The sequence below is a fragment of the Gastrolobium bilobum genome, unplaced genomic scaffold (genome assembly GCF_033153095.1).
Source record: "Gastrolobium bilobum isolate Gb01-03AN ecotype WA unplaced genomic scaffold, APGP_CSIRO_Gbil_v1 utg29299, whole genome shotgun sequence".
NCBI lineage: Eukaryota > Viridiplantae > Streptophyta > Magnoliopsida > Fabales > Fabaceae > Gastrolobium > Gastrolobium bilobum.
Genome location: NW_026897764.1, coordinates 130578 through 194077, shown reverse-complemented (window position 1 = coordinate 194077; position 63500 = coordinate 130578). Strand labels below are relative to the sequence as shown.

At 33.8% G+C, this 63500-nt stretch overlaps 3 protein-coding genes and 1 non-coding gene across 6 annotated transcripts; 2 read left to right on the top strand and 2 right to left on the bottom strand.

The window, feature by feature from the left end:
- Positions 1-5405: 5405 nt before the first annotated feature.
- On the bottom strand, positions 5406-12117 carry LOC133309995 (agamous-like MADS-box protein MADS2). 2 transcript variants are annotated; one of them, XM_061510874.1, is made up of 8 exons: positions 11933-12117; positions 7990-8068; positions 7598-7659; positions 7272-7371; positions 6572-6613; positions 6451-6492; positions 5584-5720; positions 5406-5505 (listed from the first exon to the last, which is right to left on the bottom strand). In XM_061510874.1, exons 1-8 carry the CDS (start codon positions 12115-12117, stop codon positions 5406-5408), a joined length of 747 nt encoding a protein of 248 aa, XP_061366858.1. The 2 variants fall into 2 exon arrangements, with proteins under 2 accessions (XP_061366858.1, XP_061366859.1); XM_061510875.1 differs by having other exon boundaries at positions 5406-5493.
- A 17538-nt stretch (positions 12118-29655) lies between these two features.
- On the bottom strand, positions 29656-34235 carry LOC133310012 (uncharacterized). Of its 2 annotated transcripts, XR_009751386.1 has the most exons (3): positions 34116-34235; positions 31369-31741; positions 29656-29733 (listed from the first exon to the last, which is right to left on the bottom strand). XR_009751386.1 is itself a non-coding variant. In XM_061510900.1 (2 exons), exons 1-2 carry the CDS (start codon positions 34226-34228, stop codon positions 31522-31524), a joined length of 333 nt encoding a protein of 110 aa, XP_061366884.1. In that variant the 5' UTR covers positions 34229-34235; the 3' UTR covers positions 31299-31521. The 2 variants fall into 2 exon arrangements, 1 of the variants encoding a protein (XP_061366884.1); XM_061510900.1 differs by lacking the exon at positions 29656-29733 and having other exon boundaries at positions 31299-31741.
- A 97-nt stretch (positions 34236-34332) lies between these two features.
- Positions 34333-34406, top strand: TRNAI-AAU (transfer RNA isoleucine (anticodon AAU)). The gene has a single exon. It is a non-coding gene; the product is annotated as a tRNA-Ile (tRNA).
- An 8687-nt stretch (positions 34407-43093) lies between these two features.
- LOC133310000 (hyoscyamine 6-dioxygenase-like) lies at positions 43094-46029 on the top strand. Its single transcript, XM_061510881.1, has 4 exons — positions 43094-43303; positions 43836-44086; positions 44914-45235; positions 45796-46029. The coding sequence occupies exons 1-4, from the start codon at positions 43094-43096 to the stop codon at positions 46027-46029; spliced, it is 1017 nt and encodes a 338-aa protein (XP_061366865.1).
- Positions 46030-63500: the final 17471 nt, after the last annotated feature.

Genomic DNA, 63500 nt, shown 5'->3' with positions numbered 1-63500 from the left:
CTCTACAATAAGGGTCATAAGCACCATTTTATAGACTAATTATAAATTAATCCAAAATTCAAAAAATAAAATCCTAGAAATAAAAATTTCTAAAAAAAAATATTACAATAATTAAATTTTAAAATTAAATAAATAATTACAATTAAATCATTCAACACGTCCCAAATCTTAGATCTCAAATCATGCCAAATATGTTGTTTTCCTTTTCTTGTCAAACAAATCATAATCATATATGTTGCTTTATTGGGACTTGGATTTGATCGTAATTTTTTATATTTCAAATGACTACTTCTTTCAACAATTGGGTCATACTTATTGAGCCATAATTCTAGTTGATTCTGACCTTCTTGAATCAATGGTTGGACCATGTGCAATGAGACAACTGTAAGTGCATCATTCTCCCATGCTAGGAAAAGATTCGTCCTTGAATCTTCTTCATCTTCATTGATATCAATCTCTTTAGGTAAAAGCTCAATAGAGAATTCTTTCTTTATTAAATCTTCAACACTAGATTCTCTATCAGATTTATCATAAACTAAATAATCATCGTAGATTGAATAATCATTATAAATCGGATAATTATCGTAAATTGGATAATCATCATAAATTGGATTGTCATTATAGATTGGATTATCATCATAAATTGGATTATCATTATAGAGTTCAAAGTTAGAAATGTTGATTTGCATCTCGATATCTTGAAAGATAGGCTGAATTCCAGGTTGTACTTCTCAATTCTGTCCCTGGTTTAGAATATCCAAGGGATTAACGTGTTCTTCATCATCAAATGCATCTTCTAATTCCATTCCTTCTTCGGATTGAATGCCCAACTTTGTCCACGCAAGTCGCCTCTCCAAATATTGGATTTTCATGCTTTGCGCCTCCACAAGTTATCGCATCAAATCTTGATTTTTTCTGCTCTGCGCCCGCACAAGTAGTTGCTCCAAAAATTGGATTTTTATGCTATGCGCCTCCACAAGTTGTCGCTTCAAATCCTGGATCTTCCTTCCGAGCTCTTCATTTTCTATGTCATGTGGGTCTATCTGATGCTATTGTTTGTCTTCTTTTGGAACGAATCCAGGTCCCTTGCTTTCACGACTCTGTCATCAATGACTTCTAGGATTCTATTCAACTATTGATTGAAGGCAATTTAGTTCTCAATTTCTATTCATAAAATATCAAAATTCAACTCCTATAATAAGAGGCACAAACACCCATTTATAGATTAATTACAAATTGATCCAAAATTCAAAATTAAAAACTCTAAAATCCTAAAAATAAGGAAAATTCCTAACATAAATATAACAGTAAATAACTTCCAAAAATAAATAAATAATTATAATTAAATCATTCAAAACATGTCCCAAATCTTAGATCTTAAATCATGCCAAATGTGTTGCTTTTCTTTTCTTGCCAAACAAATCACAATTATATCTGCTGCTTTATTGGGACTTGGATTTGATTGTAATTTATTATATTTTAAATTATTATTTCTTTCAACAATTGGGCCATACTTATTGGACCACAACTCTGGTTGACTCTGAGCTTCTTGAACCATATGCAATGGACCAACTGTAAGTGAATCTCTTCTTCTTCCTCCTCTGCAACTCACAAAACAAAATCTTCATCAATGATCTCATTTGACTCAACCATTGGGTACTTCATGTTATTTCATAATTTTTTTCAATAAAAAAATAAATAAATTCTCATAATTTTTCAACAAGAACTATTATTCAGCTCCATAAGATTCCCTTTTTTGGGAATTTTTGGGTTGTTCCAACCCCCAAAATTGGACCAACTCGACAACCCGTCGACATTATGATATGAACTGACCCATTTTGACCTGGTTCCATTTTGAGCAGTGAATAGAAGCTGAACTCGAGGGTTCAAATTGGGTAGCCAAGAGTGTAGAGTGAGGGGGAATTTCCTGCCATTGAAGGCCAATCGAAGCTAAAGAGAGGTCAGGGAGCACGTGGGCAAGGTGATGGAAGCATAAAAGGTTGCTCTATTTTACAGTGATGGGAGAAGAGAGAGAAAGTGAATGAAGAGAGAGAAAGAATAAAAAGTAAAAAATAGTTGATAAATGGTGATTATAACAAGGGTGTGACTTTTGTTGACAAATGATGATTTTTGTTCTGGTCGCTAGATTTGCATTGTCGATTTGTTAATGCCTGACAAAAGGCTTGGAGGTTGTCTCACATAGAGGTAATTTTTGAAAAATGACCCACATTCCTATCAATATTTCACAATCAACCAAACATAGCATCAGGGAAATTGATCCAATATTCTCGGGTAATATTTTGGCTTACAAAACAGGTTTTTGGTAATATTTGCAAGAAATTCATTTTTCCACCATATTCCCAGAAATCGTGATTTTTAGGAGTAAAAATATTTTTCTCCTCTATCAAACACCCTCTAAAAATACCTGGGTTCCATCAACTACACATTATTTCATGAATCCTCTCAACACAAAATCACATTCGGACTTCAGGCAAAAAGCAAAAGTGATTGGGCCCAGGTTTGCTACTGAAACAGGTCGCATTTTATATCCGTAAAAAAACAGAAAGAAAATTCCCTGCCACAATGGGTTTGGGCTTTTTTACCATAATAATGTTTAAAAGGGAATATTTTCCCATACTAATTCAAAAGTTAAATAATTTCTTAAAATAATATAGTGAAATATGAATGAGATGTTTGTGTCCAAGTCAAGAATCACCCTATGCGTAATTTATGCAAAAGTCAACGTGCGCTAGCCATGCATTATGATTTGCAAGACGTGCATGGAGTGTGCACGATTTGAATGTGCATGGGGTGATACCGAGACATGGCAAGCGCATGTTGACTTCTGCACAAGTCGTGCACCGGGGTAATGTGGGACTTGAAAAAAGCACATCCCAAGTAGTGTCTCATCACATAATTTTGGCATATTGTTTCCCTTTTGAATCAATTAGGAAAAACGTTTCCCTTTTAGTATTAAATAAGTCAAAAAAGTCGAGATGTGACTATTATAACATAAGGGAAAAGTTCAAAAACCTCCTTATGGTTTCTCTTAGAATCTTAGAATCACTAATCCCATTAGGTTATTGTTTTTTTATCATTTACCTCTTATAATTTTTTCATCCAATCAAACCTCTACCACTGTTAAAAATTAAATTAAACTATCCATTTTATCCTTATAAAAAACTCACTATTGACTATTTATTACTGTGTTCAAACTTCCTGCTTAACTTTTTCAACTCTTGAGATGAAAATTTCATAGTGTAATACTTTATTTTGTCCAACTTCACACTAAATTAAATATCACTAATTTATTATAATTTAAGACAAATAATCAAACATATATTACATGTTCAAACTTTTAACTCCATGAGAATGTAGAATTTAACTTTTTTATTTTAATTCAATTGGCTCCTCATTAATTTGAATTTTTCTAGATTTTCATATTTTATTCGTGGTCAATTCACTTATTATTTGTGCATATTTAGTCATAGCTTTGAGTGTAATGTTGGTGAATACTGTATTTTAATAGACAAATATACTCCCTAATATATTAGTATTTTTTCCAACATTTTTATTTTCTTTGATACCTATATCTGACTCACATTTTTTTTCATTTTAATTTTTGAACCTAGAATAAAAATATATTTACATATAAATTGATTACTTAAATCATCTTTAATTTTATTTATTAAACTTAAAATACTAATACATTTATCAAGCTCAAGTCAAGTCAGTTTTATTAAAGATATATAAATTTGAAAGAAGAAAAATAATAGTTATAAGCATTCATTTTTGCTAACAATGTTTTGAATATTGTCTTATTGAAAGATCAAAATTAGTCGCTAACTTGTAATATTTATTCTAATTTTTCTCTCAACGTTGTTGGCATGAAATGTTTTTTAACAGTTTTGGTATAAAATTTAGAAAACAATTAGAGTTGGATGAAAAAAAATAACATTGCAGTATAAAATTCTTATCTCTACAATGATTCTTTTTACTAGGATAAACTGGATATTTTAATTTAATTTTTAGCAGAGTTAGAAAATGAACTGGATGGAAAAAACCATAGACATGTAAATGATATAAAAAATAACCATAAAGGGGTAAGTGATTTTAAGACAAACCATAGAGTAGTTTTTGAACTTTTCCCTAAAACATAAAACTAACAATAAAAGTGTTAAATGTTTTTCTCCTCACATGAAATAGCTTATCTCTTGAATGATTTTGGGTTGAGAGAAACATATTTTTATAATTCTATTTTATTTTAAGACTATATAAATATTTATATATAATATGCCAGTCAAAATATATAAAAGATGGTCTTTGAAATTTTTGGGGTGAAGGAGCCATAGCACACCCTAACTTCCCCTTGAGTCTCCCTATGCTTCAGTTGTGTTTGTACCAAAGGTGTATACACCTGAATTTGTTACTTAATTTAGACTAATTACGCTTGTTGGCTGCAAGCGTAAAGTACTATTGTCACTGCCTATGCTTCATTTGTGTTTGTACCAAGGTTCAAGTAAATAGAAAGAAACCAACAACTGTTCATAGTCTCATAACTTTTAAAGTACAAGTTTTAGAGTATTGTCATTGTTCTTCAGCTAATTCAGTCCAAGAAAAGAATTCTAAGAAAAAGAGACTTTATGGCTACATAAGTGGATATTGAAAAAGCTTATGATAATCTCAATTGGAGATGCACTCGAAGCATTCTGAAAGAGATTAATATTGGAATGCAAAGACAGACTGTCTTATATATTATCCCTCATGTTAAATAATATCCAATGAAACCCCAAGTTTTCTGGTAGTGAATTCCAAACAAATTAAACAATTGACCATTTATATCAACATTACAATTCAGGGGATGCCATATTTTTCTATATTGAAGGGTCCCTGGGATTACATCTCAGAGGAGTTAAAGGTTCCAATACGTATTCAAAAATATTTTAAAACATCAGGATTCAAGTATTTTTTGTGTTTTTTTATGTGGGGGTGGGGGGATTGTGTTCCCACTTTATCCATATTCTTATAGTGTTTCTTTTTTGTTGTTTCTCTCTTGAAAGAAATATTTTCATATCATAGTCCAATCCTCTACTAATGAATGCAAGCTTGATGAGAAAAACAATGCTTAAAGTAGTCATATTTGAAAGTGATGCAAAAATAAAATGACATTAACTGGTCATTCATATAAAAGTTCTCCTTCAAAGATATTCAAAACACTATAAACTTCTTACATGCCATATGCCTATGGCTAAAGTCTTAATAATTTTAAGTCATTCAGTGCTGTTTTTATACCAAAACAAACAACAGAAGCACTTGCAGCATTTACACATTGCCAACAACAAAAGGCATTTATCTTCGGCCTTAGGTGTTTGCTTTTATGTAGCCAGAAAAATACTGAGCTTAGCTCAAAGCATCCATCCTGGAATAAACCCATTCACTTGTTGTTGAGCTTGAGTTGTGGCAGTTAGCTGATCTGAGGCTACAGTGTTGTACCTATAATCAGGACTGCATCAAGGGACAGGCATCAAAATCTGATTCAAATCACCTTCAGCAACAAAAGACAATAAACTGATTAAAGATTACCCTATCTGCAATGTGGGATTGCATTCCAAAGGTTGGAAGAAGCCTTGAGAGTGAGCATGCTGTGCACCATATGGCATACTTTGGTCACCAGCTTCCCATGATTGTCGATACTGGTTTCTTGAATTGATTTCTTCCAGCTGCCAATAGGGTAGCCATGAATGAAATCATCAGCAGAGAACCTTAACGTGAATGGAATAATGAAGATGTAAGGTACATAAAACAATGCATCTGTGTTATAAGTATAAAGCCTAGTGCACTATCTTAATATGGAACAGGACAATTAGAACAATAATATGAATACATATATTGATGTCGAATTCGCAGCAACATGGAGAAAATGAAGGAGGCAATTCTGACAAGGTTCTTGTAAAGAATCAATTCAACCCAAAAGTTTAAACTGTTGGGTGAGGCTACATTAATAGTTTTTATATATCTCTAACATGCTACCTTACAAGAGAGCCCATTGGACTTGAAAGGTGGATGATGCATCAAGCCCGGTCTACCTGTGCTAAGAAATTCCACAAAGAAAATGGGGAGCGGCGAGGATCGAACCTAGTATACTGAGGCTTTGATACCATGTAAAGAACCAAAGTTCTTGTTTATTTTGTTTCATAACATTCATTTGTGTTCTTACTTCTTAGGCTAATCTTAAGTACAAAATTTTGACTTTCAAATATCCAATTCCAATCTGATTGGCCAAGAATATAGATGCAAGGTTGTACTCCTAAATTTGGTAGGAACAAATATAATTAACTACAAAAAATTATAACACTAGATCAGATGTATATCTTCTGCAAATTTATTTTGCTACAAAGAAGCAAGAGGGATGCTACATTGCCAATCATGCTTGTTATGGTATAATGTTACCTTCATGTTCAAAGCTCTGTTTGCTTCTACCAACATCTGCTCCTGTACCCAAGCAATAGCTTGAAAGTGTTAGGCACACATAAAATTACTTTATTCCTGTAGTTATGGGAACACCATTTACCTTATTTTGAAGATCAGCTAACTGGTCCAGCATGAATTGGGTCTGCAAAATGATGTTCCAGATAGTGCCAGATAACAGGAGTCATAATATGCTTTTCAAAAAGAAACTTCAGACTAGTAAATCAGCATTTCCAGCCATATGCAAAAAAATTGTAATAATAAAATGACTTGTAATTTCTTGACAGCATCATTTTCTTGGCTTATAATAATGATAATCTTTAATGAAGACAAAATCCTGTTGTTGTCAATTTTCTATAACATAATTCCTCTATATAACTGCTTGATCTTTGAACTCCTAATCCGGAAAAACTTTTGCAGATATTTTAAAAAATATTACAATTTTAAAGATCAAAAACTTTTGTGTCATCATATCATATAGTTTACCACTTTACATTTTACTCTAATTTAGGAGTTGATAGATATGTTATTTATGAAATCTTTTATGCAAGCAATTATTTTTTACTGATTGAGCACATTAATTAAACCGGTCCTAAGCTTATCACTGTATGTAGTAATCGATGCATCTGCAATATTATTTGCAAAGAAAATGTTACAGAAAATATCTTACAGAAGGATGTGAAATCATATGGAGAAAACCACATTAGCCAAGTGGCCAGGGCCAATGTAACAACTAATAAGTACAACGTTAATGAGCTTTCTATTAACAATCTTAAGATAAATGAACATAAATATTTCATTACCTTTGTGGACCTCACTTGTTTGAGAGATGAATCAAGTTGCCGCTCAAGCTGCTCAAGTTCTTTGGTATTTAATGGGCCCAAGTCTTCACCTAGAAGGTTTCTGCATTAAGGAACAAATGCCATGGTCTTAATGAAACACTGGTGATGCAAATGGTAAACCATTTTTGAAAAATATGAAAATGTAATAGTGGTGACTAACTGACTCCAATAAAATTTTCTCACACCTTAACCCATAAAAAATTAAAAGAGAAAAAGTAAAAGCCAGGTTATAAATTTTTCTAGTACTAATTTTATCAAGTTTGAGTATACTCTTTTATGAAATTCACCTCTGGGTCCTTTGAAGAGATTCAAATCTTGCTTTCAGCTTCAAGTACTCACGGTAGCTGCTCTGCTAAAAAAGCAAATGACAAATGAAAAATAACAAAACTGCTTTGCAATATGTAACCAAAAACACAATTTACATGGGATAGATTTGATAAGTTTGCTTATAGGTTCTAAATTTTAGCAGTTAATAAGACCTTCCTATGTAAAATTTTCTAAGAGATGCTAATGCTACTTTGTGACATGAGTTCAAATCCGAAAAACAGTCTCTTTACAAATATACAAGAATAAGGTTGTGTACAAAGATTGCCCTCATCCTACCCTCGCTAGTCAGGGTTTAATAGAGAGTGGTAAAATGCTAATGCTACAATGTTAAATAAGCAAAGGCAGTCTGTACCTCAAGTTCTTTGGCAGGCTTGTTGACTTCCACTGCACCATAGCTGCACTTTTGGTACCTCTCAAGTGTTTTGAGCATGCTGATTGAAGGAAGAGAAAGAAAGAACTGTCAAACTGATGATGGCATATGGTATATGGACAACCATACCACACTACTAAAAGAGTAACAACAGCAAATGAGCCTTAAATCTGGTTATAATCAGGGTTTAATGGGGTCCATAAGTTTGAATTTGCTCCTCTCACTTTGATGAGACAAATCAGCATCAGCAATATATGTTATTATGAACTTTGATTATTCATCTATACACTTACCCTCATCATTGCAGCAAGCTGAATTAAAACATAAATCCTAAATGCAAGTTTTTGGAACACAAAAAGAACTTGACATGCAATGGCCAAGTGCAAATCCTTGCAGCTTGGTGTGGAGATATTAGTCTATCTATATGACTATACATTGGTGATAAGTATTAACTATGTATATATTGGTGATAAGTATTAACTTTTCTTTATTATTTTTCGGATATATACAAATCCATTCTGATAAAAGGACTACAAAGATTTGTTTATTGGAGGGAGTGGAACGAGAACAGCCTTGGCGATTCTTATATTTGGTTGGGTGGTTGGAAAGACAAAGCTGATTCCCAAGAGATTGTGCATTCTTTCAGCTACAGATATCAAAATTCCATTATAAATGTGAGGGAATCCTCATCTTATTTCACCTATACATGATAAATAATTTTTGCATTCTATTTATTTTAATCAATTCAACATACCAAGATTAGGAATTAAATTAAATTATAATTATATTTTTATCCAATGACGGAGCCACATTGAAGCTAGCAAGTGCCCTGACACTGGCTGGTTTTAAAAAATAGTTGGATTCCTGTTTATAGAACTATGAAAATAACATCAAACTATGGAAATAACATCTTCTTCCTTAGTTGGCACTGGCTATTTTTATTTTTTTTTCAAAAATTGATGTTTGGCATGGGCTAAATTTTTTTTTTTTGACTCCACCACTGTTTTTATCATATCAAACAAAAAAATAAAAGCAAGCATTTCATTGCCCTCAAGGGTTGAAGCACCTTGGTCAAACTTTCTGTCACACTGGAGGTGACTTGGATTCGATTCTCAATTCCCTTCTTTAGTAGGCGATATATAATCTTGTTGTAAACCCTCAATGTCATTAATGATCATCAATGGGCTTGCTTGGGGTGCTTTCCCCTAATATAAACTTTTATACATCAAAAAATAAAAAATAAAAAAAATAAACATTTCATTCAAGTAATGTTCCATTTTCATTCCATCCAACCAAATATGTCCTATATGTACACATTCAAAGCACTATGTTTTCCCTGTATTGATTCATTTAATATTCTGAAGCAATATCATAAAAAAGAATAGCTAGAACATGAAACTAATTAGATGGAAGAAAAAGACATGAAGATCTTCTCATGATCTATGCCTATTAGATGGAGCTAGTGACTGGTTATCAATTGAACATGGCTTTCGTGTTTTAAGGGGCTTACTTAAGCCAGATATAACGAAGAGATATCTTCATGGGTAACGTAATGAAATTTGAAGGCAAATGTATAATATGCATAATTTTCGTCAATTGATGATTAACATGCTAAAATAAGAAAGACAATAGCTAGTTAGCACTAGAATATACAGCATGAAATACTTTATTACAAAAATAAAATAAAAATATACAGCATGAAATACATATACATTTGTTGTAGTTACAACTTACAATTAAACACAAGTGCATACAAGACCCCATTGGGCCTTCTCAACTTAAATACGTAGACAGAGAGATATGTATGCATGGGGTTGTGTTATAGTTTGCATAAATAGCATTATTTATACAACAGTTGGTCCTAGATATTCCTATATTTTTTAGGCATGTTACACTGATTTTAAATCAAATTTAATTGCAATACTCTTATGAAATAATTCTCTAATTGCAAATAAATCTTTCCTTGGGTTAAATCCCAACTTATGCATCCTTTTTTTGTGCCTTTTTTTTGTTTATTTAATTTTTTCCCTTGTCAATCTCTCCTTAATTTCATTACAATCCAACTAGAAGTTTCCATATCCTTTTATTTTCAACACTGCTTTAAGATAGCTGACTCATTAATTAGCCATTAGCCAAGCTATATTATGCTCCTACCTTCAGACAAATATCTACATTCTTTATACTAGTTTTTATAACGTGTAATTAAACTCATACTCGTATGCTTTCAATTTATCAGTAATATATTCATATTTAATGAATAATAACCTTTAAAAGAAAATAATGCTGTATAATTGTCAAAGGTTATAATAAATGATCTAATAAATATGCTAAAGCTCATATAGGTGTGTGTATTTATTTCAACATCAAGTCATATACTTAATGTCTTTTCCCCATGAAAGAATAGCCACCACAGCTGGGAAACGAACAAAAAGTAAGGAAGTAAATGAAAATGATTACTTATAGTTTCACAGACTCATTTAATTTCATTGCCATTAAATGTTCAAGCAAAACACATCTTGAGTTACAATGAAAATAGGATTAAATAAAAGCAAAGGAAAAAAAAAAAAAGAACTACCTACTTTTAATTTCCATTATATATGTCATACAAGGTTTACCTTTGGGTTTCACCCTAGCTAAACTATATAAAACTAGGTAACCAACTTGCTTTCCGGCCATTAAACTTCAATGAATATTACTCTTTAAGTACAAAAAAATTCATTACCTAAGTACTTGCCTTTAATAATGAGGGATAACAGAAAGGTTTGTAAAAGAACTCATCATAATAATTAAACAAAATAATAAAAAGGTGAGGGAGGAAAGGAGAATAATTAGTCAATAAAGTGAAGGGAAAAAAAAAACTTTTGCATCAAGTACTAAAATGATATTATAAATTTATAATCAGCATTAATGCACGTGCTTTGATAAATTAACTTTCCCCCTTTAATTAAAAGGATGAAGAAGAAGAAATGATTGTTAAATGCAACAATTTCAGAGAAGTCCCCAAGATGATGAAATTAGTCAATCTTTATTACTTTCCAAATGTAAAGCTATTTGTTTTATAGTAACCGAATAGAAATTTGCATATTAGTTTTTGCTGCAAAACACTTGATTCTAATATCTTGTCCTTGCTTCATTGGAAGATGTGTTCAAAGGAAGTAAACGTAAGAATTTCATTTCAAAGATAATCTAGTACTGCCGATGCTAACAACTTGAAATTGTCAGCAACTCATTTAGCTAGATTTTTAAGGAAAATCTAGAAAGCAAAAGAGTTAATTACAAAGAAAACATGCAAACAATGTTTTCCAAAAATAAATAAATAAATAAATTAAACAAACAAAAATCAGATCAATACAAAGAAGGAATCTATTTGCCTCATTAGCCAATAAAATAACTTCAAATGAAAAAAAAAAATTAAAAGATTATAGAACATTAAGCAAAAATCCCTCAAAGCAAGAGGAGGGAGAAAAAAAAAGCTAATTAATCAACAATCATCCAAACAAAATTACCGTACAAGTAAACAAAACATCAGATATTTAACAGATTATGTACTATATCACCAGACCAGATCTCTTACATACACTGTTACTTACAAACTTTACATTCAAAACATCAAATCAAGGTTTGATTACTTCAACTGTAGCTCATAGCAAAGAAGCCACAAATTCACATAGTAAGGGGAAGGTTTCAAGCAATGGAAAAAAAAAAAAGGAGGGGAACTGAAAATAAATAAATAAAAAATGCCCTTTTCAAGAAAAGGCACCAAACATAAGAAAAGAAACAAGTGGATCTCATACATCAACAAGAAGAAAAATAAAATAGCTGCACAATTTTAACAGAAATAGAGATCAAAGAAATTCATTCATTCATTCAAGTATGTATATATATAATGTTCATGAGTGCACAAACACACACACACAATACATACCTAGAGCTGCTACAGAACTCATAAAGCTTGCCACGGTTGGAGAAGATGATAAGGGCAACCTCAGCTTCACATAGAACAGAAAGCTCATAAGCTTTCTTGAGAAGTCCATTTCTTCTCTTTGCAAATGTGACTTGCCTGTTTATCTTGTTCTCTATCCTTTTCAGCTCCACTCTTCCCCTTCCCATTTTTCCACTTATAATAATTCCTAACTTAGTTTATTTTCAATCTTCCTTAAAAAATTTCCCTTTTCTAATTTATTTATCTTTTTTTCTCTCTCACTATTTCTATACAATCTCTATTCCTATATATCCTCCTCCTTCTCTTGTTACCTTTTGATACTTCTTTTCTTGTTCAGTTCCCAAGTGCAACCAAATTTGTGAAACACATGAGAAAGTTTTGGATGCTTGAAAAACTTGAAACCCTAGAGAGAGAGAAAGAAGAGAGAGAAAGAGAAAGAGGAACAAAAACACAAACACACACTGTTTCTTGTGTTATCTCTTCCTTAACTTATCTTTTTATCTTCAGATGTCTCAACCAGAAAATGGAATGCAGCTTAGGGTTGGTGTTAGTTTCCTGTTTCATACATCTTTCTTTTTACAATGCTTTCCCTGTTCATGGCAGTTTTAGAAAAATTGTGGTTTCCCCATTCGCACTATATCGCGTGACAACACGCACCTAGACCTCGTACTATTTAGAGGCCCCAGCGTGTTTCACACCGGCGCGTGGTGACAGCTGTCCTATGTATTACAAGAAAAATCTCTCATTTTTCCACTGTGTTCTCATAGAACAAAAACGTCGTCATATTCATATACCTTAATATGGACCCCACACTTGTCACTCATCACTGTTCTCCATTTTCTAACATGATTTTTTTTTTTTTTAAAAAAATAGGCAAGGGAATAATGTTAGGGTTTTATAAGAGTTATGCCGTAGGAAATGTGATTGTGTAATGTTATAGAGATTCGTTTTACGTGTCGTAATTTTCTTTTTTTCATTTTTATTCAAAAAGTGTGGGTCTCACAAAATGTTGTGTGTGTAAGAAAGTTTGTTGTGTCATGTTAAATGACAAATGCAAACCCCGTAATGTTAAGAAGTTTATGCTAGTAATAAGTATGAAATAAAAACATACAATTGTTGCTTGAAAATGTTACCTTAATCAAGACGAAACTATAATATTAAAAAAAAGAAAAAGAGTATGGTAAATTGTATAAGGTTGGAATCTTATATATGGGAGAATACATGGTTACTATGTCAGAATTAATTTGAAAGTAAGACTGTGTCTGTGACCTTTACAGTCAGATGGAGAATTGCCAGTTCGTACCAACCCCTTCTTCCCTATGGATCTAATATGTGGAACTATTTTCTTATCTACAACATATTATTACTTTGGAAATAGCTTAATATATGATTAAATTTGTTTTACGATTTTATTGAAGTAAACCTTTTAGTTCACATGTTACTTATGCGCTTTATATTTTTTATTTAATCTTCATGTATTATATATTGAACTGTTTCTATGATGATATTATGGTTGTTTTCTATTGGAGATATATAAAATCATTAATGTAACCTTACCCAACAACTTAAGCTTTTAGGTTGAATTGATTGGAATCTCTTAGCACAGGTAGGTGGTCTGTGTATTATCCACCCTTTATGCCTAATGGACTCTCGTGTGAGGAAGCGTGTTACGGAAATATATAAACCATTGATGAGCCTTCACTTAACAACTTAAGTTTTTGGGTTGAAATAGTTTTTTATATTTTCCTCGATGAGATATAATATCGTAATATAATAGTGATTTATGAGATAATGGTAGCTAAATGAAAAATCAAGGTAAATATGCTCTTAGATGAAGGTTGAGAACAATGAAAAAGTGTGTATTCGGACATGATAGCTTCGAATATGTTACTTCCTTTGTTTATTAATTAATTTATAGGTCAATACATTTTTTGAGAATTTTAAGATAAATATTGAGCTTGTCAGAAAATGAGAATAAGGATTTGTTTCCCTTATAGATGAAATATGTTGATATGAGGAAGACAAAAAAGTTAGCGGTATGAATATATCAAAGCTCTGAAGAATTACCGTACTAGCATCAAACTATATTTGTGACAGAAATGCGACGATTTTTGCAACTGTTCTTTTTGGACAGCACTTTAGCTCCATTTCCGTCGCAATGTTTGTTCCGTTGCAAAGTTCGTTGCAATTTGCGATGGTGATATTTCCATCGCACTATCCGTCACAATTTGTGACGAAAAATATTCCATCGCAAAATTTCGTCGCTGTTTATGGATTTTCTAGTAGTGCTAAGTGAGGTCTAAGAGTGAAGGGGAGGTGTGGTTTGAGCTCGTTATGGCTTGATTTGAGTGATTTTTGTAGAGTAACAATTATGACAAGCAAATGGAGAAGATGACTTTATGAAGAGACGAAGGTCTCTTTATATAGGGTGGAGAAGATTCTTTCTCAGTGTGTAAAATGTAATGCCATAACCATTTTCAGCCTTCTGAGTCCCATTAAGGTATGGGACTGTGTGGCCCTAACATGTAAAAAGTCATGTTTGAGTGGAAGGCATAAGGGAACACATATACAAGGGAGTATGTTATGTGCTGCATGTGTTTAGTGGTGATGGCGCTACTGGATAGCCATATGGGCTAGCCGGGCCAAACCATTCGACTGATCATAACGAATATATATAATTTCTAAAACTATAAATGTTGTAGTTTCAAAAACTTTCCAAATCCACTCTATTATATTAAGTGCTTTATAAGGACCTAATGGAGCAAGTTCGGCCAAAAAACAATTCAAGCTTAAATTTTATAAACTCAATCCACATATTTCATTAAGTTATTCTTATTTGATAGTTTTAATCATAAGGAGACCTCCAAGTATACAAATAACGTGTTACATTTTAATTAGATAACAATATCCCTAATTACATAAAAAAAAAAAAAAAACTAATGTTTTATCCTCCATCTGAAGTATCGACCCCAGATCAATAATGCAATATCTAGGGGACCATTAACATTTATCATAATCAATTATTATTTTTCTAAGTGTTAGTGAAAAGATCAATGTCCTCAAAATTTTCATTTTTCAAATTATGTTATTAAATTTACTATTTAATGCTAAATGAAATTTGTTAAAATTAAATCATCTGAATACAACTTAGATTAATGTTTGAAACCGTGAATTACAAGATGTATTTGGACAATATTAAGTAAGCATAGAATTTTCTTCGTTGCCATATATAATGAGTAAATGACACCAACCTCATATTCAAATTTATTACTTAGTTATTTAGGGTTGCAAACCTAGTTATTTGTCATTTTCTTGTAGCCGTGGTGTGCCTATACCAAAAAACCATACCTATGAAGAAATGTCAAGGATTTGGATTTGATCAGAACCCATAAATGATAGGTGACTTAGGTTAATTAGTTGCAAAAACACCTTAGGTCAAATGAGAAGATTAATTGTACACAGCTAGCTATACGGGTTATTCCATCGATCCACTTGTTATTATATGCCATAGGAGGAAACTCATTTTATAATTGGTAGGGTCATATATTCCAAACAAGGAAAACAAAGCTGGATTTTTCTGATGACATTAAAATCCACCACTCCAACTACACTTTCCTAAATGTGTAGCATTTTTTGTGGCCAAAAAAAGAGCCCCATCTTTGCTTCTCCCTTCTTTTAATAATAATTTTTGAAAAGCTAGTAAATGCCTTAGTTAACACGTTTTCATCCACTTTCTGCGATATTCAACACATCCATGGATTTTAAAAGAAAAATCACAACTCAAAAAATATATATTTCCACCTTAATACAATCTGTTCGGTCCTATTAAATCGTATAAAGATAATTTAAAGGTATGCACTCAGAGATATCTAAGAGATAGATATCCAATTGGCTTATAGCCAATACTCTAATCAATGCGCACTATCAACGGGCGTGTAGCCAAGACGTGAGTGTGTGCACAATATTGACAGTAATAGTAAATAGGTCAAGAGTGTGTACCTGAGGTCTTTAGTCTCTTATTTATAAGGATTACCTTCATAGGCTTGTGCCTCTGAGATCTCTCAGTTGATATGAAATCTGCCTTGATTGGTGGGGATATAGATCTTACTCTTTGATCTTTCTAGATTGTATGGTTGTGATATCTCTATGCAATCTTACTAGTAATATGGTTGTTAGGATATGGATCCAGTCCATAACACTATCAATATAAATATTTATTGGAAAATATGTGTATAATTTTAAAGGATGTAAAATTGTGTCATTTTAAGTGAGAGAAAAAGATAGATAAAGGAGGGGAGAGAGTGGACAGAAAAAAATAAAGGTGTGGGTCCCACTTCTTTGTGAGAGTGAAAGGATATAAGTTGTGTCATTTAAAATGACAAACACTTTTCCCATATTTATTATTGCTAAGCATGTAAATCAACTGGTAAGAGATTATTTTATTTTAACTAGTGGTTTAATCTGTTGGAATTAATGAATGAATTAATGTACAATGATCCATTGGTTATGAATAAGAAGTGGGTTAATAAAGAAAAGAGAAAAAATGGAAGATGAAGAGGTGTGTGGGTTTCAACAAGTCCCACATTGGACAATTAGTAGGAAATGAGAGAGTATATAAGCTCCCACTTCCCTCTCTTAGATTGGCCCTTGGGTCACTACATGTTTTATGCAGGGGGAAGAGCAAGGTGAGCATTGGTTCACCACACGCGCGCCCCGCCGCCGCCGTCCGTCCGGCTCGGCTCGGCTCGGATCGGTTCGGTTCGGTTCGGTTCGTAGTGTGTAATAAAAAATAATTTTTTATTAAATTATTTTTAATATTTTGTCCAAAAAATTTTTACCGTTGCTTCCCTCCAAACAAAACGTTTCTACCCGCCGGATTTTTGAGCAGTATTGAACCGAACCGGTTCTTTCCCTTCGTGAACCAGTCACCGGTTGTGTCTGCTCGCTGAACCGGTCGTATCTGTTCGTCGGAACAGTCACCGTTCGCCGCCATCAGACACGGCGGTTCGCCGCCGGCGACTGTTCATCGTGACCGGTCAGTGTCTATAAATAGACACTGACACCTTCAGAAATCTATCCAGTTTTTTCTGCACTTAAACTCTGCCGGAATTTTTCTTCTTCCGGTTTTGCATACTGTTGTTCATCCTCCGGTGTGACTTCCTCTGGCATATTGTTGTGTTCGTTTGGGCTGTTGATTGGTAGTGCCACCATTCTTCAGACGAAATCCGTTCTATCCTGGGAGACAAGTGTCCATCAACCTTAGGCATCAGTGAGGGGGCAAATTGTCTTAAGGAGACACGTTCTGTGGGCTCGGATTTTATTCCTCTGATACTGCATATATTCATCCTTTCATTCTGTCTGTTTCATCATTCTGCCACTGACAAGTAAGTCTGTTTTTAATATTTTTAATTACACAGTGATAATTCTGATCATCTACCTCCTCTGCTTTATACATGGGTTCAAATCTATTAGTGATATAATATCACCCACTGTCTTCGATAACAATCTTAAGACAAATTTGGTGTTTTTGAACCTGTGATCAGTATTTATTTTTCGTTATATATACTATTTCTGTTTTATATTAATCTGTGTGATAAATTAATCTGTGTGATTAATTTCGGATTCTGTTTGTGTAACAGAAATGGCTAATGTAAGTACTAGCAATGCCAATGTTACTGCCTCTGTTCCAATGCATGCTGACAAGCCTGAAAAACTGAATGGAACAAATTTCAAACGCTGGCAACAGAAGATGTTGTTCTATTTGACAACTCTGAGTCTAGACCGTTTCCTCAAGGAAGATGCTCCTAAACTGAAAGAGGGAGAAGAGTCTGACAAGGAAAAGGTTGCTGCCATTGATGCTTTTAAGCATTCTGACTTCCTTTGCAGGAACTATATTCTCAATGCTCTAGACAACTCACTGTATAATGTGTACTGTACCCTGAAGACTAGTAAGGAACTTTGGGAAAGTTTGGACAAGAAGTATAAAACTGAGGATGCTGCCTTGAAAAAATTCATAGTTGGCAGATTCTTGGACTTCAAGATGGTAGACTCCAAATCTGTTGTGAGTCAAGTTGAGGAACTTCAAGTGATTGTGCATGAAATTCATGCAGAAGGAATGTCTCTTAGTGAGTCTTTTCAAGTTGCTGCTTTCATAGAGAAATTACCAAACTCTTGGAAAGACTTCAAGAATTATCTGAAGCATAAGCGCAAGGAATTGACACTTGAAGATCTGGTTACCAGATTGAGAATAGAAGAAGACAATAAGATGTCTGACAAGAGGAATGGCAACAATCCTATGATCTCCAAAGCTAATGTAGTTGAAGAGGGATCAAAGTCAAAGAAGAGGAAATATTCTGAAGATGGAAATGCTAAGCAAGGAAAGGGCAAAAAGTTCAAAGGCAACTGTTTCAATTGTGGGAATCCTGGCCACCGTGCAAAGGATTGTAAGAAGAAACAAAGGAAAGATCAGAGGAAGCCACAAAAGTTCAATAAGAAGAAGAAGAGCACTCAAGCCAATATGGTTGATATTGCTGATCAAGTTGAAGAACTGAATCTGACAGCAGTGGTGATGGAGTGCAATCTGATGGGAGACTCCAACGAATGGTGGGTGGACACCGGTGCCACCAGACATGTCTGTTCAAACAAGGGGATGTTCTCTTCCTATACTCCTACTGATAATGATGAGAAACTTTATATGGGTAATTCATCTACTTCAAAAGTTGAAGGAGTGGGCAAAGTGGCTTTGAAAATGACATCTGGCAAGATAGTGACACTGAATGATGTGCTCCATGTGCCTGATATTCGCAAGAACTTAGTCTCTGGATCTCTGTTAAGCAAGAATGACTTTAAACTTGTATTTGTTTCTGATAAGTTTGTACTTACTAAGAATGATGTGTATGTAGGAAAGGGCTACCTTAGTGGGGGCCTTTTCAAACTGAATGTGATGACTGTAAACAACTCCAATATTATTAATAATACTACTACTTCTGTCTACTTGCTTGAGTCTTCTAATTTATGGCATAGTAGATTAGGACATGTTAATCTAAAGTCCATTAAGAGTTTAATACATTTAGATTTATTACCTAAATTTGAATGTTTAAATAATAAGTGCCAAGTATGTGTTGAATCAAAATTTTCGAAATTACCTTTTAAATCAGTTGAAAGATCAACCGAGTTGTTAGATTTAATACATACTGATATATGTGACATGAAATCTACACCATCTAGGGGTAATAAGAAATATTTTATTACATTTATTGATGACTGCAGTAGATATTGTTATGTGTACTTACTCAATAGTAAAGATGAAGCTATTGTTGCTTTTAAGCAATATAAAAGTGAAGTTGAGAATCAACTCAACAAGAAAATTAAAATGGTAAGGAGCGATCGTGGGGGAGAATATGATGGCCCCTTCGAGGAATTCTGTATAGAGTCTGGTATTATACACCAGACAACAGCTCCTTATTCACCGCAATCAAATGGGATTGCAGAAAGGAAAAATCGGACACTGAAAGAGATGATGAATGCTATGTTAATTACGTCCGGTTCACCATAGAATTTGTGGGGGGAAGCCATGTTGACGGCTAATTATATTACTAATAGAATGCCCCACAAAAAGATAAAAAGCATAACATATGATATATGGAAAGGAAAGAAGCCATCCCTGAAATACTTTAGAGTGTGGGGGTGTTTGGCTAAGGTTGCGGTTCCTAAACCTAAAAGGTTAAGAATCGGACCTAAAACCGTGGATTGTGTATTCATCGGTTATGCACTTAATAGTAGTGCTTATCGTTTTCTAGTGTATAAATCTGATGTCTCAGATATACATATTAATACGGTGATTGAATCAAGGGAAGTTACTTTCTTTGAAGACATATTTCCATATAAGAAAATAAATGAATCAAGTGGTAATGATGATGATCAGGTTGAGATACCTCGAGATGCTACAACTGATACTGATACCGTAGAGGACATAGAAGATGAACCTAGACGTAGCAAGAGGCAAAAGACCGCCACATCCTTTGGACCTGATTTTATGACATACTTATTGGAAAATGAACCTCGGACGTATAAGGAAGCTATAACGTCCCCGGAAGGACCATTCTGGGAAGAGGCTATCAATAGTGAGATAGAGTCTATCTTGTCCAACCACACTTGGGAACTGGTAAATCTTCCTCTTGGCAATAAGCCGTTAGGAAGTAAGTGGGTGTTCAAAAGAAAAATGAAAGAGAATGGCACTATTGATAAATATAAAGCAAGGCTTGTGGTAAAAGGCTACAGGCAACGTGAAGGTTTCGATTACTTCGATACTTATTCACCCGTTACAAGGATCACATCCATCAGGATGTTGATCGCGGTAGCTGCATTGAATGGATTAGAAATACATCAAATGGATGTGAAAACTGCCTTTTTAAACGGCGACCTGGACGAAGAGATATATTTAGAACAACCTGAAGGTTTTGTTGTTCCAGGACAAGAACGGAAAGTTTGTCGCTTAATAAAATCCCTTTACGGGTTAAAGCAAGCTCCAAAACAATGGCATGAAAAATTTGACAAAGTTATGTTATCAAATGGTTTTCGAATTAATGAATGTGACAAATGTGTCTATGTTCGGAATACTGAAAAAGGTTTTGCCATTGTCTGTCTTTATGTAGACGACATGTTGATCATGGGTAGTAATAATCAAATGATTAATGCTACTAAACAATTACTTAAAAGTAAGTTTGAGATGAAAGATATGGGGATAGCAGACGTTATCCTAGGAATTAAAATCCATAGAACATCTGCAGGGTTGGCATTATCACAGGCTCACTATATAGTTAAGGTTCTTGAGAAATTCAAGAGTTTGAATATAACTCTTGTGAGGAACCCTGTAGATTCTAATTTGAGTTTATTAAAGAACACTGGTAAAGCTACAGCACAAAAGCTATATGCTCAAGTATTGGGAAGCCTTATGTATGTTATGAACTGCACCAGACCTGATATTGCTTATGCAGTAAGTCTGTTAAGTCGCTTTACCAGTAATCCAAATGAGAATCATTGGAAAACTATGGTAAGAGTTTTGGGATACTTGAAGTATACTCAGAATTATGCTTTGCATTACGAAAAATACCCCGCGGTTATAGAAGGGTATTGTGATGCAAATTGGATCACCGGCTCTAACGACACTAGATCCACTAGTGGATATGTGTTCACCCTTGGTGGAGATGCTGTGTCTTGGAAATCGTCCAAGCAAACCTGCATTGCAAGGTCAACCATGGAAGCAGAATTTATTGCTTTAGATAAGGACGGTGAAGAAGCCGAATGGCTTCGTAATTTTATTGAGGATGTTCCTAATTGGCCAAGACCGGTACCATCTGTATGCATACATTGTGATAGCCAAGCAGCTATTGGAAGGGCCAAGAACGTCATGTATAACGGTAAGTCTAGACACATACGTCGTAGACATGATACCGTAAGACAACTACTCTCGAATGGAATCATTTCAATTGACTATGTTAAGTCTAAGGAAAACATAGCGGATCCGTTAACCAAAGGGATTCCCAGAGAGTTGGTTGAAAATTTGTCGAAAGGAATGGGTTTAAGGCCTATCAATTGTTGAGCATTGCGGTAACTCTACCTAGAAGAGTGGAGATCCCATGAACTAGGTTCAAAGAGACAACTAAGTGATGGTCGACTGTTCAAACACTGTGGAGTTTTTAAACTCATATTCATTCCTAAGACAAGACAGTGTATTTATGAGGGTAAGCATTAAGGCTTTTAATGATTTCTTAATCTGTTGTGCTCAGATGATGTATAGTGATTTACATCACAAGAAATCACCTATGTGAGTGTGAAGTGAGGGCCGCTTCTATGAGAAATTTTAAAGGCCGATTCTCTAAAACACTCGCAGAACCAGGCAGGTGTCCCACGGCCAAAATGGGCGCAACAAAGGACCAACAATGCTAGAGAAGCAATTGTGTGACTCCTATTGTCTAGGTATACACTAAAGGTTGACGGTTCAAGTCGACCTAGACCACCGATTGACCGAGTATATCCGATAGGTTTTCACGAGAGAAGGTTCAAAGGTAACTTCACCTATCTCGATGCAGTTGTTTCTCGTTGAGGAATTTACACTTTGCATTTATACTCTTATGCATTTTGTCACGATGATTTGACTTCTTATCCATGTGGGGGATTGTTGGAATTAATGAATGAATTAATGTACAATGATCCATTGGTTATGAATAAGAAGTGGGTTAATAAAGAAAAGAGAAAAAAGGGAAGATGAAGAGGTGTGTGGGTTTCAACAAGTCCCACATTGGACAATTAGTAGGAAATGTGAGAGTATATAAGCTCTCACTTCCCTATCTTAGATTGGCCCTTGGGTCACTACATGTTTTATGTAGGGGGAAGAGCTAGGTGAGCATTGGTTCACCACACACGCGCGCGCCGCCGCCGTCCGTCCGGCTCGGATCGGTTCGGTTCGGTTCATAGTGTGTAATAAAAAATAATTTTTTATTAAATAATTTTTTAATATTTTGTCCAAAATTTTTTTACCGTTGCTTCCCTCCAAACAAAACGTTTCTACCCGCCGGATTTTTGAGCAGTATTGAACCGAACCGGTTCTTTCCCTTCGTGAACCAGTCACCGGTTGTGTCTGCTCGCTGAACCGGTCGTATCTGTTCGTCGGAACAGTCACCGGTCGCACCCGTTCGCCGCCATCAGACACGGCGGTTCGCCGCCGGCGACTGTTCATCGTGACCGGTCAGTGTCTATAAATAGACACTGACACCTTCAGAAATCTATCCAGTTTTTTCTGCACTTAAACTCTGCCGGAATTTTTCTTCTTCCGGTTTCGAATACTGTTGTTCATCCTCCGGTGTGACTTCCTCTGGCATATTGTTGTGTTCGTTTGGGCTGTTGATTGGTAGTGCCACCATTCTTCAGACGAAATCCGTTCTATCCTGGGAGACAAGTGTCCATCAACCTTAGGCATCAGTGAGGGGGCAAATTGTCTTAAGGAGACACGTTCTGTGGGCTCGGATTTAATTCCTCTGATACTGCATATATTCATCCTTTCATTCTGTCTGTTTCATCATTCTGCCACTGACAAGTAAGTCTGTTTTTAATATTTTTAATTACACAGTGATAATTCTGATCATCTACCTCCTCTGCTTTATACATGGGTTCAAATCTATTAGTGATATAATATCACCCACTGTCTTCGATAACATAATCTGTTGGGTATGGCTCATACTTCGCATGCTGATGAGAGCCCTAGTTGTCGGGGTCAGCAGAAAGGCAACTGGGGTCCCGTCCGGTGAGCGGGCGGGGGTCTGGGGGGCAGCGCCCCCGGCTCGTAGAGGCTATGTACGGTTGTGGGCCTCTGTTTTATTGTAATTTTCTTAGCAGTTTGGGTTTGAGCCTATGAATAACTGCTGTTAAAGTTTTCTAATCCTATTTATATTCTCCTTGTAAACTAAGTGACTTGTAACGAGTGACGGTGAGGTGAATATAGTACAGACAAGCTGGACGTAGCCTAAATTAGGTGAACTAGGATAAATCGCTATGTCTATTCTCTTTTTTTTTTTTTTCCTTTTCAGTTTTCGATTTGTGTGTTGTGAATTTCCAACATAATCGAACCAAAGTAATCGATGAACCAATACATAATATCCTAAAAAAAAATACACTCAATTAATTATGACTTCACATTTTATGATTTAGCACTAATGTTATTAGAATTGGAGGGCTGATTGATCATTTAGCCTCAATTTTAATTTCTTTTTTCCATTCTGCTCATCTTCCTAAATTATATACCAATTTGTTAATCTTTTCAAACCAATTTATCTGTATATGACCAAATATTAATTTAATGCTAGTCCTTGTTAAATTATTTATTTAGTAAATGACTCATTTGCGCAGTTAGACCGTGGTAACTTTATTTAAAAATAGGGACAAATCCGAATCGAAGTGAACACTTATGAAGCAAATTCAGCCAACCAATTTTTTGTGAACTTATATGTAAATATTATGTAATTGTTATTGTACTCCTATTTATTATATTTATAAATAGTGTTATATAAATTCAGTTTAAGCAATGTGTCCCATTACATTAACCAGTACTTCGACGAATTCGATTATTGATACATAATCTGTGTAACACTATTCAAAAGTTAAATGATATTAAATAATTATAATTTTTTCATATATGTTATGATAACAATTATATGATTGCAATGGTACAGTAGTTACCAATTTTTATATTTGAATCCAGATTTTGGAGGGAGGACATAAATGCCGGTAAAACTAATAAGAAAAATGTTTATTTTTTTAAATGATACAGCTTGTGTCATTTCATTCTCATAAAGAGATGAGACCCACACCTTTATTTTTTTGTTCATTCTCTGTTTTCCTTTATCTATCTCTTTCTCTCATTTAAAATGACACAACTTTACATCCTTTAAAATGACACACATTTTGTTATAAAAAAAAAAAATGACACACATTTTATCCAAAATTAAGACATGACAATTGATTTATAATGATATTTAAAATAAACAGAAAGATGATAAAAATGGGAATTATAAATAAAAATCTTTTAAAAACTAAATGCAAGGATGGGTTTTCTTACTAGTGTTTACGTAAGCATTGCTTTATCGTCAACTATGAGTGCAGTGTAGGTCCCATCCATTCCAAAATTCACCAATTTCCAAAGGTTCCTCAGGGTTTATCAATGAACTGGTACCCCCAAAAAATCAAAAGAAAGAAAGGAACAGTGACATGGAAACGTGTCAATCTTTGATTGGGTATTAGAACAGTACCAGGTGACGCAAAGTTGATTGATGGAAAACCCTGCACTTGTCCTTGAGAACACGTGTCGAATTGAGAGATCGGGAACACAGGGCCATTGGATTTCCCTTGGTGATCTTGCTTTGGACGCGTGCCATGAAAAGTAAAACAGTAAAACTAGAGTAACAGTGCTGTGACATTGGGGGATTCAAAAACTGACAATGTCCAATCACCATTGAAAGTCAAAATTAATTTGAGTAGTATCTTTATTTAATATGAAATTATTTATTCTTTATTAATGAAATTTGTATGGAATTATATTCAATCATAAGATAATGTTAAAAAAAAATTGTTAGAGAATGTATTTATAATATTCTTCACTTTCTTGAAGTCAAATTAATTACTTGATTGAAGACTACAAGTATTTCTAGTCAATTTTATTGATATGATCTTCTTTTACTTAAACATTCCCGAATTTTGAAATGAAAGATTTACTCTATGCTTGAACTTTAACGGATATTTCTATGGAAAGAATCTAATATACATTTTTTGTTCTCTTAATTTTATAATTGTGTAACATCTATTAGCCTTTTTTGCCTTTGGCATGCGTGTGCTATAGACTTTCTTTCTTTCTTTTGACTGTCATTTTAGGTTAAATGAAATTGAGATGTGGCGTGACTCGATCATAGCTCAAATGGCAAGAGTTGAAGGTAAAGATTATATACATTCAATCTGCGATACGCCGTAAATCAGCTTCTAGTTTTGTATTGGTTCAAATTTCTCTGTTAATGATGGGGAAACAAAAATTCGCCTTTGGTAGATAATTTTTTTTTTATACTATGAAAATACAATTATAAGGAATATAGTGAAAAAATGAGTTTGGTAGGAAAGTTAAAAAAAAAAAATTATTTGGTAGACCAAAATATTACCGAAAAAATTAGATTAAATTTCCTAAGTCTATATTTGATTGAAGGTAAAATATTGATGAAAAAATGAGTTAAATTTCTTCACTTAGCCGGTAATGCCCCAAAATACCACATTAGAAGTTGTATTTTGAAACAGTAATTTTCATCACAAAATGCACACAAATGACAAATCTTAGGCAACTTATTTTATCGAATTAATTTTTTTAAATTTGTACCAAACATAATATTTTTATATATCTACTCACACTTCTCCAGCAATCCCAAAAGAAAACTCTTAGGTAGTGTTTGGTTCGGGAGATTTTTTTTTTTACTAGAGAAATATAATTGATAGGAAAATGGTTGAAAAATGAGTTTGATAAGAAAATGTAAAAAAAGTTGTTTGGTTGACTCAAATATTACCAGGAAAATTTATTTAAATATGCAAAATCTATGTTCGGGAGAAACTTTGCACCTGTTTTTTCACTTCCCCAGTTATCTCAAAATACCACATCTCAAGTGATATTCTGTAACAGTGAATTTCATCCAAAAATCAACACAAAAGTCATTTTCCCATCTATCCTTTTTGCCTGGTATTTTTTGAAAAAACATGAACCAAACGTGATATTTTCCAATATCCACTTACACTTTCCCATCAATCCTAAAATACACCTTCAACCAAACACTACCAAACACTACCAAACACCCCAAGCCTATTGGGTATAAGAAACTAGGATTCTTCTGTGCAATAATTTATCTCACTTATATGTAATAGTTCTATTTTTTTTTTAAGTTATATGAATCTTTAAATATTAGTGAATCAATAATTAAGAATGAATATAATATTTTTTATTCATGCATATGTTTATGAACAACCTTGCCTTTTTTTTATTTATAGGTGAGCATAATATATGAAGCTCCCAAGTTTGAGAAAACCAATTTTTGTTTCTTCAGATGAGATGCTTATATACCTTGCAATATGCAAGTCTCTGTCTTTGCATAATTACCACAACTAGGGAATCGCTGAGGACTTCCATAGTGCTATGATAATTGATAAAGGAACAGCATCTTCTCCCCATTATCGGCCAACACACTACCACAAAGGTCACTTCCCTAGGTCCACAGTCCAATTATTCAAATAATTTTAACCAAATTCAATTATATAGCTTTTATAGAACACAATTATACCACATGTAGAGGTCTTGCAAAAGGAATCTTAAAAAATTGATGTTGGTATTGTGTCATATGACGGCTATTTGACTATTTGGTGCATATTTTACACGTTTGGTATTTGGTCTGTTCTCAAAATCATTTTCTAGCGGGGGACATTTAGTTCTGCGGACGGGTTCATGCGAAACTACTTTTATATATTTTATTAATTTTTTTTTAAGTTCTCGCTTCAAGTTCTATAGGGATTTTTGACGGAACTCACGAAGCACGACATGTGACACGATCTTAGTCATTTAAAGCAATTAACCCTTAAAATAATATCAATAAATTTCGTGAGGCTAGTCTACGAAATTAAATGCCCCTATCGGAAAATAACTTTAGGGATGTATTAGATATGCAAAAATATCATCCAGCATCCCGGAATGGTCAAACAGTCATCATATGACTCTGAAGTTATGCATTCAATTCATGTAATCAACATTTGCACAATATTATTTTGTTTGGGAATTATTTTGAGTTGAAGTGGTTCTTTATATGCTATCAAAACTTCAGTGACTATAAGGTCACGAGTTCGATTCTCATCGTCTTTCACTTGTGGAATTAAATATAAAAAAAGCACAAAAGGTAAATAAAAAATTAGGCATGTGCCATATCCACGCTTCAAGCCCAAATGGCTCTTGCATGAGGGGGTGTGTTAGAGAATTATTTAAAATGTTCATTTTTTCTGCGGTCACTGCAGATAAACTATCTGTAGTAAGTCCAATACAACGTCATTTTGGAACGAAAATCATGGTATTTTTGTAATTTTAATTTATTTCAGGGTTATTATAGTCTTTATAATTATAATTTTTTAATCTTTTAATAACCAAAATGACGTCATTTTAGTTATAAATGCAAATAACTTATCTGCAGTAACTGCAAAAATATTTTTCTGTTATATAAGATTTTGGGTCGAGGTGATTCTTTACATACTTGTCACACAATCAATCTTCTCAAAATTAACTTGAGTCGTTGGGTGATGGCATACGAATGATGTTATTATATCTCTTGACATGCCCGAACTCTTTGAACTTTTAAAACATGAATAATAGGCTGGTCCACTTTTAGTTAACCTAGTGTAGAAATTTAACTTATTTTTATTATAAAATAGAGGCAGCAATGACGCAATCAACTTTCGAAAAAATTTAAGCTATTGCATAAAGGTATATGAATAATTTTATTATATAGCCGCATAGTATGTCTAACCCTTAGTCCCTACGCATAACAGAAGTTTTATAGCATTAGACTGTTCTTTATTTGGAGGTCTTGCCTGCTCCCCGGTAATCTCATAGTACACGGGGTGTGGTTTCAGAGAAGTTCCTGAAACCACATTAGATCCCTATTATAGGACTAATAATATTATAGGACTAATCTCATTAGATCCCTATTCCAAGACAGCCTGTTAATAATTTATACCATATAGGACTAATAAATGTAATATTGAAAGAGCCAACAATCTTCCTTGTGCAGCTTGCCACATAAAGACTTGAGTTCAATAAGCACCGATCGTGTACCGTATCTTGTACCAAATATGGGTGTAAATAAGTTAGATCGGTTTACAGGGACCTACGGTCTAGCCTATATTAAGTTAGACTTGGCCTAATATAAATAGTAAAATAGAATAGGCCTAGGTTTTTAAAAAAACATATTTAAAAAATAGGCCATAGATTTTTTTATATATATCGAGCCTATAAGCCTACAAGCCGGCCTATATTATATCATATTATTTATTTTAAATAAAATAAATAAAATTATTATTTTAATAATTTTGAATAATAAAGTAATATTATTTTAGTTATTCTTTTAATTGTTGAATGTTTAATAGGCTTAAACATGCCTAGACCAAGGTTTTTATTTTTTAAATATAGGTCTGACCAGACTTATAATTTGGGGCCTACACAAGCTAACAGCTCAGGCCAAACCCAATATTTTTTATACAAGTCTAGTCTATTTAAGCCAAAGTCTAACCTATTTATACCCTAGTCCCAAATTATATTCTCCCTATTTTGTACATGTTAAACTCTGAGATCATATTCAGAACTCTTAATTGAGAAATTACCTTTGTCTTAGTACAAGTTAACGATATGATCTTGTGCATGATGGCAATGGGGAGAATAGTTGTTTGTATCTTATGAAATATTTCACTAAGGAGTAACACTGAAAAATGTACCATATTCCAATGCCCAATTACATTAATGTAGTCAGCGACTAAAGATTGTTTTGATAATCCAAATTAGGAATATTACAAAGTCGATAAAGTAATGGGCCTTCAGAACCAACCCAAGAATCTTTCCAGAACAAAATCTACTAATCATCAACAATTTCTCACAGAATTATTTTTTTGAATGAAAGGCCAAAGCTTAACTACTTAGTCTTGAGTTCGCTTCTATACTCTATACCCATTATGATTCTGTCCAATTCATGCCACTTCCATTCTTACTCCTCAGGATTTGAACCCATAGGCAATTTGTGTTCCTTAATCAAAACACCCTGGAAAACTTAGATCAAAATGCATCAGTATTCATGATTCTTATGGAGCAAATAATAGGCCTCCATGATGCATGATTCTTAGTCTTGATTGTACCTTATTCACAACATGCTAAAAAAGAGAGTTTATCACACTACCATGCTGCCTTTAAACACCATATTCACAAAGTTGTTCCTTTACGTCAAAGTTTCTCTCATTCCTGGTTCAATACTTTCAGGAAAACATTTGGTCATTTTCTTATTGCTGACTAGTTGACCTGTCATTTCGTCATGTTCCGCAAATAGCATTAAGTAGTTTGTAAACATCAATATGAAAGTTTAGGTCCATTGCTTCCTTCTCTCAGCCTCTAGATAAACTTCCATCTACAAGGCTTCTCTAAGTCACCTTTATAAACCCTTCTTTTGGGACATTTTCTGCATAGATTGAAGTATTTCTTGTCATATATATATATATTTATATGAGAAAAACATTTCTCAAGCAGCTTGAGATAAGTTTATCTCCGGCTACTCCAAAACTACGTCGTTTTATTTATTTATTTCCTTATATTAATTGATTCACCTTTGAATGGTTATGATTCCCTTTTTCTCTCTCATCCTTTATCACCGTTGATCCATTTTTGTACGATTATGATTAAGTAGCCGGGGATAAAATTATCTCAAGCAACTTGAGAAATGATAAGCCCTATATATATATATATATATATATATATATATATATATATATATATATATATATATATATATATATATATATATATATCGAAAAATATTTCTACAACCACTTTAGATAAAGTTATATATAGCTACTCCAAAAACTACGTCATTTTGATTAATGAAGGGTGTTTCTGTAATTTTAGGTTAATTAATGAAGGGTATTTCAGTCAAATATATATGATAAAAAAATAAGCAAAATTACAGAAACACTCTTCATTAATTAACCTAAAATTACATAAACACCCTTCATTAATCAAAACGATGTAGTTTTTGATGTAGCTGTAGATAACCTTATCTAAAGTGGCTGTAGAAATGTTTATCCCTATATATATATATATATATATATATATATATATATATATATATAGCAGAATATTCTTACACCGGTGTAAAAGTTAGAAGTCTTACACTCAATCTTGACTATAACTTATACTGGTGTAAAATGATCCTGACCCTATATATATATATATATATATATATAGAGAGAGAGAGAGAGAGAAATGCATTTGTCATGTTACATGACAAATGAATAGTTGTTATGTTAAGAAAAGACAAGACTAATTCATTGAATAATTGTGCCATATCATTTTCTTTAATATTATATAACTTGTCTTTTTCCTAACATAATAAATATTCATTTGTTATGTAACATGACAAATACATTTTTCATATATATATAGGAAAAAATGTTTATCCTTTTAAATGACACAACTTATATCTTTTCACTCTCACAAAGAGGTAGGACCCACACCTTTATTTTTTTTGTTAACTCTCTCTCCTCCTTTATCTATCTCTTTCTCTCTCTTGAAATGATAAAATTTTACATCCTTTAAAATGACACACATTTTACCCATATATATATTATACCGAATTTGACATTCAGTGTCAAAAGTGACTTGATAAGGTGAGGCTAAATATGAGAAGATATATTAATGCTACAAGGTTCACTTTTTCTTTTTTTTTAAATTCAAAAGAAGACCCTTACAGAAACTCACCCATTTATGCACCATGAAACTTATCTCTTACTCTGTTTAGGGATACATCAAAACTTTCCTATACAAATTCACATGCAATTCAATATGACTCTAGACATCTATTAACTCTTTTATTACTTTGGAGTATTATTCATATAGGGTTGCTCCTCTAAGATTATCATTTCTCTACTTGTTATAGTGGTCCAGTGACCCCACAAATGCATCAATGGTGTGTTTCCTAGAAAGAAATAAATATGACCTCGTGGTATGCTAGAATTAACATGGAAAGAACTGGGTTCAAAACTTATCAAATAAGGTCCATAATGAAGTCAAATGGAAACAACTGAGAGACAAAACATACCAGGAATCCTGGCAAACAAGCAGTATTCTGAGTATATTTGTTCTTGCAATAAGGCATAAAGCCAATTCACATGTGCAGTAGATAAACTGCTGTTACATACCACCATCTAAGAGGATTTATGGTCACAATGCAGAGAAGATAAAACCACACTGATTATTGTTTAGAACAATCAGGACATGAAAAGTAACCTTTGGCTTGACATTTTACACAGGCTATCTGCTTCACCTTTGATTCACGATTACCTAGTGTTTCATACAAATCGTCTATAAGGTTAACACCAAATATTCCCCCTTCTTTGACTGACCCGGTTCCTTTACATCTAGAGCAAGCCAATCTCCTCAGATTGCCACATCGCTTGCACATCCCCAATGAACTGTAAGTAAGAGGTTGCAGCATATGTGTCAAAAAAACAAGGTTACAACTTACAATATCATTCTTATCAGTTCTACCGAATCTACTCTTACATTTATCATATCAAGTTATTTTATTCCTCAGCTACAAGCCTACAACCATTTCGTGAGCACTGTTAAAAATCTAATCACCAGTATTCACTTCACCATTAGTGCATTAGAATGCCGGGGTCTGTGAAAGATTCAATACCGTGACATAGAATCAGATAGTGAAGTAGTCTACCAACAATGATAACTTGGGGGAAGAGAAAGACTCTAACAAGTTAAAAAGCAGTCTACCGCATAAATTATCATTAGCAAGATGCTAGATGAGTATATACAAGTCTGAAAGTATCAGACCTCAGATGAATCCTCACATGATCCAATAACACCAAGTGAAAAAGTTATAAAAATGACTTAAAGGAGACTGAAGAATCCAAGATGATAAAGTGGCTCTCAATTACTTGCCAAAAAGAAAAAAAAAAATTCAAGTACAAACGACCAATTTCCAGACATAAGAAACAGACAAAAACCGACATCTTGATGATGAGATAAAATAATGCATAGAAGATATACAAAAGTTCCATGAACATCAAGTGTTGCATGCGCTATCCTCCTAAGTGCTAACCATAAAGAAAACCTGAACTAGTCAACCATGATAATTGCGCACATATTTCCCATGATTTTGCCAAAGATTCCAAGCATGCAAGTGCTACTCTGTAACCTAGCTAGCATATAAAAAAAAAAAAATCACTCCCCGTTAAACTCGACTAGCGAGTGTGGGGTTGAAGGAAAACCTTGCTAGCATATTCAAAGTAAAAATTGCTAGCAGGTTTTTGAGACAAAATAATGAAATCCAAAAGTTACTCTTAATAAAAGTACAGGATTGGTCTCCTTGGACCATGGGAAAAACATAAATTCTCATCTTATGCTGGTAGGTCCACAGGGTAATGGGAAAATCTTACTTTCCAGCCGACCTATACTATTTAGATTCAAAGACAGAGGTTTAACAGCAAGGATATGGTTTATCAGAGCTTCCAACCTTTTTGTTAAGCAGTGGTGTGTGTTATATTGTTGTTGGACGGATAATGTGCTTGTATTATGCCCTTTCAGTGTTTTTAAATATTGAAAGAAGAAATATATGATTTGCATCTTAGCTTTTGATAAGGTATAGAAAAAGAAACTTTACTATTTCATTAAGTTGTGCTAAGAAAAGGAAGAAGAAGAATTACTAAAAACAAATTGATGGTTTCTGACACTAAGACACCAAATGATTTTTTTTTTTGAATAAAAAAGATTTTTCGCAAAAGATTAAAGAACTGCTGGGTCTAATCATTGATGTTTAAGTCACAACAGTTTGTTTCATTCATTCAGCTAATGTTGGAATAAGGAGCGACAAAAAGATGAATGATTAAGATTGTCTCACATGACCTGATCATGTTAAATTACACATGAGATGATCCATTCCTGCAGCTAATACATGTGCTTTCACAGTGGCCTCAAAGATTGATTCAAAACGAGGAAAGATAGAGAAATATGTCTTAAAATGAACTATTACTGGAAATTGAAGAAGCTCTAACTACTGCAGAGCTTGACTAACTTATATTAGTAATTGACATGCATGAGTCAAATTCTCCCCTCCAAGGCAATGTGCAAATTTCAGTGAAATCCACAGCATTCCAAACCACAGACCACAGATTAAATAAAAAATAAAAGTTGAAATCCCAAGTTAGAACTAAGTGCAGAAACTGAATTTCAGAACGTTAGCCAAAAACCACATGGCTCATAAATATCAAAGATACCCTTTTACTAATATAACACATCTCAGTTACCTAGTAAGCCCAAAAAGATGTTCAGACTTCAGGGGTATCAAAATTCATAGATAATGAGTTGAGTAATTATAGCAAATAAATAAATAAATAAAGGAAAAAATGTTTCTTGCAGTTACTGCATATGAGTTATCTGCATTTATTTTCAAAACGACGTCGTTTTGGTATTGAAATTTTAAAAAATTATAAATATAGAGACTATTATAACCCTGACGTAAATTTAAATTACAAAAACACCATGATTTCCGTCCCAAATCATATTGGGCTTGCTCCAGAAAAAGCGAACTCATAAATAAATCAGTCTTAGAATGACATAGACATTAACATCATGAACTTATATAACAGCTTAGAAAAGTTAAAACATGGGTTAGTTAAAAAGAGTGCCAAACAAACACATACTAACAAAGAAAGTTTAATGGGGTTTCATGGTCACAAGACTTAAAATGAATTAAGGGAAAAAAATAAAAATAAAAAAATAAGAAAACACACACACAAACACAGAGAAAGAGAAATTTGATAAGGGTATAACCTGCGCTGAGAAGAAGAGAAAAAAGCATCGATTTTTGGGGCAGAAATGGTGGCACAAAGTAGCAGAGCACCCACTCCTAAACCAGCTGCTTCGCTTGCTGTAATATTATCCATTCTCTTCCTTCTTCTATTCACTCCGTTCTGTGCTTAACGTGTGGTTAATAATCACGTCATGTTATACCACTATATATAATGTATATAGACGAATTTTATCAACTGGCCTATTAGCTCAGTTGGTTAGAGCGTCGTGCTAATAACGCGAAGGTCGCAGGTTCGAAACCTGCATGGGCCACTTAATTTTGAAATGTAATTTTTATTTTTATTTTTCTTTACTAAGATATGGGCATAGGCGCATAGCCTATATTTCATAACCGAAGAAATACGTGTCCAATAAATTGCTTCGCTGTAAAAAAATTTAGACAATTATTTACTAGAAAAGTGTTTGTCATTTTAAATGACATAAAATTATGTCATTTTAAGAGAGAGATAGAGATAAATAATTTTTTTAATTTAAAATTTAAATTCAAAAAAAAAAACCATCCACTTTTTCTCTTTCATAATTTTTATTTTTTGTGTTTATCTCTTTCTTAAAATGACATAACTTATGTCATTTAAAATAACATAACTTATGTCATTTAAAATTACAAACATCAAACTCATTATTTATAAAATAAATATTATGTTTATTTTTTTTTCATGAATAAGTAGATAGAGTAAGCATAATATCTTATCCCATTAATTGTTTAGATGTGAGAAACTCTGAGATTTAACAAAAAGTATAATCATAACAGCAGTAACCTCAATTGGCAATTTGTCACTAGACATCGCGTGAAGAGATAAAATCAATGTTATTAAAATCGGGTTCGGTTATTAATTTGGTCGAAGTACTGGGTCACTGGTTCAATCAGTGGGTCATTGGTTCAATATCATGACTCAGTAAGTATATGTAAATCTAAAGTTTATATTAAAAAAACTATAAATTTCAAATATTTTAATATGAAAATAATAAAGTACACATCATTGTCCAACAAAAGATCAATCAAACATATAATATTTATGATACTAGTGTTTCAGGTTCACTAAACGACATCTCTAACTATAAATCAAATTAAAATTCACTGTATATTGCATAATCAAGATAATATTAGTGTTGTAGGTACATAATCTATGTAAGTTAATAAGCTACAAATCACTCAAATATTCAAAAAAAGAAAAACAAATCATTTGTGTTTGAGAGTAAAAAAGAAGAAGACATTAATTTATGAAAATAAATTAATTTTTTTTATAGACTGGGCCGAGTCACCGGTTGAATCGACCAGGTCACTAATTTTTACGAAAATCGGCAGGATCGCACCGAGTCACGCCGGTTCTGTAACATAGCCGGTCCAATATGAAAATCGGATCGGTTACATGACCAGTTCACCGATTTCCAAATCGATCCGGATGGATCGGTCCGATTTTTATAACCTTGGATAAAACTCAAAGAAATCAAGTAGACATTATTATATTATATTTGCTTAATTTAACTAGATTAAATTAAGGAGAGGGTAGGGTATGAAAAGAGTAGGGCGTTTTCTCTCTTCTATAAGTTTTATAATTAAATGAAAATTTTGACACAAATTCAAAGAAATTAAGTTTTCAACTACTAACTTTAATCTACGTATATTATTTTCTTCTTGTGGAACTCTTATTTTTTATTCATTTGAATTTTAGTCTATATATATTTTATTCATTAAGGTATTAATTCTTGTTTTTATAAAGAATTAGACCTAATAATATTTATTTATCACAGCACCAAAACTTAAATTAGTGAATTACCAATTAAAAAAACAAAAATTGTAAGAAACGAATATATTAGACCACATGCTAAAGCTATCAATCAGAAGAAATTTGAAGTGATTCATTTTAGAAATTTACTGTACAAATTTTTTTTTTAAAAAAAGAAAAGATGCATGAACGAATATGCTGCTGGCGACGTCGTTATTGACTAGGCTGGGCATAGATGATAATTATGAAAAGCTTATATTATGGATATTCGATTAGGACAATTCAGTCTAGGAAAAAAACAGAAGTGAGGGCAATATAATATCAGAAAAAAATTTGCAGTTAATACAGATAAATTATCTGAATTTATTTCTAAAACGACATTATTTTGTGATTGAAAGATTAGAAAATTATAATTATAAAGACTATAATAATCCTGAAATAAACTAAAATTACAAAAAAAATCATGATTTTCACCCTAAAACAACGTTGTATTGGGCTTACAGTGCAGAAAAAGCAAACCCATATAATATTAATTAAAATAGGGAAAGGCACATGCAGTGGCGGAGCCAAGATTTCATTTTAGTTGGGGCCAAAAAATTTGACACATCAAATTATTAAAACATTTATCGTAATTACATAAATCTATTAGAAAAAAAATTTACTATGAATTCTAACATACTTATCTAAATTATTTACTAAATAATGTCAACATTGTTAAGCCTTTACCAATTAAAAGGCCAAATGATCAGCCAATAAGGAATGCACACCTAGGGTTTCTTTGTGTAGTATGCTCATCTGCCATTTGAGTGTGAGAGGAGAGCATTTCTGAAGAGAAGAAAGAAGGGAGAAACCCGCCACCAAAACCAGGAAATTCGCAGGTGAAGAGTGGGAGCATTCTTTTGTGGTCCGATTGAGCTGAAATTTTTTTAGCACCTTCCCAACTCATGCCTCTTCTTTTCTACTGGTCAGAATCTTGATCGGAGGTCTGCATCAGCAGCAGAAAATTGCAAACTGATGTGGTCTGTGTGTAGAGTTCTGCAGAAGGCAGAAGGTTGCGAGATTCATCTCTCCCAAATGAACCGTTGATATGAGCTGAAATTTTGGTACAAGGTTTATAACATACTATACTAGAGTTTGACCGTTCAGTTTTGCGATTGGAGCTGTCAAGAAGGAATTATTCAACTCCAAACAGAGGCCATCATTTTTCTGCTCTGTTCTGGGCAGTGAAGTTCAGAGAGAGGTTTCTCTTTGGTCAACCGTGCGATTGTCCTCAAAATTGGTCAATGTGTTCCTCTCATGTTGTTCTTTAATCTGACCGTTGCGATTTTGGAATTTGGGAGTAGACGCTTCTGTTATTTTAGATTAATTTCGGACAAAAGCTTGGTCATATATGTATGTCTCTTGCATTTTTGGTACAACTAGTTGTGAAGTTGTTTTGATGGTGCTATAGCTGATTGTAATTGCTTTGGAACCTTTTGTAATTTCACTTTGTTGATAGTGGAGAATTTGGATGGACTCCGAAATTGGTCCCGTGGTTTTTACTCCTCACATTGAGGAGGTTTTCCACGTTAAAATTGACTTGTGTTGCTTGGTGTTTTTGGTTCATGCATAGTTGTCATTAGAATATATATTTTGCTTGTTGGAAACCATTCTAAACAGGTCTTGGAAGGGGAAATTGGTGTTTATTTCCCAACAAACACTGCACCAGAAGCAACCCAAACAATTTTAGTTAAACCTGACCTACTCTTTGAATTCGAATTACTATTTGCAGAAGAGAAGGTGTAGAACAATTAAAGCCCAAGAAAAAAAATAGCTTAAGATTTATCAAAAGAAATAATAATCTAAATAATGTATGTAGATCGAGGTGTCTTCTCAACATCATAAAATCAGTTGCAGCTGTACTTTAAAAAAAGTTTCAATGTTTCATGCTAGTGTTATATACAAATTAGCATAAAAGGTGTTGGGTATGGCTCATACTTCGCATACTGATGAGGGCCCTAATTATCGGGGTCAGCAGAAAGGCAACTGGGCCTCTGTTTTATTGTAATTTTCTTAGCAGTTTGGGCTTGAGCCCATGAATAGCTGTTGTTAGGGTTTTGTAATCCTATTTATATTTGCCTTGTAAACCGAGAGACTTGTAAAGAGTGGCGGTGAGGTGAATATAGTACAGACAAGCTGGACGTAGCCTATATTGGGTGAACCAGGGTAAATCGTTGTGTCTAATCTCTCTACTCTTATCTCTTTTTTTGTTTTCTCGATTCTGTGTGATTGTCGATTTCCAACAAAAGGAAGCAAGAAGATTCTAAAATAGGAAATTTAGCAGCTTTACATTAATCTATATACAAAAAGTTACCAAAAACAATTAAGAGTGTTTGGCATGATTTTTTTAGTGGGATTCATTTGGGTATGTTTGAAATGAAAGTTATTATTTATTTATTTCATATATGAGGGACCCCTACACTGGTCTTTGAGAATCATAAACCAATACCATTACACCAAGTTGCATATATCTTTACAATTTACATTTTTTAACTTTTGCTTGATATTAAAATAAAGGTGTTGTAAGTCACTAAGTTATCATGAATTAATTTATACAACTGCAGGCTGTATCGTATAAGTATTAAGTAATTGCTTGCATAACTTCATAATTTGTCAAGAGAAAGTATATAAAGATGATTCAGATTCAAATATTTAAGGAAACATTAAAGAACAAAACACTCAAAGGCACTCCATTCTAAATAGCATATCTTCACAAAATAAAATCAATCACCAGAAAACTAGAAAAAATTTCAGAATAAAAAAGCACCAATTTAAGAGCAATACCATTGGGGTTTCTAACTTTGAGAGAAATGCGAGCAGACACGAAGACACCGCTGGGGTTTCCAACTCCACTAAGAGTGTATTAGGCTATTAGCTGAGAGACAAAGAGCATAGATGAAGCCAAATTTTAACTATAGAAGAGGCCAAATAATAATTAATTATATAATTATATATAATAATTTTTTTAAAAAAAAGTCAGTAGGCCCCAGGCCCCATCTAGGGACTACGTGGCTACGTCTCTGGGCACATGATCATAATTATATACTAGTGAATGACACAAGTGGAAAGCAACAGATTTATTTGCTATTATTATTTTATTTTATCAAGTGTACATCATTAGTGTAAGAAAGTTTTGAAAAATATCACTAATACAGGATCAATGAAATTATTTCCACTTTTATGATGAAAGTTGTAATTATTTGTATTTTATTAGTTAGTTGAACTATTACTACCCATTTGTAGGGATATTGGTCCCTAATGGAGTCGACAAAAGAGAGTGAGGAATAGGAGAAAGAGAAGAGTGAGATGTAGAGTGTCTATGAAAATTGAACTTCATTATTCTCATTGTATATGTTCTCAACTCTTATTAATTATTTGAACTAATAAGACAAAGTAATTACTTCAATTTTTTATTTTCTACATCCTTGGGAAACAAATCCACAGCCTGGTTAATAAACAAAGATATTAATTATATGTCCAAAAATACGAAGTTAAATATTCAAACAAAGTGAAAATCAATCAGCTTTCTCTCAACAACTGTTTTGGACTCACTGTCTATGCTTCCCCTTACCAGAGACTGCTTCCTTTGCTGGCAGCAGATATTTTGGATCCTGGAAAAGACCTGGGACTGTTTTAGTTTACTGTTATCTTTCTTTATTTTTTGCTGGTTTTTTGCTGTTTTGTCTTAGTTTTCCTTTCCTTCTGTTTTGTTTTGGGGCTGTAGCCCCTTTGATGTACCAAAAATAAAATAAAATAAATCAATCAGCTTTTTATTTATTTAAAAAACGTGAAAAAAAATCTCAATACATTAATTAAGTACATAATATTTGAAAACAACTTAAGCAGGCTAAATTATATGCCACTTGATTGTTTTTTTTTTTAACATGCAACATAAATAGATGAATGTATATATCTCCGGTTCTTTGATTACCTGGTTAATCTGATTTGAACACTAATTCACAGAGGTGGCTCTTCCAAAATTATTTTTTGTATTCACTTGAACTTGAATTTTTTTTTGTTTGTTGATAAACCATAGATATTTTCACGGAAAGAAATCCTATTCGAACTGAGAACATTAACATCATTGTGGGGCTAGCTCTCTCAAAGAGAATATTTTGCATTCACAAGGACTTGAACCTAAGATCTTATTTAAATAGAATCAAATATGTACTACTGAAATCAACCCCTTTTGATAACTCGAAACCTCTAATTAAGAGAAATAGACTTCCTCCTCCTTGAACTAATAATTGTTGGGATGAGATATGAGGCTAAACTGAAAAATGTTAAAAGAGGCTAAACTGAAAAATGTTAAAAGAGGCTAAATAGAAAATTTGAAGATGGGATAGGAGAGAATCCTGGTTCTTAAAAACAACATTCAAAATTTAACAATAACTAAAATTGATCTAAAATGAACCTTAAAAAAAAAATTGAAATGAAAAGTACATAATTACAAAAATCACCACTGTAAATAAAAAGCAATCATAAAAATCCATTGAAATGAGCCCCAAATGCAAAAAAATAAAAAAAAAATAAAAAATTTGGATCACATCCCACATGATGTATATATATATTGTTTGGAAGTTCGTTTTCATGCAACTCGTTAGGTTTCGGTACATTTCAAGATTAGACCATAATTAGGTTCATCACATGCATCTTCTCCCACAAGATCAAGAAAAATCTACTTTTCTTTGTCTATAAAAAAGTTTACATGTCGTTTTAAATGAATATCATGTCACTAATAGGGGATGAAAAATAAAATTGAAAGAATATAATTTCAATCTATCATGCAATTTATCCTTAACCTTTTCTGACAAGCCACATAAAAATCTAATTTCAATCTACTTTTCTTTTCTTTTGCATGATAGATGCAATTTATATACGTGGCTGGTCAGAAAAGGTTACGGATTGTCAATTGAAATTAGCTTTAAGAAAATGAACTATTCTTCTGCTACGGCATACTTAAAAAAGCATATATATCTACATTCATGAATGAGTTACTTAACATACTATGAGCTCAATGCTGTTAATTAATTAAGTGTTATCTTTAAACATGAGTCATCATGTGATATTATTCCACTAATCTGACTTTTTCTCCTAATTACGTTTGATTTGTCAACAATGAACTCAATAAAGAAGAAAGAATGCTCATTTAGGATTGACTTGTCTGTTCTGAAAAATTACTTTGCGACTTTAGCACCATTTTCTTCTAGATTGCTGGGCTCCATATACATACAAAATAAATAAATAAATGTTGTAAGCTCTGCATTTGGCAACAAATCAGCTGATAAATAGGGAATCATCTTATTCAGTGAAAAACTGCACCGACCAAACTTGATTAAATAAAATTTATCTTCTCTAAGTTAATCATTTTTGGTGCTAATTATCTCCAAGTTAATTTAAGAATTAAGAAATAACATGATTAATAATGTTCTTTCACAAAGACAAATAATTGCAATATCTCCAATAGTGATTGACTCAGCTAGCATTGAACAATATTGTAAGTCATCCAAATATATTGCTATAAGTTAACAATCAGACTTATAATATGCTTTAACCTTGTAACGTAATAACCTTTTCTCATTGTAATTTGTGACCAAAAAAAAAAAATTTGCGTGGTTCACATCATCATGTATCACATAATAACGCAACAGATCAGACTAGTTAAGTAATCGATAAATCGATGAATAATATTAAAAAAAAAATTCATAGGGGAGAAAAATTATGCCACATATTCTTCTTTGTAAATTATAATTATCTATTTGACCCAAAACAATATATTTAGGTTGTAAATTATCTATTTGCAAAAGTGAAATGCTAATTACTAAGCCAAATCATTTAGGTTATATATATATATATATATATATATATATATATATATATATATATATATATATATATATATATATATGATGAATATTATATTTATAAATTTTTTGTTTACAAACTCTTACAAATTATATTATGTCTGACCAGTCATACTTCAATTAAGAGTGTATGACTGACCAGACTTAGTGTAATTTGCAAAAAAAAATCGTAAACGGATTATTCCCCTATATATATAGAGGGGCAGGTTATATTTACAAACTTTTTTGTTTACAAACTATACTATCTTCTCCCTGGAGAAGACTAAATTCACTATGTTCTCCCAGGAGAAGATAATGTAATTTATAAAATAATTTTAAAAAAGTTTGTAAACAGATCATTCCCCATATATAATATATATATATATATATATATATATATATATATATATATATATATATTTAGGGGCAGGATATTCTTACACCGGTGTAAGAGTTAGAAATCTTACACTCAATCTTGACCATTGATCCACTTGTATCTAATGGCTCACATTACTAAAAAATTTGAGCCCTTAGATTTAAGTGGGATTAACGGACAAGATTAAGAGTGTAACTTACACTAGTGTAAAATGATCCTGACCCATATATTTATATATGTATATATATATAGGGGAAGGTTATATTTACAAACTTTTTGTTTACAAACTCTTAGAAAATACACTTTATACTCTCGGAAGTACACTAGGTTATACTATGTACTTCCGAGAGTATATAGTGTAATTTGTAAAAATTTATAAATCCTTCCCCATATATATATATAGGAGAAAGATCATTTGACTCCAGATTAAGATTTATAAGTCTTACTCCTCATCCTAGCCGTTGATTTCCGTCCATCCAACGGTTATAGTTTAGGAAGTTATACTTATTAATTAATTATTAATTACACTATAAATGACAACCATTGATTTCCGTCCATCAACGACTGAGATGGGGAGTAAGACTTAAAAGTCTTACTCTGGAGTCAAAAAAACCCTCCCCATATATATATATATATATATATATATATATATATATATATATATATATATATATATATATATATATATATATCAATTTGTAATCTACTGATTGAATCAGTGGCCCATTAACCCCAATATATCAATTGAGTTGATAATTGTTTTCCGAGTTTAATAAGATTGCTCAAAACCAAAGGATTGTATGAATTTGAAGAGAAACAAACACTAACCCCTCCCTCGCTCCACCACTTGTCCCACATATATTCATGTTAACTATATAAGAAGAGGTGAGCAGCATGGGGAACTCAAATTTTTCTCTAGAAGACATTGTGATTCTTAAGTTCTAGAGAATAAACATGGAGAACTTGGATGAGATGCTTGTGTCAAGCTGGTTTAATGTTCATTCCTCGGTGCCTCCATCCTATGTGCAACCACCTGAAAGCAGGCCTGGCAAGGTCATTAGCACTTCATCTAAGACAATTCCAGTGATTGATCTTGGAGGACATGATCGTAGTGATACCACAAAACACATCTTCAAAGCCTCCGAGGAATATGGCTTTTTCCAGGTTTCAAATTCACAACAACTTTCTTTTACCTATGTCTCTATATTTTCTCTTCTTTTACTTTATATTTCTCTGTCCCATGCATTTACATGGCTTTGTGATAGATAAAACTTAAATAATACAATGATCATGCTTATAAATCTAAATAGCAATACATGAAATACACCTCTCCTCATTTGTTAGAGAGATATAATATAAAATAATTAAAAACCCTAGTTTATTGGCTTAAGTTTTTGGTTTAAAATAATTCTTTACACCATTGTTACTTGATTTTGATTTTATAGCTTAAAAACTATAGAACATGAAGGCTCACCCTTCAATAACATATGGTTATCACCATAACGGGCAATTATTAATGAAGATAATCTAAAAATATGGTGAATCATTTTTTTGATTGACTTAGTTTTCGGTAACCATGGAGTTTTCTTAGGCTAAAGTATATACAACTGATTGACTAAAAATACAAGGACGTGCTCATTTTCTTAGGGTAAAGTATTATACACTTGATTGACTAATACAAAAACTTGCGAAATAGGTGATAAACCATGGAGTTTCCAAGGAGTTAATGGACGAAACGCTGAACATTTATAAAGAATTCCATGCCATGCCTCCAAAGGAAAAGGTAAATGAATGCTCTAAGGACCCAAATGGAAGGTGCAAGCTTTATACAAGTAGTGAGAATTACCAAAGAGATACGGTTCATTATTGGAAGGACACACTAATACACCCTTGTCCTCCCTCGGGAGAGAACATGCACTATTGGCCTCAGAAACCAACCAAATACCGGTAAAGTTTATTTTCATAATTTTACTTCGATATAGCTTTCTACTCTCTTTTATGGGTTGGAATTGAAATAGTTTCTAGGTTTTGTTAGCCCTTCTTTCATAATTTGTAATATTGTGCAGTCTTAGAGATCAATTTTGATTCTTCAAGTTTTTCATGTTTTTCCCAGTCCGTTGATCTCGAGATTAGATATTTATTTAAAGAAATAGACTCATTCTCACTTAGAAGTTAGAACTAATTATTATTGGTCTAAAAAATCAATTTTAATTTGAATATTTGACTAATGAAAGTGATTTGATTTGTAAGCTTTGTAGTTTATTCAGTTGCGTTTAAAACTAATTAACAAGTGATTGCATCATCACACAACTTGAGTGGATGACATTGAAATGACCAATAAATTGATGTGATCAAGAAATAAATATATATTTAAAGGGCATAGAACATTTACTTTCTTTGTAGCCGGCCCTTACCTATTATATATCGTCACAAAAAATGGAATTACGTTGACTAGCTTTTGGAGTGGTGTATTCTAAGGTTTTTTATATGGTATCAGAGCCTCATTGTCTCCCACTTTAAAAAGTAGAATTAAAATATAAAAAAAAGCACAAAAAGGTAAACCAGAAATGGGCCTGTGCAATTTCTACGTTTCTAGCCTAAAGGGCTCTTGCGTGAAGGGACGTGTTGAGATATATAGTCCCACATTGATTGGATGGACAACTAATATGGCCTTTATAAGGCTTTGAACACTCTCACCCTTTGAGCTAGCTTTTGGGGTGATGTATCTCAAGGTTCTTTACAAGTTTACTAACTTTATTTTTGTAATTTTTCAGTGAGATTGTTGAAAAATATACACGAGAATTGAGGAAATTGGGACTGAAATTTTTGGAGCTGATTTGTGAAGGTTTAGGGCTTACCCCAGGATATTTTTGTGGTGGACTTAGTGAAAATCCAGCAGTGCTAGTTCATCACTACCCTCCTTGCCCTGACCCAAGTTTAACTTTGGGCTTAGCCAAGCACCGTGACCCTACAATTATCACCATTCTGCTTCAAGAGGAACATGTACAAGGACTTCAAGTCCTTAAAGATGGTGAATGGATTGGAGTTGAACCCATTCCCAACGCTTTTGTGGTTAACATCGGTCTACTCTTGCAGGTAAAATTTTCAAACTAAAGCCTTTTTGTATATTATTCGTTATTCTTTAAAAGAAACTTAAATCGTAACGCAATGTATCATGCATAATGGTAACTTAATCATATTGTGCCATCCACGTAAGTTGTATTACTTTTTAATAAATGTTCAAATCACAAATAATGTCAATTATTTTATTTTTTTAATCTATTTAAAGTAATGATTGTAAGTAACATAAATACGGCTTACGTATGACAATATTAAAGTTTTTAATGTTTCTTTCACCCAAATTCTGTTTTTAATGTGTACGAAAATTCTATCATTTACTTTGATAAAAAAAGAGAGGGTAATTAAAATTGCTACAAAGTCCTACCGTTCCACTTGATAATCTACTCTTAAAACACACTATTATTGCCATATTATTATTAATGTTGTTAAATTCGGACCAACTTAAAAACCGAATTTATATTACAATATATAATGAATATAATGATAAAATATTATAACGACATGCATGCATATGATATGGTTTTGCTCAAATTAAGATGACAAGCTTTTATAGCGTTGCTCTATGATTCTTACAGATAATAAGTAATGGAAGGTTTGTTGGTGCTGAACACCGGGTTGTGACAAATTCAAGCACTGCACGCACAACTGTTGCTTATTTCATCTATCCATCACTGGAAAGCATCATAGAACCTGCACAAGACTTGGTCAATGGAAGCACTCCACCAGTATACAAATCCATGACATATGGAGAGTTTCGTAAAAATTTCTTCAACAAGGGTCCCAAGATTGAAGAAGAATTGCAATCCTAATATAACCGTCCAAGAATATAATTCCAAAAGGATAAAAGATCGATATTCTCAAATTGAAGTTGTGAGCACATATGAAATATGTTCAGCATATAGTTGTCATTGTGATCGTATGTGTGTGTACGCATGAAGTTTTATTTCTAATATTTCTTCTCATGCACATGTGTTTTGCGTTCACAGTATGTTATCCTTAAATATAATTTAATTACAAAGTTATGAGAAAACAAAAAATACCATGTTATTGTTGCGACTCCGGCAAGTGCACCGGTCGTACAAGTAATAAAGTGGTAAAATAAAGTTGTCGATCCCTCGAGGACTGATGACCAAGCACTAATTTATCTATTTAATTAAAGTTGGATCGATCGTGAACGAGTTTCTTGGAGAATATTTTAATTATATTAAAACACAATTTTAACTACTTATTTTTTGTTTTTAATATTCAAGAAATTAAATTCAGAATTTAAAACGCTAGAAATTGATTTTGAGTTTTTACTAAAAAGGCGTAGCTATGATTCAACTTCCCCAATGATTTCTTAACGAGTTTGCCTATTCTTACGATTACATTCAAGATCAAATTATTAACAGTTCTTTCTATGATTGATTAAATTCCAATCCCTTGGTAATCTTATCCTTTACCCTAATCAAAAGCCTAATCCCTTAGTACTTTTTCATAAAATAAGCATTATCGCAAGAACCTACGGTTATAGAATTCATAAGTTTATCCCTAGATCATACAAATTTCAGCAATCAACTAATCAGAATCATAGACCAACATCCCTATTGTCATGCACGACTCATATGTTTATCTACGAGTGATCAAGTCATAAATAAAGCTAATAAATAAGAAACAAATTGATTGCATCATTTAAAATCAAGAATGTAATTCATAAGAAAGGCATACATCAATTAAGAACCCACTGGTTTTGTCTCATCCTAACTACTAAAAGGAATTTAGCTATGCATAATTATAAAAACAGAATTAAAAGATACTGGAAAATAAATAAAGTTCATGATGAAACTTGATTAATGGAAACGATCAATGATGCAGATTTCTTCCTTCCTTCCCCTCTGCCAGTGTTCCTCTTCCGCCACGGCTTTCGATTCGTCTCTGACTTCTTTCTTCTTCGCGTTGTATTTAAAGAGAAAATTTAGGCTTCGAATTCTGGACCAGCTCGCTGAAGCGAGCTGCTCAGCGAGAGTTTTTCTTCTCCTCGCTCACTTGCTCGCTGAATCGAGAAGTGGAGCGAGCTTCATAATGCTGCTCGCTTACTTGCTCGCTGGTGCGAGAAGTATAGCGAGCGTGGCCAACTAATTAATATTTCTTTATTTTCGCTTGATATCCTTCAGATTGCATCCGGCTTCTCATCGTTATCAGGTTAGTACTTTGTTATTCTAGTAGGAAACAACCTGAAACAACAACAAAGATTAGGAACTTATCTATTTGTTGGCAATTTACTATCTTTTAATATTTTATTAATTAACATTATATTTTAATTATTATTTGAACTATATTTAACAATAAAAACATAATGTCTTGGACACTTATAAGTTATATATATATATATATATATATATATATATATATATATATATATATATATATATATATAGGTTAAATGTTGGTCCTGTTATAGGAAAACCAAAAACTTGTCCTGCTGATACATTGATGTTTGTGCTTTCTTTTTCCTTTTTTTTTAAAAAAAAATAAACATGTGGGTCCATTGATTTTATGTGTCAACATGAAATGTTTATGTTTTCCTATAACATAATTCATATTTTACCCACACACACACACACACACATATATATATATATGGGCTTATCGTTTTTCAAGCTGTTTGAGATAATCTTATCTCCGGCTAGTAAATCATAACCATACAAAGATGGATCAATGATGATAAAGGAAGAGAGAGAAAAAGAGAATCATAACCATTCAAAGGTAAATCAATTAATATAAAGAAATAAATAAATAAAACGACGTAGTTTTGGAGTAGTCGGAGATAAACTTATCTCAAGCTGCTTGAGAAATGTTTTTCCCTATATATATATAAGGATATGATCATTTGACACCAAATCTTAACCGTTGATTTTCGTTAATCTAACGGTTATAATTCATTGAGAATTAATGATTGACTAACTTGCAAAAATTTGTAAAAAAGATTTGTAAACGGATCATTCCCATATATATATATGTGTGTGTATATATGTATGTATTTGTGATCCTTTTACATATATCATCTTTCACTTAATTCATTTTCAACAATAATAACCTTAACTCACTTTCGTTGGGTTTTTGACCCTTTTGCCCCTAATTAAATAATTAATAACCAATTTGCCCCTCCCCCAGAACTATCCACCATCCTGCCCCCATTTAGTCGATTATGTTGCACTTTTAATCGACTAAATGGGCTAAACTCAGAAATTATGAAACGCGAATTTTAGTCGACTAAAAACTCACCTTAATCGACTAAATTGTTTGCACTTTTAGTCGACTAAGCACATTATTTAGTCGACTAAATGTCGCAGATCAGGTTTTTAAAAAAAAACCCCATTTCGCAAAGGGGGTTATTTTCAAACCCTAATCAACTAAAAGGCTGCATTCCGTCCCCTCTCTCCAACCAAGTCTGAATCTCAACCCTTGAAGGTGCGATTGAAGCTTCCTTGGTTCACACTTGCGAAATCAACATTTAGGTAACGTATTCTGACTTGCATTTGGTTTTAAGTTTAGTTTTTTTTTTTTTTTTCTTCATGCATTTGATTTATGTTTGCGGTTTTGTGGATTTAGGTTAGGGGTAGGGTGCTAAGTTTGTTGTGAGGGTGAGGGTTAGGGTTGATGTGGTGCCTTAGGCTTAGGGTTAGGGTTATGTTAGGGTTAAGGTTAGGGTTAGGGTTAGGGTTAGCGTTTACGTTGCTGTTTTGTTTGGGTTGTAATGTTTAGGGTTAGGAATGGGTTTTTGTGTTCTGTTTTAGGGTGTAGGGTAAGGGTTAGGGTTAGGGTTGAGGGTTAGGGTTTCTGTTTTAGGGTTAGGGATTGGGTTTCTGTTTCTGTTTTATTTCTGATGATGACGATGATGATGAAGGTGACCAGATGGAGATAGCTGAGCCTGAGGGTGGGTTTTCATTACGTGATGTCATGAAGGGCATAAATGCCACGCTGAAGAAAATAGGAAAAATGGCGCTGAAACACAAAAAATGGAGGAAGAGTCACGTGCAGAAGGAAAATGAAAGATTTAGACATATACAGGGACGGTTCAAGGGTGTTGAAGATAGGCTTCATCACAAATCTATGGTCATCACTTTTTGCCACCACAACAGTACGATGAGACTTCATACAATATAATTTGACAGCATGTTGCATTTCAGATTTAGTTCGAAACTCCTGGTACAAATATAATGGATCTCCTAAATGCCAGCCACCGTGGATGTCATCGTCGCCATACAATATCTCTGTCTCATCATTAGGGTGAGCCCAATTAATGAACGAATAGTGTGGGCTGTCGTTCCAAAATGGCTCAGTGGTATCTGACTTAAGACAGGTGCAGGTGCAGATAAACCGACCACTCTGTCTTCTTGACTTTGACTTCTTCCATGCACAGGTGCAGATGAAGATTGACCACAGTCTATTTCAACATATATCTCAATAAAGTTTTGAAATTTTCGGTCCACAATTGCATCTATGACACAATCCACATCTTCATCGTCACATATATCATTACCAATGTAGAATATAGCATCCTTACCAACTGTAGACTCTACCCTGGAGATCATCCGTTGAACGCCATGGCTCCCGTGTAGCCCCAATTTTTGGTTAATCCTCCCCTTCAGCTCATTGTACGTAGTGTCCCGTTTGATTTTCAACATTTTCGTTTTTCCTTCAAATTGAACACCGTTGGGGCCTTCATAATGCTTTCCATCATAGTAAATCATGGTAACATACATGTTTGGACTTGAGCTCATCTTTCACACGAATTTTGGGGGTAGGAATCAGATTTTAGGGGTTAGGGTTCGGATTTGGGGGAAACAATTGAGAAATAAAGGAAAATGACAATGATTTCACAATTACTATGTCTTAGAGGTGGTGGGATGAAATGGAAGGGTGATTGGAAGGTTCCCAGCTGACAAACAAGAGAAAGAGACCAAGAGAGAAGTTTTGATTTCGAATATTTTGAAAATGAGCCCAAGAGAGGTCTGGATATAGGGTTTTTCGCGATCTTTAGTCGACTAAATAATGTGCTTAGTCGACTAAAAGTGCAAACAATTTAGTCGATTAAGGTGAGTTTTTAGTCGACTAAAATTCGCGTTTCATAATTTCTGAGTTTAGCCCATTTAGTCGATTACAAGTGCAACATAATCGACTAAATGGGGGCAGGATGGTGGATAGTTCTGGGGGAGGGGAAAATTGGTTATTAATTATTTAATTAGGGGCAAAAGGGTCAAAAACCCCACTTTCGTTACTTTACATATGAGATACCACTTTAGGTTTTTACATGGTCCACCGTAGTAACATTATGGGCTAAACTAGCCACGCTTATAGTTAAATAAATGATTTTAAAAACCTTACACCAAAAGAAAAATAAGTACAATGGTGATATGATCCCCTTCAAAATATGATTATTGAAAATAATTTTGTCAAAATTTTAGAACACCCAAAGTAATGATACTTATTTTTTAAAAGATAACAATATTGGTTTACACTGAATTTTATGTGGACAATTATTTTAAGTGAAATACATTTTTAAAATAATTTAAAATTAATTTTTTGTGTGACAAGATGATGCACCAAAGATTGGTAGAGAAATATTCATGTGTGCTTGCGTATGTCATTTTGGACTTTTTAGGTTTATTCCATAGTTTAAGACCTTTTAGTTTATTTTCATTTTATTTTGTTCTGTCTATTTAAGGCATGGAGAGTCCTATTGTTATTTGGTCATTTTTTGGTTAAATAAAATTTAGAAAAGGGAAATAATTTTTCTCGCAATCCTTGTAGTCAATCTTTCTTTTTGTTTAGCCAATGGGATATTGCTTTAGTATTATTTGGTATCAGAGCTCTGTTGTCACATAAATGGCTGAACAGAACAACCATGAGAGACGTCAAGGTCATGGACGGCGAGGTCGAGGCAGAAGACATATAGAACATAGTTTCGACTGCAACGACGACGATGAACAACCACAAATCGACATGCGAGATGTTGCATTGGCAAAAAAAGATAGGTGACTTCGGGAGCTCAAAAAATTGCCCAAATGTAGTTGAACGAGTTAGATGAAGGAAGGGAGTATCACTACTAGAAAATAGAGTTCAGGCGACGTAAATCTGCTAGGGAAAAAATCCCTCGCAGTTTGCCACAAAATTTGCGACGGACAACAAATTGCAACAAAATATAGGCCAAAATTCAGTCACAAAAAATCCATTGCAGATTCGGATGTAGTTCCGACACAAGACCGTTGTACATTGCGACGTAAATAGTTTTTGTCATAGTTTTTGAAGAACAATGACGAAAATAGCGACATAACATTTTACGACAACATAAGATGTCACAAAATTGGGGAGATAAATTGTGACAGATGTATGATGTTTATCCGTCACAATAAGCAATGGAATCTACTACGGTGATAACTTTCGATGGGATTTGCAGCAGATTGATATTTGTATTTTGTGACGAATATTCAATACCATTGCAAATAGTGAAATAAAATATCATTCTTTTTCTATATACAATTTTTTATATATTGACCCTAATTTAATTTAAAGTTTCTTCCCATTTATTATTATTTATTTTTCACTTCCCGTTAAAGTTATTGTGTGTAAACTTTATAACTACTTCCCAATCTCCTTATCTTGTGTTCTATTTGAATTCTGAATCTGCCAACTAAAGGTAAAAGTTGTGTATAGTCAACCTCTTCATCATTCTCATAATTAAAAGTTGTGTATATCTTGAATGAGATTGAAGCGCTGATCATAGAAATTCAAGAAAAAAGTTCACATAAGTTAAAGTGATGGCAAAAGCAAAAGCTGAGACCAAAGAGAAAAAGAACAAAATGAACAAGTTGCATAGCAACGAAAAAAGTATGGAAAAGTCAAGAAGAAGAAGAAAAAGAAAAAGTATGAATAGAAAGGAAAGGAATGAGTAAAATTGTGTCTGAGTGTGAACAACTGAAAATAAATAATTGTGTTTCAATCTCATACACAGTAAAAAGTACCCATTTTCCTATATATTCCTACCTTAGCCTAAGCCAAGTTACAACCCTGAGAAGACCTTTGGATCTAATTGTGCATGTTTTACATGTTTCTCATCTTTAGGGACTTGATAATAGGATCAAGCTTATAGTAGTCTTATTGTACTGATGGATTGAGAGTTTAAACCCAATACACAAGAGTGACAAGTGCAGTGATTATCCTGGTCAGGAGTGATTGAGCTAGATTCTAATTCCCGATACAAAAAGTGATTCCTGAATTTCTCAACTTTGAATTCACTCATGCATAGCATTATCACTCTGAATCTCTTCAATGCAGAAAATTGCATTAGTGACATATATTCTTCTCACAGAGCTTATCATTGATGCCTGATGTTTGATCTTATTTATTGCTGGGGACAACAATATCTAAATCTAGGAATTGTTTGATGTGCCTTCGGCATATAGATATTTAAGAGTAAAAAGAATAAGAATTTGACAGTAATTCAGTGATAAAAAGTATTATTTTTAATGAATTATTGATAATCCATCTTCAGACACACTTTCACGCTGAATTTAATGTTTTTGCAGGAGGAAAGCTTGCAAATGGTGCAAATCATGTTTATCCATTTTCTCATGCTAATAGCTTGAATTTCACACTATTAGCGTGAAAACTAATCCTCCACGCCAATAGCATGGATTTGAAGCTAGTTGCGCCAACTAATGGCAAAGAATCCCACGCAGGTCGCGCAATCCCACGCTAATGGCGTGGAAATGAAGCTAACTGCGTCAACAAGTTGGGAACTCCCTGCCAGTTCACGCGATTAGCGTGAAAGTCACGCTACTTGCATCGACGATTTGAAACACTTCACGCGACAGGCGTGGAATCGGAGCTGATTGCGTCGGGCGTCGGTTTTTGAATCTTTAATTCCGTTATTGCAAATTTAAATGAAAACAAAAAAGAAAAATCAAATCTCTTTGAAGATTATGACCTGATTGAATTGCCGGTTATAAAAGGGAGTCAGAAATTCAAAAGAGAGAACTTTTTTGGGGGGTGGAGAGAAGAACATGAAGGCAGAAGGTGGAGCAAGTTTCTTTTCCAAATTTTCTGGTTATTATTCTTTTATGAATTCTTTTCAATACTTAGAATTGTTAGACATGAATATGTCTGGCTAGTCTTTTATTATTGTGGTAAGGGTCACAACCCTTGATGTGAACCCCTTGTAGTTTGGTTAATTTTATATTTAATTATTTCAATTGCATTTATTTTATCCTGTTCTTCATCTATAATTCTGCTAGAATTGATCACTCTTTTGGGATTGCGAGGGTTAGAGTTTTCAATAAAAATATTGAAATTCTAGTTCCTGACAGAAGGTAAAATAACAATTCATGTATACACTAGGGATAAGGTATATGAATTGCAAACATGAAAAATTCACTGGTTTATAGGATTAACTTGAAAAAGAATTTATAAGGGATTAAGATTCTAATAGGGTTAATAAAGTTAAGATCACTAAGGAATTATGACTTAACTAATCAATTGATAGATGGTGAATTGTTTGATCAATGAGTAATTAAATGTAAACATTAATTAATATTATAAGGTGAGGATCAGAAAGGTGTTGGCGTCTTTTACTGCAATATTCTTTAAATATTTTCTCAACCTAGATCTTTTATTCTCAAGTTTTCAAAATTATCTTTAAATTGTTCGCAAGTCTTGAATAATTCTCAATTTTTACAAAAATAAATATTCTCAAACCAACTTTTATTCATCCAACAAGAAAGGAATAGTTAAAATAATTTCGGTACCTCAATCCTCGTGGAGACGATCTCTACTTACTCTTTATTACTTGGTACGATCGGTGCACTTGTCGATTTTACTTATTCTAATAGGGCTTAACTAATCAGTAATGTATTGCAGGGTTATATTAATCTTTATTATTATAAAATTTTAATCTTATAACCTCAAAACGACGTGGTTTTGAGTTCACTGTAAATAACTTTATATCCAGTGATTGAAGAAATACTTTTATATATATATATATATATATATATATATATATATATATATATATATATATATATATATATATAAGTAGCAGAAATACAGGCAGTGATAGAAAAAAAATAAATTTTTTTGCCTAAAACTGTAGCAGAACTCCATCTTGAATCCAAGGAACAGTTCAGAATCCCCCTTGTCTTTTTCCAAGGCACAGAAACCAAATCACTTTTCAAAAGCACCATGCCTACCTTAGACTGCTTAATCTCGTGTTAATGTTTGGTTTTCATTTTAAAAGGCTTTTTAGCAGTTAGTTCTGTTTGTTAAGAATGAGGCACTGGCACTTGTCATACCTCATATATATGTAGAACATCAATATTTTTTTTGGATACATAACATCAAAATAATTTAACATGAAAGAATAATCAAAATGCATTTGTCATGAATTTTGAATATAAAGATTGCCATATGTGATTTGTTTTTTCAGGGCTCTATTATCATCTACATCCAAAGAGATAGATAGAAAAGAAGAACAGTTTGTAATTTATAATTCGTTAGCCTGTTATTATGATGTCGAGGCCAATAATATTTCTCGTTTGTATAGATGTAATTATTTTTAACATAATAAAAGCCAAATAAGTTTAATGTTTCTTTTGGAAATAAAATTATTTTTAGTGAACTCAAAGGCCAAAACGACATCGTTTTAGCGTTAAAAGATTAAAAAATTAAAATGATAAAAACCAAAATAATTATGTAATAAATTAGAATTACAAAAATATTTTTTCCTCAATCTCAAAATGATGTTATTTTGGGCTAGTTATCTTCAATGACTGGAAATATATTAAATCCAAGTTTGATTCACATAAACTGAAAAATAATAATAACAAAAATTGGTTTGGCAATCATATGTCAAAAACAATATAAAACATCGTTACAATTTTATTTTATTTTTATAAAATCAATCATTATGTAAAAAAAATTTTAAATTTGAATGCCTTGCTACACTAAAATGGAATTTAAAAAATGAAAATAGGGGAGAGTGAAAAACTAATTTTCAATGAAATTATAAACTCTAAGAAGATGATACTCAATATTTGTAACTACTTAAGAGGAAAGTTTCACAGAATTGTTTCTAAATGAACCTTCAATAGATGAAAGCTTCAAAGGATGGACACTGATTATAATAATATATGGTTTCTACACCACTTAATTTCATAAAATGTGTAATTTTCAAAATATTTTCTTTGCCCCTACAAACTAACAAAGTGGAAAGGTTCTACAGCTACAACAGTTAATTATTTCTATTTTTCAGAGTAAAGGTGAATGTCATAATTGCAATTCTTAACAAATGAATAACGATTAAAGGCCAACATTACATTTTTGTAGGGTCGTCTAAGCCCAATTGGGGACTAGATCTCTCATAATGATCCATTTCTTTAATTCAACCTAGATGGTTTGTTTTATAGTTGGACTTTAGGCCCATTAATAGATTTCTTCTATTGACATTCTTTTTCTCCTTTTGGTAGTTTACTTTTCAACAATTTTTATTTTTATTTTTGTAAGTGCTTTAGAGACAATTTTATTTTAGGAGATTTTTTTTTCCCAAAAAGAGATAGATATTTTATCGGGCTTTTTTGACTGATACAATGCGGAATCAGCAACATATTATTCGTTTAATTTATTTTACAATTATTTAACAAATTAATATAAATATATATTTTGACATGCAAAAGTCGACATATCTGTCACTGTTGTGTTCCACAAAATGTGGATGGAGGTAGGGACGTGCATGGGTCGAACCGAATCGGTTTTTTTAAAAAATTGAACCGAATTAGTTTAAATAATTCGGTTCGGTTCGGTTCAAAACTGGTTCGGTTCGGTGGGAAACGGTTCGGTTCGGAACCGGTTCGGGTCGACCCTCTTTTGAAAAGAAAAAAAATTAAAAAATTAAAAAAATAAAGTTATAAAAATTAATTTGGTTCGGTTTGAAAACTATTCGGTTCGGAAACGGTTCGGTTCGGTTTGATTCAAAATGGTTCGGTTCTTAAACTGATTCTTGAAAATCGGTTATTTTAAGGGGCGGTTCGGTTCATGGTTCGGTTCAGTTTTTTGATTATTTTGCACACCCCTAGATAGAGGGATGCGTAATATCACAATGCATGTTATGCAGTGAGTTGACTTTTTAACAAGTCATTTATAAGAGTGATTGCGCATCACCCTCTATACGCATTTCACTTACATTATATTGGTAAATAATTTGTAAAAAAAGTAAACTAATTAAATATTTTGGTTTTGCATTTTATAGTCAAAAATACAATTTTATCTTCACAAATCTTATTGAGTATCATTTAGTATTATCCTACTTTTTCTCTTTAATTTATGTCCTACTTTTTCTCTTATTCCAACAACAGATTTGGAATTTCAAGCTATACACAAAAATTTCTATGCAGGCACTATTTACTAGGGGGTAAATGGTTGGATTGGGTTAGGCTTTAGATTGAATAGATCAAGCTTATGTAAAATACTTTAAGCTTGACCTGGTCTATTAGCCTATATAAGCTCAAATTATAAATTTAATCTGGCCTATATTTAAAAAATAAATTTTTTGACCTAAACCAGTTGGCCAATTTAAGCCTATTAGATATTCAATAATTAAAAATAATAATTAAAATAATAATTTATTATTCAAAATCATTAAAACTAATTTATTATTCAAAATCATTAAAATAATAATTTATTATTCAGAATGATTAAAATAATAATTTATTTATTTTATTTAAAATAAATAATATAATTTAGACTGGCCTGTAGATTTATAGGTCTGTTATATAAAAGAAAACCTTTACCTACTTTTTAAATAGACTTTTTTTAAGGTTTGAGATTGTTTTATTTAACAATATGTATTAGGTTGAGTCTGACTTGATATAGGTCAAACCATAGGCACCTATTAGGCCGCTTGACCCTATACATATTTACTTTACCTATTAAATATACATAATTATTGTTGGGAAATATCGGTTCCCTCAAACTCGACTTCTACAGCCTTTTGCGGAAGTCAATCAACAAGATCCTGATCTCGGATCTCGGCAACACCTCGGCCTGAATTTCACCAGGTCGGGTAGCGCAGCGGAAAATCAAAACGAAAAATGGGAGAGAGAGAGAGAGAGAGAGAGAGAACACAAGCAATTTTTAACGTAGAAAAACCTTCTTCAATGAAGAAGTAAAAACCCGCGGGACCTAGTCCAGATCAAAAATCCACTATAAAAATAATGGTTACAAAGAATCAAATTCACCAATGTGGTGGTTAACTCAACCTCTCTAACAATGGTGATAATCAAACCTCTCTAAAGATATTTCACTCAAACTCTCTCTAGAGATCTCTCAAATACAAATCATAAAGCTTTGCTCAAACAATTTTCTCTCAAATTTCTAATCTCTCAAATCTCTAACCTAACCTCCACCCTCAACTAATGAATATATAGAGGAGGTGGGATCTAGGGTTTAGGGTTTTTAGGAAACCCCTCAATGGACTTGGGCTTAGCATTGAAGGAGGAAGCCCAACAAATCTCCCCCTCCGACTTCAATGCGTCGGCTTCAGCATCAACCCGGCTCCTTCACAACAGTCTTCAAATTTTCTTGCTGGAACCGGCTTTGTCATCATGTCGCACCAATTCTGGTCAGTGTGCACTTTGACGAGTTCGGGCTCTCCATCTTCCACCACATCCCGGATCCAGTGATACCTCACATCAATATGCTTAGTGCGAGAGTGATAGGTCAAATTCTTCGCAAGATGGATTGCGCTTTGATTGTCACAACCCAGTTCGCACTTGTCTTGATCATGGCCGAGTTCCATGAGAAACTTCTTCGTCCACAACATCCTTTTGGTTGCCTCAGTAGCGGCAATGTACTCAGCCTCAGTTGTCGATAGTGCAACACATTTCTAAAGTCTTGATTGCCAAGAGACAGCTCCTCCGACAAATCTTATCATGTATCCTGTTGTCGATTTCCTCGAGTCGGAATCTCCCCCTAAATCAGAATCCGAGTAGCCTTGCAGCTCGGCTTTGCCTTCTCCAAATTAGAGGCATAAGTTGGTCATACCTCGGAGGTACTTGAAGATCCACTTCACTGCTTCCCAATGTTCTTTGTCGGGGTTTGACAAATACCGGCTTACCGTTCCAACAGCATACGCCAAGTTGGATCAAGTGCAAACCATTGCGTACATCAAGCTTCTGACGACGGATTGGTACGAGACCTTCATCATCTCATCTTTGTCGTCATCAGATCTCGAACAATGCTTCTGGTTCAGCTTTATGTGTCCGGCAAGGGGTGCTCACTGTTTTGGCTTTATCTATGCTGAATCTCTTCAGAATCTTCTCAATATACTTCTCTTGACTCAGCCACATTAGCTTCTTTTGTCTATCTCGGATAATCTTGATTCTGAGAATCTACTTTGCAGGGTTGAGGTCCTTCATTGTGAAGGACGAGCTCAACGCCTTTTTCAGGGAGGCTATCCTCGATTTGTCTTTCCCTACAATAAGCATGTTGTCAACATATAACAACAAGATCAAAAAATCTCCAGCCTCATACCTCTTCACAAATACGCAGTGGTCTGCTTCTGTTTTCTCAAATTTGTGATCTGTCATGAATGATTCAAACATCTTGTACCACTGCCGAGGTGCTTGCTTCAAGCCATAGAGGCTCTTCTTCAACCGACATACCAAGTCTTCTTGGTCTGGAGCTCGGAACCCTTCAGGTTGCTCCATATAAATTTCCTCTTCTAAATCACCGTGAAGAAATGTCGTCTTCACATCCATTTTTTCTACCTCGAGGTCCATCGAAGCCGCCATGGCTAACACAATTCGGACCGAGGTCATTTTCACCACAGGAGAAAAAATCTCCTCAAAGTCTACTCCTTTCTTCTGATTGCAGCCTTTCACTACAATCCGGGCTTTGTATCTCGGCTTCTGTCCGTTCTCTTCATTCTTAATCTTGTAGACTCATTTATTTTTCAGAGCTCATCTTCCTTCTGGCAAGTCGGTCAGCTCATAAGTCTGATTCTCGTGCAGAGACTTCATCTCGTCTTGCATTGCCTTTTCCCACTCTTCTTTCTCTGAGCTCGTCACAACCTCATCATAACTCTGAGGCTCACCGTCTTCAGTATCAAAGGTGTATTCATCAGATGGGTATCTTGTAGAGGGTCTTCTTTCTCGAGTTGGATATCTCGACTGTTCTTCAGCTTGAGAACCCGGTTCATCATTCTCATCCCAGATCTCATCATCAACTCGGACCTCAGTGTCTTGGTCATCATCAGCATGTTGCTGGTCATCAATTTCTTCATTTTCTTGATTTTCTCCCCCTGCTTCAACTCGGACAGGAGGGAAGGGTTCTTCACGTTTGACAGTAACCCGGACTTTGGGCTTCGAGATGTCATGAATGTTCTCATCTTCATGAAAGATCACATCTCGGCTTCTCACGATCTTCTTATTAATTGGATCCTAAAGTCGGAACCCGAACTCACATCTCGGCGAACCAAGATAAATGCATTCTTTGGTCTTTGCATCAAGTTTATCCCTTTCATCTTTAGGGATATGCACGAAAGCTCGACATCCAAACACCTTCAGTTGATTGTAGGCCGCTTTCCGATCTGTCCAGACTTCTTCTGGAATTTCTCCTTCAAGTGGTCGTGATGGTGAGAGATTGATCAAATCAACAGCAGTTCTGACGGCTTCTCCCCAGAATGATTTCGGCAATCCAGCATTGGATATCATACTTCGAACTTTCTCTTCAATAGTTCTGTTCATCCTCTCAGCAAGTCCATTCAACTGTGGAGTCCTGGGGGGCATCTTATCTAGTCGGATCCTGGCCGCTCTGCAGTATGCATCAAATAGGCCGCAATACTCACCACCATTATGAGATCGGACCACCTTCAATTTCTTGCCATTCTCCCTTTCAACCATAGCATGTAATTCTTTAAATGATTGGAGTATCTGGTCTTTAGACTTCAACATATATACCCACACTTTGCGGGAGTGGTCATCAATAAATGAAACAAAGTACTGAGCTCCTCTAAGGGATTTTTTCGACATGGAGCATACATCAGTATGGACGAGGTCAAGAATATACCTGCATCGTCTGGGTTGATCTGGTCTCACAAAAGAAACCCGGTGCTGCTTTTCAGCTAGGCAATGCGTGCAACTCTCCAACGCTTGGCCTTTCAACCCGGTCAGTAATTCTTTCTTGTTCAGGATCTGGAGCCCTTTCTCGCTCATGTGGCCAAGGCGCTTGTGCCAAAGCTCCAAGCTAGGTTCATCTCGGACAGAATTGGCTTCTCCGCCATTAATCTTTCCTTGCATCAAGTACAAGGAGCCTTCTTTCTTACCTCGGGCCAAGACGAAGTTTTCCTTGGCCAGCTTCCATCTCACACTACCAAAGTAGTTCACTAACCCGACATCATCAAGTTTGCCTACCGAGATTAGGTTCAAACGCATGTCAAGTATTTGCCTCACATCCTTCAACACAAGTCGACATCCGACATCTGTGGTCAGGGTCACATCACCGACACCAACAATCTTGCTGGTCACTTGATTTCCCATCTTCATGACTCCAAAATCACCACCTCGGTAAGAGGAGAAAAAACCTCTGTGTGGAGTAACATGGAAGGAGGCACCGGAGTCAACAATCTAGGTGCAGTCATCATATGCAACATTCAAATAATTATCCTCACCAAGGAGGAATATCTCGGCATCCAGGTTGGCAGCCACCGCAGTGGTGCTCTTGTCTTCCCTCTTCTTGGGAACAATCTGATCCGGCTTCACAGAGTCGTTCTTCTCATCATTTTGCAGGGTCCAACAGTCTGGCTTCTTATGACCTGTCTTTCCACAGTAAAAACACCTCAACTCATATCTCAGCTTTGACCGACCTCTGGACTTTCCTCTTCTGTCACGATCTCGACCCCGGCTTTTACTTCTACCCCGGGAGTCGGATTTCCATCTGTTCTCAGCAACGTTGGCCTCAGACGTGCTCGAAATACCTCGTTATCTTCTCCTGGCTTCTTCGCCTAGGAGACTGTCTGTCACGACATCCATCTTTAATTTTCCATCTGGGGTCGAATTATTCAAGGTCACCACCAGAGTATCCCAGCTTTCTGGCAGCGAGCTCAACAGCAGCAAGACCTGCATCTCGTCATTAATTTTCATCTCAGCCTTTGACAGCTGATTCACAATACCTTTGTAGGTATTGACGTGTTCAATCATACTCATGTTGTCCTTGTATTCAAGCTTCACAAGTCGGCGAACCAGGTGTGCTTTGTTCCTGGGAGTTTTCTTCAGAATCATGGACTCCAACTTCGTCCACAACTCATACGCGTTCGAGAACTCGGACACGTGCTCAAAGAGGCTTTTGTCAATATATTTTCTGATTGTAGTACGGCCTTACGACTCTGGATCTCCCATTCCTTATCGGTTTTGCCTTCCGGTCTCTTTTCAAGGGTAATGGGCTCATGTAAATCTTTGCAGTAGAGATGATCTTCCATCATCGGTCTCCAATATGTGAAATTGTCTGCGGTCAACTTGAACATGTCTCCATCATTGGTTATGCCACTGGTCTCCATCTCGTCTCCCTCAGAACCCGTCGAACTCGGGCTCTGATACCACTATTGGGAAATATCGGTTCCCTCAAACTCGGCTTCTACAGCCTTTTGCGGAAGTCAATCAACAAGATCCTGATCTCGGATCTCGGCAATACCTCAGCCTGAATTTCACCAGGTCGGGCAGCGCAACGGAAAATCAAAACGAAAAAATGGGAGAGAGAGAGAGAGAGAGAGAACACAAACAATTTTTAACGTGAGAAAACTTTCTTCAATGAAGAAGTAAAAACCCACGGAACCTAGTCCAGATCAAAAATCGACTATGAAAATAATGGTTACAAAGAATCAAATTCACCAATGTGGTGGTTAACTTAACTTCTCCAACAATGGTGATAATCAAACTTCTCTAAAGATGTTTCACTCAAACTCTCTCTAGAGATCTCTCAAATACAAAGCATAAAGCTTTGCTCAAACAATTTTCTCTCAAATTTTTAATCTCTCAAATCTCTATCCTAGCCTCCACTCTCAACTAATGAATATATAGAGGAGGTGAGATCTAGGGTTTAGGGTTTTTAGGAAACCCCTCAATGGGCTTGGATTTAGCATTGAAGGAGGAAGCCCAACAATTATAGGAACAATGATCAAAATGCCACTGTTCACCAACTTTTTTACCTAAATGCCACGCGAACAGTGTTATTTCCCAATCTGCCACGGGAGCAAGTTCGCTACCCGGTGTAGCGAACTCGGTTTGCTGACGTGTCACGTTTCTAGTGGACACTAAGTTCGCTACACGGGGTAGAGAACTTGGTTTTAACCAAGTTCGCTACCCAATGTAGCGAACTTCACACCTTTTTTTTTAACTTGGTACTTGTTATCCACTAGAAATATGACACGTCAGCAAACCGAGTTCGCTACACCGGGTAGCGAACTTGCCCCCGTGGCAGATTGGGAAATAACACTGTTCGCGTGGCATTTAGATAAAAAAGTTGGTGAAGAGTGACATTTTAGTCAGTGTTCCACAATTATACCTATAAATTTTTATTCAATATATATCATATCCAAAAAAAACTTGCCATTAGTTCTTCATTCTCTTGAAAATACTCAATAAAGCCAATGAATCGGAAATTTTCTTTTTTTCCCAATTGTTTGCTCTCTGCCCATATATTCTCACTTTAAATGTAAGTACAAGTTCAAATTCCAAATTGAATAACATTCAAGAAGCCGAATTAAAATAAACACTTATTCTCAGCAGTTTGCGTTGAACTATATAATAGTCACAAACTCCCTTGTAAAGGGAACATAATAGAGCTCAAAAATGTTGAAAAATGATAGCTTTGTTTAGATCAAATAAAGGGTACAATCATCACAACATACCTAAGATACGCCATTGTTTTCCTCCCATGTTTTGCTATATGAATCGGTTGCAAGTAAAGAATGATATGATGTTAAAATTATCGAAGAACAAAAATGATTATCACATTATATCCATTATTCCATTTTACTCCAACAACCTTTGCTGTATGGGCACTCAAGTGGGCTGTGGCTACCCATGACCCGACAGAGAGGCCTTATTAGTTTTTTAATATAAACAATCAGCATGGGTATGCCCTTGTGACTTAATTGGATAATGACTCAATTCTTTTTAGTTGATCTTATTAGTTCAATTTAATCCTTTTGTGTATTTCTTTTTCAATTTTTTATTTTGTGAAAAATAAAAAT

Excerpts from the sequence above, each read along its gene's own strand:
- LOC133310000 (XM_061510881.1), top strand. The coding sequence starts at position 43,094 with ATGGAGAACTTGGATGAGATGCTTGTGTCAAGCTGGTTTAATGTTCAT. Across the intron at positions 43,304-43,835 it reads AGGAATATGGCTTTTTCCAG|GTGATAAACCATGGAGTTTC; the intron begins GTTTCAAATTCA and ends CTTGCGAAATAG. Across the intron at positions 45,236-45,795 it reads ACATCGGTCTACTCTTGCAG|ATAATAAGTAATGGAAGGTT; the intron begins GTAAAATTTTCA and ends TGATTCTTACAG.
- LOC133310012 (XM_061510900.1), bottom strand. The coding sequence starts at position 34,228 with ATGGATAATATTACAGCAAGCGAAGCAGCTGGTTTAGGAGTGGGTGCT. Across the intron at positions 31,742-34,115 it reads TTCTCTTCTTCTCAGCGCAG|TTCATTGGGGATGTGCAAGC; the intron begins GTTATACCCTTA and ends TCTTACTTACAG.
- LOC133309995 (XM_061510874.1), bottom strand. The coding sequence starts at position 12,117 with ATGGGAAGGGGAAGAGTGGAGCTGAAAAGGATAGAGAACAAGATAAAC. Across the intron at positions 7,660-7,989 it reads AGCCTGCCAAAGAACTTGAG|AGCAGCTACCGTGAGTACTT; the intron begins GTACAGACTGCC and ends CTTTTTTAGCAG. Across the intron at positions 6,493-6,571 it reads TAGCTGATCTTCAAAATAAG|GAGCAGATGTTGGTAGAAGC; the intron begins GTAAATGGTGTT and ends GCTTGGGTACAG.